Below are 70,199 nucleotides of genomic sequence, written 5' to 3'. Positions count from 1 at the left end.
GTGTTCCAGATTTGCCGTGGTTGAAAGCCTGTCAGTTGGAATCTGAATTTTCTGCTCGTGCTAGGAAACATGAAATAAGAAAACGTTACGAACAGGCTTCATCACCTCACCTGGCTGTCTGAGGTGCTGGGTCAGTCGGCCGTCGGCCCATGTTGTTGTAACAGACAGCATTAACTGTCCACAGTGATATGTGTGGGAACGATACCTGTCTGCAAGTAGTTTTACGGTGCAGGGCACATTAACCACCGGTTCATGTCGCGCCGGAACGGCGAGCGGCACACCGCACGTGGTACCCTCCTGGTGTACCAGAGACCGCCCCTCCCCTCCGCCGGCCCGCACCGACCCTGGGCCGCGGGCCGACCCGACCCCGGGCCGCGCCGCGGCCGCCGCCCGTCGCCGCGGGCGGAGTGATCAGGGAGGCTGAGCAGCGGCCGGCGCGTCGCTGACCCTGTCGGCGGCCGGACCTGCCCTCGCCAGAGGACGCTCGCTCACCGGCCGGGTGCGTCTGGCGTTCCGGCCCGGCACGGTATCGGCATACGAAAGTGTCCGCACGAGATCAAATCAGTCACCGGCGTTACGAAACCGAGCGTTGGCCAAGACAACGCTGCACGGTCCAAATCCCGTCCCGCGCGGCTGATTATTCAGCCCTAGTGACAGACCGCCTCGGGCGTGTGGATGTTGTACGAGGATGAAGTACGACCGCGTGTCTGTCAATGAGTTATGACTAATGGATCGCGCCGGCACCAGCGTTTATTAGGCAACGTTTTGTGGAAAGCGGTACATGGCTGGACAGTGGTAATCGCTCCCAACCAGGGCGGGGCTGCGATCGGGAAATGGGGCGATGACAAGTCAATAGCCGTGGTGGGCAGACTTTCGCGCCGAAGGGAAAGTCATTGGTGCTGATGGAGACGGGATAGGCATGAAGGTGGCAGTCGTTATCAGCAGCGTGAACGTCAGATGAAGGCGTGGAAGGCGTGAAGGCATCCGGCGTGTAACTGCGACACGTCCGAGGTCGTCGTCCGATGGTCGTACACGATTGCAGGTAAGCCAACAAGGATCTATGCCTCGGAATCTGCACGTAATTGAATACGGATAGAATGAAGGTACAAGCTCCAGCCTGCCCACAGCAGCCTACTCGCAGGTACACGGTAATTATGCAATCACATGACAGGTGAGTGCGCTACATCTCGCTTCGTGATCATGCCTCAATGGCAGGTATGCATATCATATCTGAGAAAAAGGCCCGACTGGCATTTCTGTTTTACAGAAATGACTGACAGACGTCCGTTGTCAGGGGTGAGATTTGGAGGGGGGGGGGGGGGGTCATGGGCTGAGGCGTCGAATGACGGTTTCAGTGCCTGACTTCCAGTCCAAACCAAAGACAGAGGTTTTTTTTTCTCTAGTCAACATGCACCATAAAGTCGCTCATACCATACAGTGCGTAGATAGCACGTTACGGTTCGTCGCGATCCCAGCACAATCCCCCCCCCCCCCCCCCCGCCTCCACCGGCGTCAGTGCGTGCGCTGGCCTCTTGTCCCGGCTGCGGTACAGCCAGTCCCGGCCTCGGTGCAGCCAGTCCCGGCCTCGGTACAGCCAGTCCCGGCCTCGGTACAGCCAGTCCCGGCCTCGGTACAGCCAGTCCCGGCCTCGGTACAGCCAGTCCCGGTCCCGGCACAGTCGGTCCCGGCCTCAGTACAGCCAGTCCCGGCTTCGGCACAGCCAGTCCCGGCCTCGGTGCAGCCAGTCCCGGTCCCGGCACAACCAGTCCCGGCTTCGGCACAGCCTGTCCCGGCTTCGACACAGCCAGTCCCGGCTTCGGCACAGCCAGTCCAGGTCTCGGCACAGCCAGTCCCGGCCTCAGTACAGCCAGTCCCGGCTTCGGTACAGCCAGTCCCGGCTTCGGCACAGCCTGTCCCGGCTTCGGCACAGCCAGTCCCGGCTTCGGTACAGCCAGTCCAGGTCTCGGCACAGCCTGTCCCGGCTTCGGCACAGCCAGTCCCGGCTTCGGTACAGCCAGTCCCGGCTTCGGTACAGCCAGTCCAGGTCTCGGCACAGCCAGTCCCGGCTTCGGCACAGCCAGTCCCGGCTTCGGCACAGCCAGTCCCGGCTTCGGTACAGCCTGTCCCGGTCCCGGCACAACCAGTCCCGGCTTCGGTACAGCCAGTCCCGGCTTCGGTACAGCCAGTCCAGGTCTCGGCACAGCCAGTCCCGGCTTCGGCACAGCCAGTCCCGGCTTCGGTACAGCCAGTCCCGGCTTCGGCACAGCCAGTCCCGGCTTCGGTACAGCCTGTCCCGGTCCCGGCACAACCAGTCCCGGCTTCGGTACAGCCAGTCCCGGCTTCGGTACAGCCAGTCCCGGCTTCGGTACAGCCAGTCCAGGTCTCGGCACAGCCAGTCCCGGCTTCGGCACAGCCAGTCCCGGCTTCGGTACAGCCAGTCCTGGCCTACTGACAGTCTCGTGGCTAGTCCTATTCAGTCCCGGTTTACCATGCTGATCCGCACCAATTTTCACTTCATCCGTCCGCTGATGGATTATGGCAGGCATGTTGTGACATATTGATACGGCCACCTAGCCCGGGGTCGTGTCGCTCGCTGCTGGTCCACTTTTCTAATATACAGTCATGCATCGTACCACTACCGCGTTTTGAGAAATGTTTCTCCCACGTCCAGCGGCGACGAGCACAAGTTCCGCGTCTCCCATCCCCACTGCAGCGTCCTCCACCAACCTGAACGCAGGAAGCATTTTCCAATCACAGTGCGCCTCTGAAAGCATGTCCCCCCCATCATTAACGAGTTCTTTCAGCAACATGTCTAGCATTCTCGTTAGTCCGAACCTCCTCGCGTGACTTCATTGTCCCCCAGTCTTTGTATGGTTTATTTTAGTATAGCCGCCACAGCCGGTACGGCCACTTCCTCCCACCAGAGCAGCACCTCCCTCCCACTAGAGCAGCACCTCCCTCCCACCAGAGCAGCACCTCCCTCCCACCAGAGCAGCACCTCCCTCCCACCAGACCAGCACCTCCCTCCCACCAGACCAGCACCTCCCTTCCACCAGATCAGCAACTCCTCCCACCAGGGCAGCACCTCCCTCCAACCAGAGTAGAACCTCCCTCCCATCAGAGCAGCACCTCACCGTCCGGCGGTATCGCTCACGGTGCGATGACCGGCGTCCGATGGCGCGCCGTCGTCAGTCGTGGCGCACTGCGGCGCGCGCTCGCTCCCGCCTCCGCGGCCGGCACCCGACTGTAGCCGCCACCAGGTGCTGGCCGCGGCACGGCGCGCCGCCGCTGCCGGCGGCCCGCCGGCGGCCGGCGCTGGCTTGGACGTCCGCTGGGGAACGTCTTAGTCACCGGACGCAGAGGTCTGCAAGAGAGCGCTGGTGAAGCTGGCTGTCCCCGTGAGGCTTAGTGATCAGCGTCAGCGCGGTGACAAGGCGCGAAGTTTGAATTTGCAGACGGCCGGAGCTGGTTTTTGTCACTGTGACAGGCGCTGCAACGGCTCGTGAGTTCTTCGAACCGCTGTGACATAACTCGGCACTGGCGGGCAAAACTACGCGGCCGCGAAAAGCTTAACAATTTCCTCACTCCGTTAAGAGAAAATTCATAATAAGCAGCCGACAACGGGGGAGGATACGGAAATGGTGGGGGATACTTCGACCATTTGAGCGAGCAAACTTTCGAGAGGTCGTGGGGTGAAGAAATGGGCATTTCCTTTGCCCCCCGCCCATGTCCCATTCATGTATTTGCACCTAAAAGAGGGCGACCAGGTGCTGAACACTAATAACACTGTTCCTGGGGCTACGTGTTTTATGTAGTAGCTCCTGAAACCTGTTCTTGCCGGTATTTTGCGGGTTTCAGACACTTTTATCGTGCACCGGCAATCATGGGGAAAGTCGGGATCATGAGTCAGAACTGTCTTAATCACAGCAAGGCATCCTTATACGTCACGAGTGAAAGATATCCTGTTGCCGTGAGTCTTTGCTAATGCCAAGCCATTTCCGTAGGTCATGGAGAATTGGAGATGTATGCATGTAAACCGGTTGCTTATTTGAGCCCGGATTCAGCTCTGAATGTGCTTTTGTAATTCTCAGTTGAGGAGAATAATTACGTTCATCTACGATGCAATGTTTGCAACAAGACGTACCGCCACCTGCACGGGAATGACGGATGTTCCTGCATCTGAATCAGATCAATCATCATCATTCTCCCCATCCATACGCTCCTAACATACGCACAAAATGGCTCCATCAGCCAACCGAAAGGCAAGTAAATGATATTGAGACAGGAAGCCTGGTTCCGTGGAGGTGACAACAGTCAAAACAGCGCAGTTTTGACGCCCCCACAGTCTGAACGAGCCTGCGAAATACGAAATGAGGTGACGAACATCGGTCTGAAGTGTAGCCTGCTGCTTTGCTGGCTGCCAGAACCCTGCCGCATGTCACTCTAAAAGCCGCGCCATCTTGGCAACTCCTCTAAGGCCGAGGCCTATCGCTATAGTGCTACAGCATACTCGGCGAGAACCGCTAGTTTGGACATTCGTTGCAATCACTGCATGATAGGATCGGCCTGACCTTCTCTCCCCTTTTGTTACGCACTGGTCACTCGGGGAGCACCTCCCCCCCCCCTCCAGTAACGCTATATTAAGGGTGTCTCTCCAAAGCGACGCCTGCGTGGCCCCCAAGTGAGTCAAAGGTGCTAAATACCCAAGGGGTATGGATTTTTCGGGCGCGTCTACTCTCGCAGCCATTTTGCTAGCGGTTGTGATCCTTGTCACACGAGCAAGATAGCAGTACTTGGTTTTAGGATTGTATTTCGGGTTTAAAGATTTTAGCATGGTTTGTAAACTTGCCTCACCTTTTCCAAAACCTCACTCTCCGTTCCTTGTTACACTCTCATTGCAATTCATCCCCACTCACCGTCCATTCGTGGCGTTATTTGTGGACGGCCCCCAGCAATCATGAACTGAATGACCAAACTTGTTACGAGAGCGCAGAAATATGCAGAAAGAGTATTTGGGAGGGACAAGGGTGCATTGATAACCAATGTGGCTTTAAACTGCAAATTTCAGGTTGTTTTCCATTGGACACAGATTAGTAAAATCATGGCATAGATCAGTCGTCGTGAATGACTTCATTTCACGCGTGACGAGCTATTTGGATAAAAATATGAAGGGAATTTGTAGAGACTGTTTCAAGTTACAGTTGTGGCTGTGGAAGTTTTGCAGCCACTTAGAGTGGCCTTGGGTGATAAATGGCATTCGTGAACAAGCCATTCGAACGGTGCATTTCCGAAAAGTTTCTATATTGGTAACGATGATGGCCGTCGATGGCAGCTCCTTACTCCGGCTAGACTGGGTGAGCTTCCTATCGTCTCTTTATGTTTTTTCTGTTCCTATATCATAACCCACATATGGTGGAATACAGCTTTATTTGCTCTCCGCAACAACACGGCATTTGGTGAAAAGTGTATCATACTTGGGCCAGGATAATTTTCCAGCACCTTAGTTCCTGCGGCATTTCTGTCCCGACTTTCGGTATGGGGCGGGAGCTGCAGCAGCGACCTCGGTCCTCTTAAGAAGGCGTTTACATTTGTATGGGCTTTTGAACTGAGATAGCCGCTTTGAAGGTCATTCAGCGCAGTTCACAGCCATGCTCTTTTCAAGATTCAACGCCCTCTTGTTTCTGAGCTTGACGCTCCCAAGCCTGGACAGACATTTCGTGCAGGCTTTTTCAACGTCACTCAGGCATGTATGGCGCCATAGAAATTCACGCAAATACCACCCATCCATTGGCTATGTAGTGCTTAAGGCGAGACAAAATTATCATCGAACTATCCGTAGCTGGCGAACGACAGCACGGCTCGCGGTATTAACCGACGCCAGTTGGTCTCCAGCCAACTTCAACTGCGTTGAGCGCATGGGTCCAACTCAAATCACGTTTTGTGCCACATAAGACAGGAATTTGGGCAGTGATATGAGATGTGACGGTAGGAAGACTGGAAATTGAATAACTTAAAAAAGCTCCACGACCGAGCAAGTGAATGCAAGTTAAAAATGTAAAATTTCGAGCAAATTCACGAGAACACCACGAGACAGGGTAAAAAAAACGCTTGCATAACGACATCCGGGTCCAACAAACATGACGTAGCAAACACCGCCACCTCTCGGCGAGTTGAGTCACTCCGACCCATTCAGCCCATCCTCTAGAGTGGCAATTCTGACACGGCCGGTCTGGCAGTTTAGTCGTGGTCCGCCGTATCGGTACCGTATCGGTACCGAACGTATCGGTACCGTATCGGTACCGAACGTATCGGTACCGTATCGGTACCGAACCGTCGTGAAGGACCGCGTCTGAGGCTCTCAACGTTATTACATCGAAACCGTTAGAAATGCACCATTCAGTGTTATGTCAACGGAAAAATATGCAATTGAGCCCCTCGCTCACTTTTTGAAACGCTACCACGCCTATCAAGCGATTGACAAGCGCGCTGCATCCATCCATCCCCGACGTCATACAGCGACTTCTTTTGCGTATCGTCCATTTTGCAAAAGAACAGACCATAATGCCTTCTAAATATTTATGTGTAGAACTGGCACTTTGCACCTCCCACTTACACAAAGCAATCAGTGATCGAGGATGTTTTGAATTCGCTACTTTTTTAAGTTCAATAAGCTTGTCCTTGTGTTGCACAAAGGACTACAGAATAAATCACGGTGAGAAAGCCGTCGGTTGACGTTTAAGATGTCCCGCGGTTCTTGTGCGCCGGCGATAAATTTTTACAAGATAGTGGCATGTAAAACACGGATTTGAATGCATCTACAACACGTTGTCAAAATGCGTTATTAAGATTGGAGGTTTGCGAAAAGTCCTTTAATGACCTGCGAAGGCTTAAGCTTGATGGCGTCGACGGCTCAGGATTTACAGTCGCAAAGATGTTCTGAATTTGCGTAGCAAGGCACTGGTGGGGAACATTGTGTACGTAAACTGCAAGGGCGTGCGCACATAGTGGCCCATGGAGCACGCGCCTATTCCCGCCATTACGCAAGTTAAGGCGTGTGTTTATATGAAGGTGCGTGACTGAATGTTACTGGCAAAAAAGGTCATGCAGACACAGAAAATCAAGGAGCTTGAAAACCTGCGATGTGGTTTGACGCCACGCAAAAAATGTCGCGACGGTAGCGCGCAAAACTTAGTTTTCGGTGAAGGTTTTTGAGTTGTGCCCTCCCCAACATTGTCCTGCGTATGCCCCTGTCAGTGAGCACGGCGACTACAAAAAATGCGCGTCAGAAATGCACGTTTTTTGCCGCGGGAATTTAAAACGTTAAGGATCGGCTCCACACAGACAACAACGATCGTCTGAGCATAAAATTGAAATCCACAATATGTGTTGGATACATCCCGGTGCTTTCCTCAATTGCAAATGACCTCTTGACCTTTGTTGATTTTAGACTAGGAGACTTGCTGTGACCTTAGACCATTACAAAGTAACACATCTAGCACCACAGAGATAAATGTTTTAGCGGTTAAAGTGCAAATGTCAATGAATTTTCCCAGTCGATGGCATAAGGCCCATCAGTTAGCGCCCCCAGGTGGTTGGCGCCATCGGCCCCAGGTGGGGATATCCGGCCCAAATCCTAGTTGCACCTACGCACTAATACTTTTGTGGCACTAATGTGCACTATGCACTATACACTATGTTGCACTATGCACTAATACTGTTTGTTCAAGTCGCTGGCGTCCCATGCAAGGACAGGGCGGGGGGGGGGGGTAAAAGTGTATTTTTTGTCGCCGACCGAATTTCTGCGGATAAAATTGTTGCCAGCAGCGTAATGCGATACCATATGACAAGAAATGGCAATGACGTTCATGCCCAGCAGCGTAATAAAAAATCGGCATATCACCCGAAGCCTCTTTATCACCGCAACTCGCAATATCAAGCACACAACCGAAACGTTCATTCATACACTACCATTCAACTTACGCCAGGATAACTGGTGCTGCGAATAATGCAGGCACGCCGGCCCCACACAATGGGATAGTTCAATCACGAAGGCTGTCTTCTTGCAACCTCGGGACTTGCCGTGGCATCACGTTTAAGCTTGATCTACGGCTGGATTTGCTATTCTCCGCGAGAAAAAACGGCGGAAAACTTCGACAGCCAGGGAAGCTGAGTACACAATAAGATCCCAGCTGCTGGCAGGTAGCGTGGGAGATGACGTCAGACATGCTGGCACCCTCGAGGTCATGTCCCCTTATGGAAACCATGCATGCGCTTCGAGCCCCACCCCAACCATAATCATACGCTCCACCACACCTGAGGCATGCTCCAAAGATGGCGCGATATGTGTTGCCTGGTGGGCGCCTTTTGATGCGCCACTGCCATTGATATATATATATATATATATATATATATATATATATATATATATATATATATATATATATATATACGGGTTTAAAACTGGGTTTCTAGGATGTCTGGAAAGGAAGGAGCAGTATGTTGGGTTCCAGGGTGGGCGCAGACTCATGTGAAGGCGACTGCGCAAATGCTGGGCAAGAGGTTGTGGGGACGTGCTGGAAGAAGGATGCATCGAGGTCACGGAAAGATAGAATCACAGTACTATTTAAGGAAAACAAGCATCGGTTGTTTCATATTCTCGCCAAACATAGCAAATGAAAAAGCAACAGCAACAAAAAGCAATCATTTACGGATGCAGCCCAACCTTAGAAGGTTGTTACAAGCTTTGACGAACCAGAGGTATCAGATATACAGGGCTGTTCAGTCATGTGCAGTTGGGACGGGCGCTCAGATATCCACGGATTCACCCTGTCGGCCTGGCCCGCAGCGACGGCTTCGAGTGCCACAGACCCCTTCAACCATGTTAGCTCAGTGGAAGGGTCGACGACCCTTTGGCGATTATTTGAGGCCTCCGGCCCTTTTCCTCTTTTTAACACTAAAAATGTCGCTGACCGAATGTTTCTGACAATCCTGCGTTATCTAAAGCAACAAGACGCGTTCTGCAGGTCTTCTGTGATTACGCGCTCGCGCATTATTTCTGGTCCGTTGTGTGTCGCCTTTTGCGTGTTTATATCTTATTGTCTTAAAAAGCCACGTTATATATGGATGTGTTGCGCGATTTTATCATTAATCGGACGTAAGCCTCTACCTTACGCCGCTCGACGAGCTCCAAAGGGTGTCGAGGATAAAAGTAGCGTCCGGGGTAACCCATAAACTACATCACATTATCAATTAGCCTCAAGCTATCCAACTGTTACATGCACTGCCAACTCATCGATCCTAAGCATTTCAAGCCATTGTCGCGGGACACTGTATCCACACCCGGGATGATCACCTCCCATGCACTATGCATACCGCTTTCCCCCATCGCTGAGTGCCTTCATTTCCATCACTTAAAAGCTGCCATATACAATTATTAATTGTCGATAACTTCCATTTAATGACGGCTGGTGATGGATGTCGAGTAACAGACAGGAATCCGGCAGATTAACCCCCATGCGTTCACACCACCAACGTTGAATACTCGCTGCTGCCCTTTTAGTCACGCCTTGTTATGTGTTTGCATTGCACACAATCTTTTCGAAAGCGATACTGCCGATGTTTCCAACACCGATTAATGACAAGTTTGCGAAATGAAAGAGAGAACACCACTGCGACAAATATGGAGTGGTATTAATGTGTTTATCAACTACTCAGCCACGTTTTAATTCGGCGCAGACAAATGCCAATGTCTATTCACTTTCAGAATGACTAAAGTAGCTATATTTAAGAGCATGTTTATTCACTGCTATCGTCCTGAGGGGTACTCAGTGATCTGCTATTTGTTGCCTAACAGTGAAGTTGCTAAACAGAAACTGCACCTAAATCATAAGTCAGTCACGACACCTGTTGCTTTTATACAAGCTGGGCTTTGAGAATGCCGTTTTGTGTCGGCGGAGGACCCGTCGGGTGATCATAATTATATTGCGGAGAAATGGGAAGCCTTTGCTCCTAGTTACGAACAGCAAAACGAACGAACAGCGAACAGCAAAAGTCAAGTTGAAGAGAACAACGAAACGAAGAACGCTCCATGCGTAATATGGTAGTGGCCAGTAAGGGGATGTTGCTGAATAGTTAAGCAAGAACACAGACAAGACTAAACGAAATCAAATCAAGAACCCCAACATGATGAGAAAACTATGCGTAACCATGATGATCTCCGGCCAGGAACAGGAGTGGCCTTGCATCCCAGCCCGGGGTACCTACCGGCTGCCATTCTGGGGACACTCCTGATCAGTCTGGATTCCCTCAGAGAGCGACATATTGTGCGTCGGTTCCCTCCCTGGCGCTGGTGGGCCTTTGAGTTGGGCACATGGTCCCAGATCGACGGAGGTTTCTCACTGACGCAAAAAGATTCCCTACCGGTGCAGGGGTCCAATTATTGGCGCGGGAACCCCCGTTCAGCTAATTGGGCCCCCGACAAAAAGCGGCGCAGAGAGCCCCCAGTTTCGTTCTTGGCCTCTGACTGATAGAAATCCCTTCCATTGTCGCTGTGAACCCTTTCGTTGCTATTTCTATCTCCTGTCATCGTCAGGGGGCCCGGACTAATACATTACGCCGCTCTGACGTTTGGCGTCGTGATCTGCTCCTGTTCAGAAAATGGGGCCCTGACCGACTCGGGGTCTCTTGCCGGCACATAACCCTCGATTAGCTACTGTGGGCCTCTGACCGACAAAGCTGGGCACCTACTTTTCAGGGATCCCAACCGATACAAATCGTTGGCCCCGGCCTTTTCCCTGAATGGGAGATAGACCCGTCGTGGTCAAGACCGTCAGGAAGCCCACTGTGCGGTATTGGTGGTCTCTGACCGACACAGCGGCACATATCGTCCTGAGAGGCCTCCGTTCGGCGCAAGAAGCCCTCTGGCTGTCAGCCCTCCCGAGGGCCCAGTCCTTTTGCGGCCGGGATTCCTCCCTTCCGGCCAACCCTTTGGGCCAGTCAGACCTTCTTATCGGGCCTTTGACCGTCGGTCTTCACTCCCTCAGACCCTCAGACCCCACGCTCCTCGGGACCGACAATCGAAAGGCGCAGGCACGCATCTCGCGGTGCCTCTGCGCCCGTTTTATTTCGAAGCTTCAGCTTGATCGGGGGCCGAAGGGTTATCTTTAGTTATCTACGGGGCCAACGTTATCTTTTCGAGACGCTAACAAGGGGCAACCTCATTTTAAGCGTGGTGTCTTCAACCCGTGGCGACACCCGTTTGTTAGCGTATTTCGGAGATACGTTTAGTCATTTGTCATTGTTCACCCCCCTCCCCCTCCCCAACCAACTTTGCGAAACGACACCCCTTAGAGTTCAGGACATTACAGTTAATGCAAGATAACAAGGGGAGGGGTTATCACCCAGGATGAATAGTGCGTAACCAGGAGTGAGAGATTAAACATAGTAGAATATAGAGGGCTCATTGAAGCTTTTAGAGGACCCATTTTGACCTACAAAAGATTCATTATGGCATGTAGGGGTTCGTTATGAGTTGTAGTGGGTCCATTATTGGCTGTCGAGGGTTCATTAGGACTTGTGGAGGGGCCAGTGCTGGCTCGTAGGGGCCCTATTATTGACTGTGGCTCTTATAATTATTGCCGGTGAAAAATTTATTCTGACCTGAAGAAGACCACTATTGACAATGGAGGGCCATTTTTGGCCTGTAAAAACCCCTATTCTGGCCTGTTTGGGCGCATTCCGACCTAAACAAGGCCTTTTACCGAATGTGGAGGGCTCATTCTGGCAAGAGCTTATTGGGGTCCATAAAAACCCATTCTGGCTTGTAGGGAACACATTATGACCTGTAGAGGGCCCCTTTTTGACTGTTAAAGGCCCAGTCTGGCTGGGGCCCACTACCTAACTTTAGGGGGCCTATTTTGGCGTTGAGGAGTTTGCCCCTTCCCCAACGTGATCGTAGATCTCGCACCCCTTGGAAAAGGTGAGCACAGTTGGGATGGCAAGATCTCATAAAAGCAGTTTTTAATGTTGAGATAGTACCATTTCACTCATTTTAGTGAAAGGTGGTGTGGGCACTTCCAAATGGTTTCCAAATGACTTCCAGCTATGTGCAGAGCAGAAGCTAACTTTTGCGATACGATGGCACGAGGCAGGTATTTTGTGCGGTTACAGGACAAAAAGTCAAAAACAAAAGGTCAAAATTCAAAGGGTGAAATGGAAAAAGTCAAATGGCAAAACGTCAAATAGAATATAAATGTCAAATAAAGAGGCAAAGTTAAAAAACTCAGAAGGACAAAAAGCCAAATGGCAAAAGTCAAAAGGATGAAAGTAAATGCAAAAAGTCAAACAGTGAAAAAAAGCCAACAACGATAAAAGTCAACACGATAATAGCCAAAAGGCAACAGGCGAAGCGAAACGGAAAGCACAGCGTTACTGGCAAGAAGCAAATGAATGCAAGCTTAAACGACAAAAGTCAAAATCAAAAAGGTCAAACAGCAAAAGTCGAAAGGGATAAACGTAAAATGAACAATGGCGGAAAAAGCCACAAAAATCACTTCCCTGGCTTTAACAGGGCTTCGAAGCACACCGAAGACTTTTGGTCAGGCATGCTCGGGGAGGGCTAAGCTGGAGGGAGGGGAGGGGGAGAGAATGAAGAGCCCACCCCGCTCAGCCAGTTGGAATAAGCTATTTATCGGCTGTGTAGCTCCGCAAAGGGAGCATAGGCCGGATCCCCGCTTTGGATCGAATAACCGCCCTCTCGCGTGATGGAAGTGCAGAGGCGTAGTTTCTCGAAATGGTTAGCGGCTAAACAGTGAAAAATACCCCATCTACCCCAAAATGTGCCAAAAAATAGATTCCTCTCCAGAGTTGGCCCACTTTCTTCCCAACGTCTGGGGGATTGAAGCCCCAGGGGGGAGCTGAAGCCCACCCCCCTTAGTGAATAGGAAACCACACCCCTGGGTGTCTTAACTCACGATGGTTTTCAGCGATGTGATGTCTTGAAGCAACTGACAAGGAAACTACACCCCTGGGTAAGTGCCTTAAATCACGATGACTTTTCGCGATGTGATGTCGTTAGCTTACCTTCTTTAGATCCCTTCGACCCTAGCAAACCATAGCCATAAAAGGGCATTCCTCCGAAGAGTGGTGCCACTGAATTTGAGCTATGGAAGACCTTTTCAGGTGGTTTCGGACACCACACAAAATGGAGCCTCCTCACACAGAATCCTGCTGGGCGAAACTGTCGCATGGGTCTCGTGAGATTTGACGGGAAAAAGACAGGGGAACTTGCACAGCTTAGTTTATTGCCTTTCTCTATTCCAACTCCTGATAACAGGTACATACCTTTCTAATTTGCAGAAAGTGCATGTCACGTTTCTCGGTCATCTCGGGTTTTGGGAAGTCGTAGATAACCACATTTGCTGGGTTACTCAGACCAATTAAAGAAAACAAGTGTCAGACCTAAGATACCTGCTAAAATTTGTAAACGGAGCTTGTTGTCTGTAAGTAACTAATTTTTTGATTGAACAAGTTAAATTCGTAAAAAGCGGCAGTTGCTATAAAAGTATTCGGCTGGTTTTATTGAGCTGTCCGACAAAATGATAAAGTTTTTGGAATTGCATGGGTAGATATTGAGATGGAATAATCTACTTGGCTTTCCGTGGGTTCTCTAAGAAGAAACATTTAGTGTAGAAGCCTCGGTCAACTTTATGACTTGCAGAAAGGGCCGGAAACACGAATTTGGATGCATTAGCTCAATTATGGGGATAGGTGGCAGCCCCCTTGCTCCCTCCCTGTTGAGCCGTCACTGACTACACTCACAACTAAAGGGTCCCTGCAGGCGTGCAAACGGCCATGCTCACATATAGAGGAGGTCCACCCTGAACGTAAATAAAATGCAAAGGCCTCGTGGCTGTGCAGAGGTCATCACGTTCCCTGGATTTAAGCTGAAAATGCCTCGCGCAATGGACGATAATTTTTAAGCTTGCTTGCTGCAGAACTCCCAGGTACTTTTTTATTTTGACTTGGGTTTCTTAAACTTGTCGTTCCCCTTTTGCGTCCAAGTGGGAAAAGCTACAAGGGGAATGAGAGACAAGTGGTACGCTTATTGTTCCCGTCGTCTTTAACCCTGTTGGGTCTCATCCCTTTAACATTTTATATTCAATATCTTTTTCTGATTTTTTTGGCCTTGTGCCACTAAACCTTTTGCCCTTTTCGCTGTTTGCATTGTTGCCTTTTTGGCGTTTGAATTTTATCCTGCGCGACATTTTGTCATTTGACTTCTTGTCTTTTGACTTCTTGGGTTTTGAATTTTTGGCAGGCTACCATCGTGTACTCATAATTTAGTAGCGCTCTAAACCCGACCTGTTAAAAGTACTCAAAAAGAAAACTGATGAACGACGCGAATGTGCATTGTAAGTCGGAGCAAAAAATATTGTTGTATTAATGCCAGTCGATTAAACACAATTTGTTACACACAACTTTGCCACGTAATTTTAACGAGCTCTAAACTGCATCGCAATTTGAGACGTAAATATGAATATTTCAGCAGGCTGCTTGTAGTTTTCCCTAACTTGTTTTTAACATAGCGTAGTTTGAAGGGGTCAATGAAAACTTTATTCAGCTTTACAGCAGATTAATAAATTTTTACATTATTTTTACCACACCGCAAAGCAAAAGTCAACTGAAGAAACGTCTGTAAGAATTTAGCTGCCTTGTTCCAACTGTCGTCAGGCAAGATGACGGCGTGCCTTTCATTTTGTCCGCCATATTGTCGGCCCGCGTGGCGTCGTTCGGCCGGCGTCGGGGAGGTGCGCGTTGGGGCCCGTAATATTACAGATTGTTGTTGTTCAAGCTTGCTGGGATTGGGTGCCGTCAGTTGAGGTTTTGTTTTGTTACCGCAAGTTTGTTTTGTGTTCGTTTCATTCGCTGTTCCTCAGTAGGCTGGCAAGATGTCTTTTGGCGGGAGGCCTCCTCCGGCCATCGAGCGCATGGTTTCACTAAAAGTAGACAACATCACATATCGTACAAGACCAGAAGATATGAGGAGAGTTTTTGAAAAATATGGCGAGATCGGAGATATTTACATTCCACGAGACAGATATAACAAAGAAAGCAGAGGCTTTGCATTCGTGAGGTAAGGTTTTGAAGTTTATTTCTGTGGCTGCTGTTGGTCTTGTGATCATCCCATGATGGGATCGGTCATCCTGTGTTTTGACATTCGTGGTGTTGAGTTTAAAGGTGGGTCTTTGTACTTCTAACCATCTATTTTCAGGAGTACTTGCCATGGCCATTCTCATTGTGGCTGTAAGGAAGGTTGTTGGCCATAAATTCATTATAGATGCTTCTTTCTTAATGAAAATCATGCACATAATTTTTGGGAGTCACATAATTCTCTTTTGACAGATATCTTCCATATTTTAAGATGTTGAGGCAAGTTTCAGAGGTGATTGAAGGAGTTCATTTGTGTCTATTGGTGTGTTGTAGGCATACAAATACTATAGCAGTCTTGTGCAGAGGACTCCTGTAGGCAACTGAATTCCATTATTCAGTAAAAGTATGTTTGTCAGTATTATTTAATTGGCTTGTGCAATTTTTGTATCAGAGATCCTGCCGGGCTTGCCACGTCAGGCTTTCCTGTTGTAGGGGCTGACTCACCTTTAGCACTTCAACTTGCTGAGAGGTGGTGCAGTTTGCTAGGATTTGTCTGATTTATTTGAGTATCATGATGTGTGCATGCTTTTACCATTATTGCTGCTCAAGTTTTGGTGTTATGAAGCTCAAAACGTGATTTGTGGTCATGACTCACTGACATTTTCTACTAAATTGGGGGCAGTTGGATGCTATTGTCATCCATTAGTGCTGCAAATCTGCTGATGTAAGTCAGGCATAACTCACTTGATCATGGTTTATTTGTGCAGGTTTTATTGGTTTATTGGGATGGCAGCATTCATGTGACATTTGTCTGATGTGATGGTGTGCCTGGGGGACATTGAAATAGTTACAAAATGCTTGTAGGCATCATGCTCAGGCAGGAGGGTTTTGCATCACAAAAAGGACATGGCTGTGGACTTCCTTGAATGTTGAATGATCTTCAAGATGGCCATGTTCATCCCTTACTGTGTACAGATGTGGAATGCTTTAAATTATTATGACTCAAACTTGACTAATGCATGTCTTAAGCACCTTCAAGCAAGTGCTTCTGATTTATTTAAGGTTTTGAACTGTGATACCCATTTTGATGAGCACTTGGTATAGTTACTAGTTTATCTTTTTCATATATTTCATCTTTATTACTCCTGTTTCTTGGCCTGGTATCACTTGACTTTCAGCCTATTTATGGCATTGAGTGCAAATTTTTAATACAAATCATGTTTGGTGTTCACAATACAGGAATTTGAACCCTGTTGCAAGATAGGATTTAGATATGATTGAGGGTCAACTGACTCAAAAGGAATGTTTCACATTTGGAGACACTGAATCGAGCATCAGATACAACAAAACAAGTGTAAAAGACTGCTCAAGACAACACAGTTTCTTTAGTAAAAATACTCCTCAGTACTTCAGTGTTTAATTTTGTCACCATACCTTCGCAATGTTGATTAAGAGCTAAGTGATGACCATTATGTCTGGAAAGCTAGCCCACAAATGTTAAATATGAAAGATTCAGCCATGGTATTATGTTTTGCATTAATTGCTACAGTGCTTACACAATGGCAGCATTTTAGTGACATGATGTGAATGCCAGTGATCAGAAATGCCCTCCCAGAAATAGCCTCCCCATCTTTGTGGGTGTGTAGCCCAGAGACTAGAGGGACTGAGCTCTTAAGAAAAGGGCTGTGATTGCACTGAATGGTCTCCAAGATGGCTTCTTTACTGCAAGACCCCATATAACTATTGAACACTCCCTATAAGAATAGTGCCTGAATGGGGCATGTGAATGCAAGTGAGAAAGATAAAATATCAGACATATGCAAGAATATGAGGAAAGGCCAAAACACAAGTGCATAATGATCTTTGAGTTTAAGCACATGCTCTCAGCAAATGCCACCATCTCCCAGCATGTACTGCAAGTGAGTTGGCCCATTGCAACAGTGACAGTTATGTCACAGCCAGTGTGGCAGCACCTCTGACATCATCAAGATGTTAATGACATGATCAAACTGACATATGGTGGAGAAGTGTATATATCTGTGAAATTTTGTGTAGAGAAGTCATTTGCCCATAAAAACAACTAGATGTTTAAATGAGCATATTTCATCACATGTGGTGCTTGCTTCAGTGCCTTCAAATGTGAAACATTGCCTTTAAACTTTATTACTTATACATAACTTGAACCTTACCAAACTTAAGTTGAAGTTGTAGTGAAGTAACAAGTGACACACAATTGAGTTTGCTTGGAGGCAGAACCACTCTGTGAATTTGGTGTCTGGATGTTGTGGTTTCTGAAATTTCAGGGGGTTCAAATTGTCCTCTCCCCCACTAGAGCCAAGAGTATTGAAATGATCACCCAGTCTTGTGTTAATGATGTAGTCTTTTTGGCAAAAGGGATGACAGATCTGGCTCATCATGGTGATCATTATTCTACCATTTTAAAGCAAAAGCATGTGGCATCATCCAGCATATTGTTAGGTGTCTCATGTTTTGCAAAGTGAAACAACTTTGTGTGCTTAGAACAATAAATTGATTTTTTTGTATATAATTTTGTCAGTTTTTTACATTTCAATATGTAGTTCTTGAGCTACATCAAATAGCATAAATAACTCCATCTCCAAAAAGGCACTAGTTCACATATTCCATCCAGTTTCACGATTGTCTGTTGGCAGCTGCCCAGAGTAGTTGCACTTCTCATCACACTAAAACTTGAAGCTGTGCTATTGGTTGAAGTGAGTGTTGCGAGCTCCATGATTTCATCTTGAATGAAAGATTATCACAGTTCTTCTGTTTTCTGATTGAGCATTGTATTAGACATGCCCTGGAACACCAATAAATGTAACAAATCCTTATCAATTGACAGTTTTCTAATGTGGCCCTTGTTAGTTGCAAAATTAAACCTCAAACAACAACACTGGCATGGTGAGAACAGCAACTTGCAACTTGAACAGCAACTTCTGGCTTCAAAGCTCATTCTAATGTCAACACACTGATATGAAGCCTGACCTGAAGCTGATGCTTTGGGACTTAAAGTAAGAAACCAAAGCCAGAGCCATTAGTTTTGTATTTTTCATTGTGGATCAGAATCTGAAGCCAGTGCCTCAAACCTCAGACCTCAAACACGCGAAGCCGAAATGGGAGGCGGACATCAGGGGCTTCGAACTCAAGAAACATAAAGCCAAACCCAAACTGATCAGCTTAAATTGCAAGACCAGAGCTGAATTCTAGTGAGCAATGGTGCCTTTGAAACCTTTATGATGTTTTCCGTCTGCCAAAACTGTTCGGGACCACACAATAATCGGGGAACTTTTGTGACGTGCAGTCGCGACTGCAGTGAAAAAAGCCCGAAAACTTGAAAGCATGAGCTTAGGGTTGCATTAAGTTGAAACTGAACCAACAATTTAAACTTGCTTGAAACCGAAGCAGAAGCCAGCTGCTGTTAACAATGGGTGGAAGCCAGAACAACGCCATTTTAAGTGGAACGAAACTGGTGTATCAGAAAAAATGCTTACAGAATTTGTCGTATTGATCACGCTTCGAAATTTGGTGGACGTATCTAACATGGTTGGGTAGTTTTCTCTGAAACGCGCAGTGGGATTATCCGTACGCCTCTCCAGGCGGTCGCGGTTTATTTGGATTTTTTGTAGCGGCACCCTAGTAGAAGGCATGCTGCTTGGATCATGAAATGTCATTTGGTAAAAATTTATGAATTTGTCATTGTCTGTGGACCTGGACTCGTTTTGTTCGGATTGGATGGCAGAGGCCGGTGGGTAAACGTTCCGTTACGAAGTGACGCATTGGCGTTGATTTGTATAAGGCGCGAGCCATAAATAAGGGATGTTGTCAAGCTTCAGCTTTGCCCAGCCGCGACTGCCAACACCGTTGTTCTGGGGCAGTACGTTGCCGCCAGTACGCAATTACCTTCGCGATCCCGTCGTTCCAACGCGCGCTGCACGGCGCCGTCCCGAGTGTGTGGTGGTGCGGGGAACGCGCGCCGCCTCCGGGCCGTGGCCGCGCCTGACGCCTGGCCTCCTCCGCCAGGTTCTACGACCGCCGCGACGCGGAGGACGCGATGGACGCCATGGACGGCCGCATGTACGACGGCAGGGAACTGCGCGTCCAGATGGCGCGCTACGCGCGGCCCATGACGCCGCCGGACCGGCGCGGCGGCGGCGCGCGCCGCTACCGCCGCTCGCGCTCGCGCAGCCGCAGCCGCAGCCGGGACCGCGACCGCCGCTCGCGCAGCCGCAGTCGCCGGCGCAGCCGCAGCCGCAGCCGCTCGCGCAGCAAGAGCCGGGACCGCCGCACGCGCAGCCGCAGTCGCAGCAGGTGAGGCCGCGGCCGGGACGGGTCGGCGGGTGGCCGGACGGGCGCCGCCGACTATCGATAACCGCCTCTGGCTGCCGATCTTGGGACGGCTAAGACGCCATTGGTGTTTGTTCTACCAGGGTAGTGACGCGTTGTCTTGTCTTGTTGCAGCTTGCTGCAGTAGTTTTTTTTTTTTTTGGGTGTGCTGGGTAATTATAGTTCATAGCTCCTCTACTTGTGATCTGATGTCCCTTTGAGCAGTCATATTAAGTTTGACGGAATTTCTAAATGGGGGACTTTTAGCAGTCACCTGTGATATTCTCAATTTCATTTTTTTTCAAAGTCCGTCAAACTCAGACTCAATTCAGGGCGTGACACGTTCGTTTGCTCGCACAACACCTACGCACTGCTTTTGGATGGATAACTGATGCCTTTGAGTTATCATTAGGTTCAGAAAAGCATGACTTGCGCGTATTGAAGTCCTTGCAGTCCCAAACTAGTGCCTCACGTGTTCATAGTCGCTGGAGTGTGAAAAGGGATCGTCAGACGGCCACGGGGCCGGCTCCTGTGATGCCGTGTGCTGCCACTGATTGGGGTCGTGTGGCCGTTCGTCCGTTGCTGACGCGCCGCCGTCGCCCGCCACAGGTCCCCCCGCGACAGCAAGTCCCCAGACCGCAAGAAGGCGCCAGAGGATAACGAGGCCGGCGAAGCCGAGCCTCCGCAGAACAACGGCGACGGCGGCGAGCCGGCCCGCTCTCGTTCCCGCTCCCGATCACGCTCCCGATCAGCATCGCGCTCCCGGTCTCGCTCCAGGTACGGCCCGTGCTCGCTGGCTCTGGGTGGGGCTCAGCCCCCGGTCTCGCTCGAGGTGCGGCCTGTGCTCTCTTGCTCTGGGTGGCGGTCAGCCCCCGTGGCTCGTCACCCGTCTGGTCTTAAGCGCGTGGTACAGCCCACTCTACATTATGGGATAATATAACTGTTATCATCGTACATGTAATGTCCGTGATTTTTTCTGTTGTGTCCACTCCCTGCAGATTGCAACAATTCGACACGGAGGTACTAAAAGTCTGAACTTAACAGGCACGGGCGCGTGTGGTGTGTATCACCGGCTGACAATGGCCTGTTCCGCCGGCAGGGAGTAGGCGCGCCCGCGCCGGCTGACAGCGGCGAGCCGGGCCGGCCGCGGCGCGCCGGCGCTCTCGGGACGCCTCGTGCGGTGCACGGACTAGGTACTGACGGCAGCCGGGCGGCGGCCGGGCGGGGGCCAATCGGGGCCGGCCGCGCCCCCGGCGCCCGCCTCCGCGATTGGCCCCTGCCGCGGCCCCGCCTTCTTTGGTGGTATCCATGTGTGTGTGTACGCGGTTTGTGTGTGGATCATTCATTCGGTGTTCGAATTGCTCATCGGGGCGCGTTTCGTTCGGTGTTCACGTAGGCTTTCGAGGTCTGGTGTAAATACATGGAAAAGTCGCTAGCTGCCGTAATGTCGACCGGAAACATCGTTGGGTTCTTGTATAAAGTTCGTCTTTTTCACATAAGGGTGTGCTAAGCCGCACGTCCCTTTCTGCCTCGTATGCTTGCTATGTGCCTCCATCCTCCCTTGTCGGATAGCACCCACTATGCCCGTTTTCGATAAACTCCGGACACTAACTTTTGGGAGATGCTGTTCCCTCGTGTACTTCACGCATCGTCTGACGTCATCGCCGTCATTGTCTATCCCTTTGTCAGCACCGAGACAATGTGCTTTGTGGCACCGCCACTGGCATCGCTCTTGGCGCTGAGCCCTCGCTCTGGCTCTAGTACTGAGCCTTGATTAGCGTATCGGTGTTTTTTTTGCGTGTGTGGCTGCGAATGTCTTCCGTAATAAAAGCCGTCAGTACCGCCCGTTTAACCATGGCCCTGTTTTTGGCAGACGGCGCGCGGCAGTGTGCTGTTGCTGTGTCGCGGTCTGTCGGAGATATGGGCTGAGCTGAGCTGAGCTGAGCTGAGCTGGGCGTGACCTGAGTAGCTGACCTGAGCTGACCGGGCGGCGGCGTGACGCGGTGGTGGGCGAGGCGGCGAGCGACCCAGCCGGGGACCAGAGCAGAGCAGAGCAGCCTGATGCGGCGCGTGGTGGGCGAGGCGGCGAGCAGCCCAGCCGGGGACCAGAGCAGAGCAGAGCAGCTTGAGGCGGCGCGTGGTGGGCGAGGCGGCGAGCAGCCCAGCCGGGGACCAGAGCAGAGCAGAGCAGCCCAGCCCAGCCGGCGGTGGCGACGGCCGATCCTGGACGGCGGAGACGACTCGCCGGGGCGGGGCTGGGCTAGCCCGGGCACGCCTGTAGGGGTTAGGGGGTCCTCTCTAGGGGGCTACCGCAAAGATGGGAGCCAGGAGGCGCGTGCAAGCCGGGAGGGGGAAGGGGCGAGTAGCGGGTTTGGTGGGTGGGCTCGTCCGCGTGGCGTTGTGCCCAAAAGTCAACCGGGAAGCGGCCTTCTGTGACTTTGTTGCCGGGAGGAGGGGCCAGGGATTCAATGTATCTGAGGTCTGGTGACTATGGGATAACGTCTGACCGGGTGGGGAGTAGGTACCAAAAGAGCGCCTGCAGGATGCATCTTTATACGGGGGTGTGCGACGGTGAACTGGGAATCCCATACCTATGAAGGAGGCTTGATGGGGAGGGTGGGGGTAGGGGCGCGCGTATTACGTGAGGTGAACAAGGTTGGTCATTGGATTTGGGGAGGAGGGTGCGTGACTTGAGTTGAGGGAGAGCACGGTGGGCATTGTTCGCTGGGGTTGGGTGGTTCAAAACGTCTGGATTGTGGGAGAGAGTGGACAGGAGGGCGCATAGAAGCAGGTTTCGTGTGCCGATATCGTCGTCATTGGGGCTTTACGACGACGAACCGCTCGGCACTCGGCTGCTGAGGCTATATGGCGTCTGCCTCTCACCCTGGGAGGAAGAGCGGGCATCGCGCGGATTCGAACCCCGTATCTCCGGTTTCTCAGACTCGCGGTGGTTAACGCGTCTGCGCTAACCACTGCGCGCCTGGCAAGTGCCATATAGCCTCAGCAGCTGAGTGTGTCGTAAAGCCCCAATGGCGCACGACGGTTAGACTGATGTTGATGGGATGGGATTCGGCACGCAGTGGGAGGCAAGAGCGTGAGGTCGATCTGAAGATATCTGGTCAACTGGCAGTTGCCATGGGGCCCAACGGTGGTGCTAAATTCCGAGGATCAGGTCGGACCGAGGTTGGTGCTTTGGCAACCGGGGCGGGAGTTCAGTTGTAGGAGGTTGATAATGAGGAGTTCTTAGTCCGGCTGGAAAGAGTCCGAACTGATAGAAGAAGTCTCTTCCGGGGTGAGCTCAGGCTGTGCGGTTGCAGAGGGAGGGGATCTTTATCGGACGTGGTGAATAGGATCGAAGATGTCCGAGGTTGATGTGGTTATCCAGTATGCAAATTTTACTGGAGGACTCTTGGTGCAGGACATTCGATGATACGCTTTGCTCTCTGCGACGAAACGTCATAACATGGATCTTCCCGTGATGAACCGCAAATTGGTTCCGTGGAGTCCATGGGCGTACGAACCCAGATGCGTCCTTTTTATCTGCCGCCGTTTTCTATGCGGGGCCGGAAGCGAGCATCAGACTTCCAGGGAACCGTGAGGTTCGACTGAATTTTCGAGCTGACTGGGATGGGCCTGCCGTTCCTGGCTGGTGCCAACATCCGCGGTCGGTGCTGGCGCAGCGCCAAGGCGCCGCTCTGCCCGTGTAAAGTGAGGCCGACCCCCCAATTGGACCACGTCAACCAGAAAATTTATTTCCGTCTTGTTGATGGATTGTATGTAGAGTGTGCTGGAGGGCTTCAGTCGGCCCGAATGTGGTCTAACCGCAGATGAAGTCGAGGAGATGGAGTTGGTGTTCCGTAGTGTGGAATAGCATCCTGTCGGGACGGTAATGCGTTCGGCGAACCAAATCTTTACAACGTGGGGGCGACAGGTTTTTACCAGTAAGGGTTGTTTGATGGTTCCTTTTCCTATGTTTGAACGGGATGCTTGTGTACTCGCGAATTTGTGATTGCATTGGATCGGACTGACTGGATTAAGCAGTCCAGATCAAAATCCGAAGATCATGCCGAACGTAGTGCGGCAGCCGAGTTCTGTGAGGTGATGATCTCTGAGTTGCAGGGGCATGCTGGCCATCCTGGAACATAAAATAATCTGTTTGTCGCCCGCGGTCTGCGAAACGTGTTTGGGTGCGGTTCCGCCAGTCACACACAGACCCTTCCGCAGATGAAATTTGGCGACCAGGTCTCAGTGTTGTGTATGAGATTGGTTGGTTTCCGACAAGTTACCGATGCATGAACTCTCAGTTTGGGTGCGCGTGGCATACTGATGGATCCTGACACGACGGTCGGTGAGATCTGTGCGTTTGGGAGCCTCTTCTTGCCTGTCCCTGATTGCAGCTGACAGCACCGTTGCCGCCCTGATCTGGGGTCTATGTGCAATGCTGTTACTAAAAGGGCCCCGTCGGCCTCAGCCATGAACTATCTGCATGACTTCTCGAGGGCTGTCGCCTGACTGCATGCTTGTGTGCGGACCTGTGAACGCAGAGCTGGTTGGATTGGCACGGGAAGAGATGAGTGTGTGATTGAGGCGTTGCACGTGTAGCTGTAGTAGCGCCACTGGATGGAGGGGGCGAGAATCCAGTGACTTCGGAGCTTTCGGGCGTGCACGTGAGGTCATACCGTGGGTCGGCCTCGCATGATCTCCAGCCGCTTTTGTCTTGGAGTTTAGCGTAACATTGGCGACGCCGTATGCACGTAGTTGTACGCGCATCAAACGTACTCCGCCGCGACCGAATTATCAGCTGGTCGTGCCGTCCGTGCTGCTGTATCATCCGAATGATCCCTTTTTTGAAACGTAAGATAGGATACTGGCCGTAAAAAAACCGGACCTTTGCCGAAGTCGGCCCTTTTTGTTTCGATGCCTGCATGCGTGCAAACCTTAATCCCGAGTATTGGTGTTTGTGTTGCCAATTCGATCAGTCTCGATGAATGCCTGGCGTGAACGCCTGTTCCTTTTCCAGCTCATTTTCCCGAGGAGGGTCAACGGTTGCTTGATAGCCTGAATTCCACCCTTTTTCGCAGTGCACAGTGGCGGTTGGCTGATTTGTCGCGGTATCCTCCGTCCTCGGACAGAGCCAGGCTGTCCGGGACGTGCCGTTCCCACCTGGCAGTCCGACCCGTCTCCATGGCAACAGCCGTCAAGCACTGAGTGGGACTGCGCATGGTGCCGTGCGGCCAGCTAACGAAACCAGGCTGCGTGCTGTAAGAGGAGCCATCGGCGAGTGGAGCTCGACGACCACTAACGTTCTCTTTCAGTGTAGGTATGCTGTGAACCAGTGCAGGATGCTGCCGCGAACATGCCGCTCCCGCGGGGGCAAGACATGACGGCACTCGTTAGGGTGTGGGGTGCGGTGATCATCGCCCACTGCCGCCCCCGTCAAGATGGCGCAATGACCGCACCGCACGGATCTGCCTGTTGGAGCGCTGACCGTGGGATGCACGTCATTCGTATCCAGGAGCGCTGTCGCGTCGTCTGACCGGCAGCCAGAGTTGGCCAGGCGGTCCGCTCGGGTCGGGCGAGGGCGCTTAGATGACTGGAGGCCTCCCGGCAGGCGTGCGATGTCCGATCAGGGAGTTGTTTTGCGGCGCTGTTGCCCCCCCCCCCCCCCCCCTCTCCCCCGTCTCGTACGTCCCTGCGGCCGTCTGTTCGCACCGGACGTCGGGCGGTGAGCCTAAATTCTGCGGTGCGTGATTCTCTCATCCGGCCTGTTAGCATCAGCCGGCGCCCGCTCTGGGAGGCTTATGCTGTCGTGCCGTCCTCATGGTTTCGGCTGATGCGTGGAAGGTGGCGGGGTGCGTTTGAGCGCTCGTGTTTCGGCTGTCTGTGCAGCGCAGCTGTCGCCTGGCGGCTGAAGGAAGACGACGCAGAAGAGTGAGGTGCGATGGCCTAGTGATTGACACCTTCGGCTCCTACGATGGGGCCCTGGTGCGAACCACGGTTGTGCGAAGGCTGCTGGGCGCTGTGGTCTGCTGTCGCCGGCGTTCCGCAGAATAGTGTCGCAGAATAGCAGAACATGCGTCGCGTTTGCCCGCTTTAAAAACGAAGACCGGGGGTGCGCGCCCAGTGTTGTGACGCCTGTCGGTACACGCGACGTGACTTCTCGTGTCGTCAGGTTCCGTTGTCGCAATGCGGCTGCCGGTGACGCACGCGCGGCGCGCGCACGTGTCTCAAGGCCGGGCCGTTGCCAGGGCATCATGGTGCCGAGCTGCGCCATAGCCCTGTGGAGAAGTTTCTTTGTTGCAGTGAGTGGACGAGTCACTGTCGTGGGCGAGAAATTGTGACCTCATGACCCGTGGAGATTTGGCTTTGAAGATGCGTCCGCCACCAGCGCTGGAAACGTTCGCTGAAACGTCGTGGGGGGAGGTCGCCGTGGCGTGCTCTCGTTTCTGATTGCAGAGGAGAGCGCCTCCGGGGAAGTTTTCGGTTTTACTCAATAAACATCGAAACAGGCGGCAATTGGGTTTCTGTGTTGACGGAAGGTATGCAAGAGTCTTCTGCTTGTGACGGAGGCTGAAGCGCCCGGGCATAATGGCAGAAGCTGGCCAGGTGGATTGAAAGATTGGGAGCAGGCGATCGGCTGGAGCCAATGCTTAAGGTTGGTTTGTCAGTGGGAACAACGATGTAAGGCCAATTGGTCCTCGGGTGTTCATCGAACATGGGGCATGGATGAGGCGTGCAAGCTGGCACCAGGTTATGCTGGTGGGAAAGGACCGGAGTACGGTTCCTCTTCCAGGTATGAAGTGGGGCGGATACACCGGTCGTCGCGTCTTGGAAACAGTACTGGGATGAGTTGGAAGAGTGCTGACAGGCCTGCCCAAACTGCATCGCCTAATCGAGTTTGACCCGCTGACATATTCTGGTCATTCGAAATAAAGTGTTTGACACATCATTCGCCTACAATGTTTTGTTTGTGAATAGCTTTGAGTTCAGGTCTGCGGGAGCCAGCGGGCCATCATGATTGATGCATTGGTGGCCGGGGCGAGGTCGCGGCGTTTGCGCCGCAGATTCGCGGGACTGCCAGCTAAACCAAATGGCGAAAATCTCACTATTTCAACCTAGTCAAAGCTGTTGATAGATGCAAATCGTGTTATGATGATGGAATAATGTCTAAGCAGAAAGTATCTGCCACTGATCCGAACTTTAAGGTTCATTGGGGAATGCAAATATAAGGCAGCACTTTAGCACGAAAACGTGCGAGCCGTTACGCATGGCCTTGGATGTCGCATTTGTTTACATCAGCATCGGGCAGAGAGCTGGGGGACGGCCGGGCGTGCTTTTGTGTGGTTGGGCCAATAAAGGGTTCACGGGAAAGGATATGCAGGAGCACGTCATTGGATGTGCGCAAAAGATATCCCTTGAGGTGTGGCTGGGTGATCAGGACTAGTTTGAGCGTTTAATCGTGTAACAACTTACCAACTTGCGTGGGACGGGCCAATATTTGTTCGTAGCATTGGTCGCGGCATTTGCGGGTGTTCCTCTCCCGCCTAAGATGAGTATGAACTGTAATCCACCCCACTCAAATGGGTTGCTGTTTTCTGCATTTAATCAGGACCAAGGTGAGGAAATAATTTGTCCTACACTTGTGACTACATGACATATTCTCGGTGACGTGGACGTCGGTATTCAACATGTTACTAGCGCAGACTTAGCGGCTTTTTTTTACTTGGGTACCTGTATTGCCGACGGTGGGGAGAGAGCTACGCTGGCTGCAGGGTTCCCGTACTGCCATGATGGAGAAATGCTGTTAGGTATCAGCCGACGTAGTGACGTCACTGAAAATGGGTTTGCATCGATCTGGGTTCTTTTGGGCCGACTGAAGGCTACAAGGCATTTGCTAGCGATATGATGTCACTGGTATTCGACTGGATATGTGACGTCACTGGTTGTGAGGCTTTAGGGCTCTTTTGGGTGCAATGAATGCCGTAAAGCATCACCTGACGATATGTCGTCGCTGGTATTCAATGAAACATCAGGCGCAACGGGCCTTATTCCATCTTTACCTTTCGTACCTGTCTGCTGCAAGCATTTGCGTGCCGAATAAAAGCTTGACCGAATCACCTGAATGTGTGACGTCACCAATCATCACTTGATACGAGTGCACTTAGGCCCCACGGCCGCGGTGTATCATGTTCCGTGAAATATCGCTGGGTATCGTGACGTCAGTGATATTCGACTAAATATTGGTCGCAACAGGTCAAGGTTCATTTTTAGCTTCGTACCTGTCTACTGCAAGCACTGGCGTGATGAATAAAAGCTACCAAATCACGTGAGTGTGTGACGTCACTGGTCATGCATTTTTATGGATCTTTGGGGGCCAACTGAGGGCCGTAAAGCATAGCCTAATGATGTGACGTCACTGGCATTCGACTGTGTGTGATGTCACTTGTGATCAGATTTTACGGCCTCTTTTGGGCCGATGAAAGGTCATACTACATTAACTGAAGATGTGCCGTCACTGGTATCCGAATACAATTCAGGCGGCCATGGCCATGCCCCATCTTTGCCTTTGGTACCTGTCCATTGCAAGTATTTGAATGCTGAAGGAAGGGTCTGCCGAATTACCTGAGTGTGTAACGTCACTAACCATTAATTTGTATAGACTGTTTTGAACCCACTGTAAGCCATACCACATCAGCTGACCATATGACGTCACCGGTTTTCGTCTAGGTGTCATGCGCAACAGGCCATGCTCTATCTTTGCCTTTCGTACCTGTTTACTGCAAGCATTCGCGTGCTATATCAAGGTGATGCTGAACCATCTGAGTGCGTGACGTCACTGGTCATGAGTTTATACAGGTTCACTTGGGCAGCCCAATGCAATTAAGCATCATATCCTGTAAAGCATCGCGGGATGATATGACGTCACTGGTATTCGACTCAACATCAGGCGCAACAGGCCATGTTCCATCTTTACCTTTCGTACCTGTCTACTGCAAGCATTCGCGTGTTATATCACGTCATTGGTTAAGAGTTCTTACGGGCTCTTTTCAACCCCCTATATGGTATAATGCTTCAGTTGACGATATGATGTCACTGGTGTTCGACTTAGCATCAGGCACAACATGTCATGTTCCATCTTTGCCTTTCGCACCTGTTTAAGTATTGGCGAGCCTAATGATGGCTCTGCCGAATCACCTGAGCATGTGGTGTAACTGGTCATGAGTTTACACGGGCTTACTCGGGCTGACTGAAGGACATCAAGCATCACCTGACCATATGACGTCACTGATATTCGGGCTGTGGCCCAAACTTATGGCCGCTAGGCGGCGCCCTTGGTTATTATTTAGCCATCAGGGCATTCCGGACCGTAGCTGCTCAGGGGCGCATCCTGTGATGTCGGGCGGAATAGCGTTGCATATACGTCGGTTTGTGGGCTGGGATCACCTTTGTTTTGTGTTTACGTTTGTTCAAAATTTTAGTCGTTGAAACAGCCCGTTGCGTTTGAAGTTGTTACTTAATGGTGCGCACAATAAAATTAGTGTGCTTAACTATGGTGCATCTCCCACCTCTGCTGCGGAACTCCGTAGCCGTAGGTGGCCAAGTGACCTCCTACCAACTGATGATCAGTGACGTCACATACTCAGGTGATTCGGCGGAGCCTTCATATAGCACGCGAATATTTGCAGCAGCCAGGTACGAAAGGCAAATATGGAGCATGACCTGTTGCGCCTGATGTTTAGTCGAGCACCAGTAACGTCATGTCGTCAGCTGATGCATGATAACCTAAAATGGGTTCAAAGGAGCCCGTAAAAAACTCGTGACCAGTGACGTCACACACTCAGGAGGTTCGACGGAGCCTTCATTCAGCACGTCAATACCTTTAATAAACAAGTACAAAAGGTAAAGAAAGTACGTGGCATGTTGGACCTGATGTTAAGTCGAATAACAGTGACGACAATCATCCTGTGATGCTTCACGGGAGGTGTTGCTTTGTGGCCTTGGGCGGCCCAAGTGAATCCGTATGAACTCACGACCAGCGACGTCACCCACTCAGATGATTCGTCTGGAGTTTAGTCGATTACCAGTGACGTCATATCGTCAGCTGATGCTTGATGTCCGTCAGTCAGCCCGAGTAAACCTGCACAAACTCATGGCCAGTTACACCACACGCTCAGGCGAATCGACAGAGCCTTTTTGTAGCGCACGAATACTTGCAGTAGGCAGGTGCGAAAGGTAAAGATGAAACATGGCTTATTGCAACTGATGTTAATTCGAATACAAGTGACGCCATAACGTTATCTGATGCCTAATGACCTGAACTCGGCCAAAAAAGGCCCGTAAAAGCTCATGACCAGTGACGTCACACACTCAGTGGATTACCAGTGACGTCATTTCGTTAGCTGATGCCTTATGGCTTTCGCTCAGCCAAAAATAGTTGGTAAAAATTCATGACCAGTGACGTCGCACACTCAGGTGACTCGGCAGAGCCATCATTTAACGCACCAATACTTTACAGGTACGAAAGGCAAAGATGGAACATGACCTGTTACGCCTCATGTTAAGTCGAACACCATTCACATCATGTCGTCAACTGATGCATTTTTCCCTATAGAGGGTTCCAAGGAGCCAGAAAAAACTCATGACCAGTAACGTTACACACCCAGGAGACTCGACAGAGCCTTCATTCAGCACGTCAATACTTGTAATAGACGGGTACGAAAGGTAAAGATAGAACATGGCCTGTCGCGCCTGATGTTAAGTCGGACACCAGTGACGTCATATCATCAGCTGATGCATTATACCGTTTGGGGGTACAAAAGGTCCCGTAAAAAGCTCTTGACCAGTGACGTTACTTACTCAGGAGACTCGACAGAGCCTTCATTCAGCACGCCCATACTTCCAAGAGACAGGTACGAAAGGTAAAGATGGAACATGGCCTGTCGCGCCTGGAGTTTAGTCGAATACCAGTGACGTCATATCGTCAGCTGATGCTTGATGTCCTTCAGTCAGCCAGAGTAAACCCGCGTTAACTCATAACTAGTTACACCACACGCTAAGGTAATTCGGCAGAGCCCCTGTGTCGCGCGAATACTTGCAGTAGATAGGTGCGAAAGGTACAGACGAAACATGGCTTAGATGGAGCATGGCCTGTTGCGCATGATGTCTAGTCGAAACCCAGTGACATCATATCGTCAGCTGATGCCTTGTGGCCCATAGTAGGCTCAAAAGAGTGTGCAAGTTAATGGTCAGTGACGTACACACTCAGGTAATTTGGCAGAGCCTTCCACGGCAATGCTTGAATGGACAGGTACCAAAGATAAAGGTGGAACATGGTCTGTCGCGCCCGAAGTTCATTCGAATACCAGTGACGTCACATCTTCAGTCATTGCCGTATGACCTTTCGTCGCCCCAAAAGAGGCCGTAAAACCTCATGACCAGCGACACGCACAGTCGAGTGCCAGCGACGTCACATCGTTAGCTGATGCTTTATGGTCTCCAGTTGGCCGCACAAAAAATCCGCCAATACTTGCAGCAGACATGTACGAAAGGTATAAATGGAGCATGACCTGTTGCCTGATGTTCAGCCAAATACCAGTGACGTCATATCGCCAGCTGATGCCTAACGGCATTTCGTCGGTCCTATAGGGCCCGTGGAAACCCACGGCCATTGACGTCTTACAGTCGTATAGCAGTGACGTCGTTAGCTGACACCTTGTGGTCTTCAGTTGGCCGAAAAGCACCGTTGGAACTCATGGCCAGTGATGTCACACACTCAGGTGGTTCGGCAGCTTTCATCCAGCATGCCAATGCTTGCAGTAGACAAGTACAAAGGTAAAAATGAAGCACGGCCTGTTGCGCCCAGTTTTTATTCGAATACCAGTGACGTCACGCTATCCGGTGATACTTCGCGGACCACGACACACCGTGGTCGTGGGGCCTAAGTGCACTCGTATGAAGTGATGATTAGGGACGTCACACATTGGGGTAATTCGGTCAAACCTTTATGCGGCACGCAAATGCCTGCAGCAGACAGGTACGAAAAGTAAAGATGGAACGAGGCCGGCCGCGCCTGATGTTCAATCGAATACCAGTGACGACACATGGCCAGCTGATGCATTACGGCATTCAGTGGACCCAAAAGAGCCTTACACACTCACGACCAGTGACGTCACATACCCAGCCGAATACCAGTGACATCATATCACAAGCAAAAGCCTTATGGCCTTCAGTCGGCCCGAAAGAACCCCGATCCCGATCGATGCAAAACCATTTTCAGTGACGTCACAATGTTAGCTGATGCCTCACAGCTTTTGCCCCGCACGACAATACTCGAAACCCTGCAGCTAGCGTAGCTCTTCCCTCCGTCGGCCATACAGGTACCCAAGTAAAAAATTACCGACTTAGCAATGCAACATTGGCAGGTCTGGCCACATTTTGGTTGTATTTAATGAGTGTTCAGGTTATTTTCTATGCTCCTGAGAGAAGCAAAATTGATCTGTGCATGAGCAGTCTTCTCTCATCTAGCCATGGGTCATGTAAATAAGACATTGTTTTGTTAAAGGTGGAGCATTTGGTTGGGATGAAGCAGTTTTTGTGATGTCTATCTAGCCAATAACCACAGGGAAAATGTGAAATGATCAGAAATTAGAGGGAAGCCTCAGCACCCCATCCAGCTCCTGTATTTCATGATGTCCCTGGGGAAAGAGGGAAGTTGCTACCTGCCCTCCTACCCTGTCACTCAAATTTTGGTATCATGACTTATGTTGGCTGTTACTAGAATCACCCTAAAGGTTTTTTTGATCCATGTATGTGCAGAAAGCCTGTGGTTATAAAATATATTAGGCTGTATGGAATCAACTTCAAGCTGGTTATTTATGTCAATGTGAACAGCAGTTTTTTTCTGAAATGGTGTTATCTGAAAGGTTTGTCTTTTAAACTGCCATGAGCTGCACATTTTTGTATGAATAGCTATATAAAAGAATTGTGACATTTCTTAGGTAATGTCAAGAAAAACTACTCCCAGGACATGTTCAAGCAAAGACATTTGGAAATGTCAGCACAATTTGACCTTGGTCAGGTTTTCTGCAAGTGTATGCCAAGACTCAGCACACAGACAGTATATCAGAAACACAATGGATTTGTTGTTTGTGGACAGGTCCAGAGACAGATCCAGGTCCGGCCCAGGATTTTGAAGGGCATGCCATGATGGATAGTTTCATATTGTTGAAGCATAATAAATCACTAAACTCACTTCATATCATTACACATATCAAGAGTAGCATTTCATCATGCCTGTTGACATCTTAAGGCTGCCATAGGCAGAAAGAGTATTCAGCAAGGTAGGGAAAGATAATGATGGGAAACTTGGCAAAGCAAAGCTTTTGGAATAATCTTCCAATAATAAATTATGGAATTGTGTTGACCCAGTAACATGTGGAGTGGCTCCTGCCATGTCTGCTACATCCCTTAGCTGACCTATGTAAGGAAGATAATGTCATGATAGACCCGCATTGGTTTTAGCACTGAAGGCAGTTCCTGGTTGTTTGTGTAAGGGATGTTGCCTGATCTCAGCCATGCATTTAAGGATAAATGCACAACTGCCGTAGATATAGATGAAGGAGGTGGCATGGCTAGACCAATAGAAGGGGTTTAGAGGGTTGTGACCCAAACCTCTCTGGATGGGCTAAATAGGTTGGTTGTCATTACCACAGCTGAGTCCAAATGGTGCAAAACAGATAAAAGTTGCTGGGGCAATGCCAGGTATAGTATGTTTGGAAAAACAGATTAGTTGCTATGATCTGTGCATCATATCTCAATATTGCACCAAATGTCCATTTTGTTTCATGTATTTTGGGTATCTTGAATACAGCAGTGATATTTGATTTATCCAACAGATATGAAACACATTGGTCAAGATGGTCATTTTGGCTCTATTTGTGTTGTAAAGCTATGCACAGTATCCAACATTCTAAGTATCCCACATTTTCTTGTACTGCTTCTTCCACTGACCCAAACATGACCCTCATATCTTTTCCTTTTTATTAACCCTTCCAACACATTTTGCCCCCTTGTCATTATTAAGGTTTGGAAATATTCTGCCTAATACATAAATCAGTTCGTAAGCTTTTGCTAGAGACTACATGTCTCAGGATCAGTCCAATTTATTTCCAGATGTTGTTGAGGGACCTGCCTTCCCTTTTCTGAATTTAGGTGGAAATCATTGAAAATGGAGTTCATGTGATAGCAACAAACAAGTCTAAAGCGTGCACTTCAAGGAGATTGGGTATAGTTGAACCCTAGATATCCCAAGTAGTGTATTGCGTACCTGAAAAGGAACAGCAAGGAGGTCCCAAAAAATTGAACCTCGGGATCTCTTGTTCCTGCCAGGGTGCTTCGCCTGCGGCACGGACGCGGGATTCCGTATCTACAACTGCGACCCGCTGAAGGAGAAGGTACGCCAGGATTGGCCGGACGGCGGCGTCGGCAGCGTCGAGATGCTCTTCCGCTGCAACTACGTGGCGCTGGTGGGCGGCAGCATCAGTCCCAAGTACCCGCCCAACAAAGGTCTGTTCGTGCTGCACTCCACCAGCTGGCAGGTGTCCCGGGTTACCGCACCTCCGCACGTGTGTTTGTGCCACACTCCACCAGCTGACAGGTGTCCCGGGTTACCGCACCTCCGCACGTGTGTTTGTGCTGCACCCCACCAGCTGGCAGGTGTCCCGGGTTACCGCACCTCCGCACGTGTGTTTGTGCCACACTCCACCAGCTGACAGGTGTCCCGGGTTACCGCACCTCCGCACGTGTGTTTGTGCTGCACCCCACCAGCTGGCAGGTGTCCCGGGTTACCGCACCTCCGCACGTGTGTTTGTGCCACACTCCACCAGCTGACAGGTGTCCTGGGTTACCGCACCTCCGCACGTGTGTTTGTGCCACACTCCACCAGCTGACAGGTGTCCCGGGTTACCGCACTTCCGCACGTGTGTTTGTGCCACACTCCACCACCTGGCAGGCGTCCTGGGTTACCGCACCTCCGCACGTGTGTTTGTACCGCACCCCACCAGCTGGCAGGCGTCCCGGGCCACCGCACCTCCGCACGTGTGTTTGTGCTGCATCCCACCAGCTGGCGGGCGTCCCGGGCCACCGCACCTCCGCACGTGTGGTGTTGACTAAGAAAATGTTGATCAAGGGAGATCGAAATGTTTGGCCTTGTTGCTCCTGGGATACGTGAACCCGACCTCTTCGTGGGCCAAGTTTGTCCCGCAGGCTCTGGCTGTCACATGTAATGCCCCTTGGAATGTGTGTTGCACTTCCTCCAACTCTGGAGGCAGGCAGCACGTCATGTGCCTTGCCAATCACGGGTCCTGTATGTCGTGAAAGTGTGTCGTCCGTGGCGCATGAGATAGTCTGTGGCCTCCTGTGCCGAGGAACGCATGACGTGGCTGTAACCTGACTCAGCTGCCGCGCAGCGCCTACGACGCTCCTCGGTCCGCGGCGAGTGATGATGTAGCCTGCGGCCAGCGACGATATGACTGGCTGAATGATAACCATTTGTGGTCACTCGACGTGGCGGGATGGTGGCGCCGATCTTGGCTTCCCGGCGGCAATGGCGACTGAAGCGCTGCTGACCTGCTGCCGCTTTGGCGTGGGATGACCTGGGATGACCTGACCTGCCGCCAGTGATGATCTGGGATGACCTGAAGAAGCGGACCGTCATCGAGCTGGAGTTCTTCAGCGACGTGCGTGCCGTGCGGCTTCGCCGCGACCGCATCGTGGCCGTGCTCGACAACATGATCAAAGTGTACACGTTCATCCAGAAGCCGCAGGCGCTGCACGTCTTTCCCACCTCGTTCAACCCTCAGGGTACGCATGGGGAGAGGCAGGGGAACTAAGTCGATAGCCATGACAAATCTGGAATCGTCGTCCTTGAGTGCAGGTATATAGAGAGCAAGATAGCTTGTTGGAGACGGAGTTTTGCTGTCGTTGTTACGGCATCCGTGTGGTTACACCTTTACGAGTGCTCTGCTGTTGTGTTAATGAGCTTATCAACTTAATTGTGTCACCCTATGTCCATTAGTACGCACTGCGAGGCGATTCGACCTGATTGTGGGCTTCTGATCTGACCTGATCGGTCTGGTTGGAGATTCTGACAAACACACGTAGCCATGCAGGGGATGTGCTCTGCTGATGAACTTTTAGCGTAGAACGCCGCCTGCAAGTTGCACTGTCCCGCACGCTATTACTACAGCAATCGGAGTAACACTCGACTGCGGCTGTTCTGCTGTATTGGTGCGCTGCTGACCATCTGTGTCCGATTTTGTCGCAGCCGCCCGACGGCGGTCGCCGCTCTGGCCGCTCCTCCCCGCCCGCCCCTCCTCACTCGCCCCGCCGGCACCCCCCACTGACCGGCCGCCGCCACCGGCAGGCCTGTGCGTGCTCTGCCCTGCCCCGCCCGCCCACCCCGCCGGCACCCCCCACTGACCGGCCGCCGCCACCGGCAGGCCTGTGCGTGCTCTGCCCTGCCCCTCCCCGCCCACCCCGCCGGCACCCCTCGCTGATCGGCTGCCGCCACCGGCAGGCCTGTGCGTGCTCTGCCCTGCCCCACCCCGCCCACCCCGCCGGCACCCCCCACTGACCGGCCGCCGCCACCGGCAGGCCTGTGCGTGCTCTACCCCTCCCCGCCCACCCCGCCGGCACCCCTCGCTGACCGGCCGCCGCCACCGGCAGGCCTGTGCGTGCTCTGCCCCGCCCCACCCCGCCCACCCCGCCGGCACCCCCCACTGACCGGCCGCCGCCACCGGCAGGCCTGTGCGTGCCCTGCCCCTCCCCGCCCACCCCGCCGGCACCCCCCCCCCCCCCCCCACACTGACCAACCGCCGCCACCGGCAGGCCTGTGCGTGCTCTACCCTGCCCCTCCCCGCCCACCACGCCGGCACCCCTCGCTGATCGGCCGCCGCCACCGGCAGGCCTGTGCGTGCTCTGCCCTGCCCCTCCCCACCCCGCCCGCCCCGCCGACACCCCCCACTGACCGGCCGCCGCCACCGGCAGGCCTGTGCGTGCTCTGCTCCTCCCCACCCGCCCCGCCGGTACCCTCCACTGACCGGCCGCCGCCACCGGCAGGCCTGTGCGTGCTCTGCCCCAACTCGAGCGCCTCGCTGCTGGCGTTCCCCGGCGCGCGCACCGGCCACGTGCACCTGGTGGACCTGGCCGACACGTCCCGGCCGCCGCTGGACGTGGCCGCGCACGAGGCTGCGCTCAGCTGCCTCCAGCTCAACCTGCACGGCACGCGTCTGGCCACCGCCAGCCAAAAGGTACGGCACGGCTGTGGTGAGCTCAGACACGTGATGTGCCGTGCCCGGTAGAATGGGCAGGCTCAGACGTGTGAATTGCTAGTATTTGAGGTGGGTGGCGTCGTTGGTGTGGCCCGTGCGGCCTGGACGTGAGATTTGTCCGGTTTGTGGTGTCGTGTGTTGGCGCATGCAGAGGCTCGGGCCAGGTACGCCGCCACAGCCGGCGGGAGGTTCTGCGGGGCAGTGACTCCGTTGCGAGCGAAAAGTGAGGAGAGAGGAGGGTGTTGGACCTGAAGGCGTTGTCGACTATTGGACAATCGGAGGCGTGATATTTTGCTCTGCAAATATCGGAAAAATCTTCGTTCAGCTATGGCAGAATCCACGGCGTGGAGGGAAGGAGATGTTCTTGCTGGTTCAGTCATTCAGCTACGAGGCGTTGCCATAAAAGCGAACCAGCCATGTCGGAGACGTCGGCTCGGTCGACATGCCGGCGTCTCGCTCGGACTGTCGCCAGGGCCGCGGTAAGCCCCCGGTGCAAATACATCCAGTCGTGCTCGAAAAAATCGATAGAGATCGGATATGTGGCGAACGGGCACGTCAAGGTCTGTGAAACCCCTGGGTCACCTTTACCGCCTTAAGATCGTCCAATGCGTAACGCGGTCGGGGCTGGCTCCGAGTGTGCCCACCAATTCGAAAAGTGTGTAGGGAAATCGCAATTCTATCATCTGAAGAAGCTACGGGACGTGGGACGAACCCTCGGGGCCAAATACACGGTCGTTTGTGCAAACACCCATCGGGCCACTGCCTGCTGGTCGGCCGGCGGCGGTTTGTCTCTGTCCCACCCGACAGCCAGTAAACAGACTTGCCTTACGCTGTGTGCCGGCAACCGTGCCGCATTGCCGCGTGTCACCGTCCTCCGTTGCCCTGTCCCGCTGACTGTCCCACTGACTGTCCCACCAACTGCCCCATTGACTGTACCACGGGCTGTCCCACTGACTGCCCCATTGACCATTGACTGTCCCACTAACTGCCCCATTGACTGTACCGCGGGCTGTCCCACTGACTGCCCCATTGACCATTGACTGTCCCACTAACTGTCCCACTAACAGTCCCACTGACTGTTCTGCTGACTGTGCTGCTGACTGTGCTGCTGACTGTCCCACTGACTGTCCCACTGACTGCCCCACTGACTGTCTCACTGATGTCCCACTGACTGTGCTACTGACTTTGATGCTGACTATCCCACTGACTGTGCCACTGACTGTGCCACTGACTATTCCACTGACTATTCCACTGACTATTTCACTGACTGTGCCACCGACTGCCCCACTGACAGTCAGTGGGACTGACTGTGCCACTGACTTTCCCACTGACTCTGCCACTGGCTGTCCCACTGACTGTTCCACTGACTGTGCCACCGACTGTTCCATTGACTGTCCCGCTGACTGTCCCACTGACTGTCCCACTGACTGTCCCACTGACCGTCCCACTGACTGTCGGCGGCGGCCGCAGGGGACGCTGATCCGGGTGTTCGACACGTCATCCGGCGACATACTCTGCGAGCTGCGCCGGGGAGCCAACAACGCCCACATCTACTGGTGAGCTCAGCACAGTGTCGGCCCCGGGTCCGGCCATAGTCGCTGGCGAACTCAGCACAGTGGCCCCGGGCCGTCCATGGTCGCTGGGCAGCTCAGCACAGTGGCCCCAGGTCGTCCATAGTCACTGGTGAGCTCAGCACAATGGCCTCGGGTCCGGCCATAGTCGCTGGTGAGCTCAGCACAGTGACCCTGGATCCGGCCATGGTCGCTGGTGAGCTCAGCACAGTGGTCCTGGGCCGTCCACAGTCACTGGTGAGCTCAGCACAGTGTCGGCCCCGGCCCGGCCATAGTCGCTGGTGAGCTAAGCACAGTGGCCCTGGGTCGCCCATAGTCACGGGTGAGCCCCATGTGCCAGACACGTGCTGGGCAGTGCGTCGTCGTCGTCGTCATCGTCAGTTGGGGTTTTACGAAGCACGCAGCTGCTGAGGCTTTGTGGCGTCGCGTGCCCACCACCCTGGTAGGAAGGGTGGGCACCGCGCGGAACCGAACCCCGTACCTCTGGCTTGAGGTACGGCGTACGAGGCTCGACCCGAAGCCCAGCGTCGCTGCCCGTCTCCATATCATCCGCACCACGCATGTGTTGACAGCACGTGTGCTAAGTGCACGTGCACAAGTGTTGGCCTGCAATGCAGTTGCGCGGGCCAGGTGTTTGTCCCACCGTGCGGTGCTCGGTATCACTGACCGGCGACATTTGTGAGAGATGCTGCCCCGCCCGACCCTCTGACCTAAAGCGTCGTCCCCAGCATCAACTTCAACCACGACTCGTCGCTGCTGTGCGTGTCCAGCGACCACGGCACCGTGCACGTGTTCGCCGTGGAGGAGGAGCACAAGGCCAAGGAGACCGGGTGAGCGGCCGGCCGCCGTCGCCGGGGCCGCCTGCCGCGCCGCCCCTGCCGCCGCTGGCAGGGGCGGTGCCGGCCGGACAGGGGTGGCACCATCCCTGTTCGGCGGTCCGGCTGGCCGGCTGGCCGGCAGGGCCGCTGGTTCCGCGGTGGCGGCGGCCCTGCCCGAGACCGCCAGCGCCGGCAGTGCCGACACTCTGCTGCGGTCGGCGCCTTTGTCAGCAGTGTTGGGCCATCTCGGGCGTCAAGGTCGTGGCCAGTATCACGGGGCTCTTTTTAGCTCAGTTGGTCTCGGCTAGGCGATACTGGAGGGATTTAGACTTGGCTAAGAGCGTAATGGATTCCCTGCAAAACACAGGTTTGATTCATGAGGCCGAAAATGCTTCAGAACTGGGACGGCTTAGGTCATCTTTGGCGGTCTTTGCGGATCACATGGTGCCTGCTAATCTTTCAAGCATCAGGCACACATCGGCCGTTTTTAGGCGGTCTGGATCATGTGTCATACGTGCCTGAGCAGACGACATATTATGCGCGAAGTCTCTCACTGCGTTGTGTTTAATGTAATGTTTAATTCCTGCATAGGCGCGTTCTCGCGTTAGGTAATTGTCAGTGTATCCATACGTCAGACGTACGGCTGCATGGGACGGACGTATCTGAACTGCACGTGTCACCATGAACACCTCGCCCGACAAATCGCCCGGTGAAGACAGCCGGCTTCGCGTGCTGCTCCAGCTCCCCGTCCGTCGCGCCGCCCGCCCTCGCCGCCGCCCGCCCCCGCCGCCCGCCGCTGACCCCCCTGCCGCCGTCCGCAGACTCGTGCCGGCCGCCGCCGCCCTGCTGCCCAAGTACTTCAACTCCTTGCCCTGCCGCGCCGCCCGCCCCTCCGCCGCCTGCCGCTGACCTGTCCTGCCGCCGTCCGCAGACTGGTGCCGGCCGCCGCCGCCCTGCTGCCCAAGTACTTCAACTCCCCGTCCCGCCGCATCGCCCGCCCCTCCGCCGGCCGCCCGCCGCTGACCTCCTTGCCGCCGTCCGCAGACTGGTGCCGGCCGCCGCCGCCCTGCTGCCCAAGTACTTCAATTCGCGCTGGTCGTTCGGCCGGTTCCAGGTGCCCGGCGGGCCGCAGTGCATCTGCGCGTTCGGCGCCGACAACAAGTCGGTCATCGGTAAGGGGCCGCGCTGGGAGGCGTGGGGTTGGTAGACTATTGTAGTGTTGGGTAGTTTTTTGATGCCCTGTAGAACGCTCCCTGCTGCCAACGGATGAGTTTGGTGTGCCGTTCCGGCTCTTTTTGTACCCGTCGAAGCGTTCGGCGGAGGGCGGTGCAGCTCGCGCTTGCGGAGTTTGGCGTCTGCGGGCGCGCGATGGTGATGTTTCGGTTTCGGTTTCGGACTTGGCCTGATCAGCCATCGGATCACCGCGCTGAACCCGTTCTAAAAGCTCCTCACGCCGACTAGTACTTCAAGCTGTGTTGAAGTTTTCTTTTGGTGTGGTGTGATCCATTTTTCATGTCGGCTTGTGATAGAAGACACGTGACTTTTTTCTTTAATCATTTTAAAGGAATTGGAAACCTATTGATGGGATAGATTTCTGGGATCGGAGCTCAAGCTAAGCAAGGCTTTTTGTGTGGACCCCTGTCGTGCCACCTGATCTTGAATTTCTAGGTGGGCGGCTGAAGTGTGTGGCGAAAGTTTAAGGTACCGTAATGCTCGGAACGCCCCTTCCTTTCCTCAGACGTCACCTGACCTTTAGACCTTTAGGTCTGACATCTTTTATAAACGTTATTGATGTACGTGACATTTACAAAGGTCATTGGAACCCAACGGTGTGGGAAGCTAGATCTTTGATTCCATGGCAAAGTAGGCACGCAAGAGCTGTTGCATGCGCCGAAACGTGAGAACGTTGCCGTAAGGCTCCTCCCCTGCCATGATTTTGTCAGGCTGGAGATTTCCCAGTCTTACGTATATGCATTTGAAAGCGTACTACTGCCGCGTCGTGTCCCTTTCCTTGCCGTCTTTTGGTGAGGGATATCATTGAATATAGTAGCTCAGATATAATAGGCACCAAGTGTCGCAGTGTGCAAAGACTTAGCTGCGATTGCAAACACATGCTGACCTACGCATTCTGTATTCGCCATCCCAAGTTTGCCGACGTTTCCTTAGGCATTCACTGACTTTTTGCGGCATGCAGATCTTACTTCACAGATGTCTAGTCTGCATATGTATTATTAATAGTTCGACAAATGTGCTTGAGAAGTTAGTGGCTCGTGGAAGCAATGATGAGACTTGGGCGCATTTCACATGCAAATCTGATATGAGCTCGTGTCGACTTTTGAAGAAAAAGTGTGCCGTCGAAATCGGGCAGGAGATGAGGTTTCCCCGGTTATCTTAACGTAATATTCCGTCTTCGCCTAAGCAGAGGCCACCTCTGCGTTGGTGCCTAGGCTCTGCTCATTGCCGAGGCTGGTGCGGTGGCGACTCGAGCTTAGGCAATCGGCACACGGTCCTGCTGACAGACAGCTAATGGGGAAAGAGCCCTGGTGCGAGGTCAGCGCGTGCATCGGCACAGTCACCTTCCAGACGGGACGAAAACATGGCGTCACAGCCTGCGGGGAAAATCTGTGGGCGTTACGTTTGTTTTTCTGGCGTTTTCGAAGATGGCGGCAGGCCGCGTTGTGTTTAACTTTTTACACGCACTGCAATCTAGCCGAGACGTAGATTTGCAGAGGCAAAACCACAGGGCATGGGGATGGGCACCGACAGTAATACCATCGTTGCACATAATGTAAATGCAAGCTTTACCAAGGCCTGGGGTAAGAATTACTTACTGTTACTTTTCAGCCAGGTGATGGAATGAACATCGGAAAGCTGTAGTCTCTCTTTGTGATTGTAACTCGTCACTCACGAAAGAGCTGCCTACATTGCGGCGCCCAGTTTGCCGTACCCGCTCCGTGCTGTTTTCATTTGTGTCGCTCTATGCCACTACCTACTTGACGCCGCTTCTCATCACATCACCTCATGCCATTGTGCAGCAAACAACGAAGTATAACCTCACGCCGTGGAACATTGGGCTTTCCCCCGATTGACGGCCGGGTCTGGTTGCAGTGGTGTGTGCTGACGGCAGCTACTACAAGTACGGGTTCACGGCCAAAGGCGAGTGCCGGCGCGAGCTGTACGCCCAGTTCCTCGAGCTCGGGGAGGACACCTAGCGGCCGGCCGCGCCGCCGCGGGCCGGCACGCCTCCGCCGGCGGTCAGAGCGGCGCGAGCGGCAGCCGTCGAGGCCGGCGGCCGCTGAGGCCCAGCACCGCCGCTGGACCGGGGGCTGACGCCCGCTGAGCGGCATCGAGGACTCCGCTCCACGGACGGCAGCCGCGATCTCGGGGCGGCGGGGGTCAGGCCGCGCCTGGACACAGCTCAGCCGCTGGGGACGGATCCTCGGACCGCCGGCGCACTCACCCACCCCGCACTTGCCGGCCACGCTGTGCACAGTTGCGCGCCCGGCCGCGGCGCCGGCGCCGGCGGCGGCAGTGATACTCGGCGGGGTCCGGAGGCGGCGCTGACCGTGACTCCGGGCCGGCGACGCGCGGGCGGCGCTGGGACCAGTGGCGCGACGTGGGCTGGCGGGATCACAGCTGCTGCGCTGCTCCAGGCGGGCTGTGTCTTTCAGTGTACTGAGACCTCGCGTCACTTTGTAGTTACGCGACGCTGGCTGCAGAGCACGCGTGTGAAAATGTATATTTTTAACTTACATTATTGGTGGCGAAGGTGTTCTGGACGTGTTCTGAGTTGCAGTCACTTTTTAATCGGGGCATAGTGTAATGCGTCTAGCCATTGCTATTGTATATTTTTGTCATTGTTTCATGGGCACGATCATGCCCGAACATTCAGTGATTACTTCAATGTTGAATCGTCATGCTGAACTGCGGTTGATATTTATTGATTTTCACCGTGTTACCACTGGAGCATGTGTGAGGGAAGGCGAATATTACGGATCTTTGCTGGCGAATCCGCCGCGAAATAAACCGCTATAAACCGCTATTGTAACAAGCGTCTTTCGTCGGCAAGTCCCGTTGGTTCCTTGTTGGTGCCTTATCGTCGCGGGTGCGCACGCCGACGTACCCGCGCGAACGGGACGGCATTTACAGGAGACAACATACAGCTGTAAGGCCGTGAGCACGCAAACTACGCACAGACGGGATTTACAGGAAGCAACATAAAACTGTAAGGCAGTGAGCGCTGAGACGCTGGCGAACGCGAGCCACTGGGCTGTTTGCCACGCAGCCTTCTAGGCTTCGCAGGCGCCTTTATATAGCAAAGAGTGCGGCACTGTAATCGGACCATGTGGCGCGCCGAAGCCGAAGCCGAAGCCTCAAGGCGATGACTGCGCCGAACTCGTCGGCGGTAATCTCTTCACTGTGGATTGCCCTGCGGCATTACCTGCCGGACGGCCGTCATTTGGCGGACGAATGGTCGACTGTTTTGGCTTCTGATGACGTTCGACCGCTTGTGGGCTGCGGCGGCACGACCGGCTGACATTTTTGGCGCATGCCAGCCCAAGTATTTCAAATGGGTTCTCGAGACGAACGTGGCACAGCCTGGAGAATTTGTGCGTGCCAAACAGTGCGGCTTGAAATGTTACTCTCCGCCGCCGAGAACCTCGTCCAACTCCAAACTCTCAGGAACCTCTGTTGCACAGTGTGCTGACGATATCGTTAACACAAATACTGCTGACGACGGAACTCGCGCCACACGACTTCTATACGGCATTGTCTCTCATGCAAGAACTTGTAATGCAAAACATTTGTGCGGTAGAACTGCTACGCGATATTACTTCTGTGACAAAAGCTCTGATGCAAAAGCTTCTATGAGACACTGGATACAATGCAAGGACTTCTGACGCGTAACGTTCTAAGCGACAAAGCTACTAATGAAAATACTTCTACACAACGCTTCTACGAGACCGCTCTTCTGACGTAAAAGCTTCCCTGTAATATTTATTTTTACGCAACAAAATTTCTCACGGAAAACTTACGCGAGATCACTTCCAATGGAAGAACTTCTAACGCATGAACTTCTACATGGCAAATCTTCTAACGCAAAGCTCATACTCAAAATTCTTTCCAGGTAACAAAATGTCCGACGCAAACCTTTGTGCAGCATAACCTTTTATGCAGAATCTTCTAAAGTATAAAATTCCATGCGGTTACATTCGAACGCAAAACTTTTGCGCGACAATGTTTTTACGCGGTATAACTTCTAACGTACCACTTCTATGCGATATAGACGTGGCATCCTAATTAATATTGGTCTGCAATTGTACTTGTAACGATAAGCGTACAAGTACAAGTACAATTGGGCATTTCTGCACATGACCAAATGTGCAACATCTATGCACATGCTTGCCTGCAATTCATTGCTATGCAAATGATTTCATGTTGATGTTTACTATTAAAAAGGTGTTTCCAAACATGTTTACCATGAAAATTGCTGTGCGCAGTTTAAAACGCATACTTTAAATGGTGACACACGCCCGGTCCGATGGTGTAGGTAGCGTTTGACAGCACCACATGAGCTGCTCAATCGGTAGGCATCATCCCTGCCCGGGGAGATGCAAGGGAACCCATGGGGTTAAACCCCTTTGGGGATCGAGAGTCCCTCGGTGGGCCCTTCAGGCCCGAATGGCTCAAAGGACCGACCGGGGTTTTGCGGGCTTTGAAACATTATGGGAGCCCGTTTGTCGGCCAGAAGTCCCGGAAGTGATGAGGCGACCCTGATTCACCGACCCCGGGTCCGTTACTGGGCCCACCTGTCGAACAGGACCAGCACCAAGACCCAAGGATATTAGACACCCTTCTCCGGCGCCGCTCAGAGGCCTCTGCCACATTAAGGGCCCCTCTATTGGCCAAGGAGCCCCGGTACTGAGCAGGAAACTGAACAGAGGATCGGTTCAGTTGCCATGGATCTCCGATACGAAGCGTGGGATCTCCGATACGAAGCACGGGATCTCCGATACGGAGCATGGAATCCACGGCATTGAAGAGGAGCTCTGTGCCGGCCAGGATCCCCATCAGCCGAACAGGGGCAGAGCAAGAGGCTTCCGATCTCAGTCGAAGGAACTCCTCTTGAGTTACTATGAAAACCTATGAGGCAACGAGAGGCCCTCTGTTCAGGGGCCCCGGCACCCAACAGCGACCCCTACCAGCCAGAGCCCCATCTGTGTAACAGGGACAGAGCAGACTTCCATCAGCCAGATGGCCTCCGGCGTGGCCCGCGGGCTCTCGTGGAACCGAAGGGGCTCCGCTGTCGTTTAGGGAGTCCGGTACCGGACAGGAGAATCCCGATACCGACGGCACCGGACAGGAGAATCCCGATGCCGACGGTACCGGACAGGAGAATCCCGATACCGACCATGGGCTTTCACAACTGAACAGGAGCGGGGCCACGACCCATCGAATGCCAGTAACGGCGCCTGCACTTACTTCGCTCGAGGTCCCTGTGGCAAAGGGGAGCCCCTCCTCGACCCGGGATCCCTGAATGCTTAATAGCGTCTCTGGTCCCGTACAAGACAGAGGTTTTGTGAGCCAGCCAAGGGTCCCGTTAGCCAATTAAAGACGTGGTTAGAGCCCAAGAATGTCAATCATGTCGCGAAAAAGTTTTTGCATAAAATGTTTTATCTCGTAAAAGTTTATGCGTTAGAAGCTCTTGCATTAGTAGTACTGGCGCGTAGAAGCGCTTGCGTTAGAAGTCATGCCGTGGAAGCTTTGTCGTTAGCAGTAAATGCACTAGTTCTGGAGGAGTCTCCGCTTTACAAATGCTTTCATAATTGAGCGTGTCACACTCGCCCGAGGCGATCACGTACCCACATCATCAAATGTTTCAGCAGGATCCTCTCGGAGTCCCTGAAAGCGTCCGTAAAATTGGAGCCCAGCTATACTGTGACCTGAACGAGAAGGCAGCGACGTCACGTGTGGAAAGTACGAGTTTGATTTATTTTCATATCCGAGGCGCGAACACAGCGCAAGGAAGGTAGCTAAAGCTGCAGCACTCAACTGCAAAACCAGCAAACTTAAACAAAACTGAGTGTTATTAGATTGGTAACAAAAATAAGGAACTGTCTTGCTGAGAGACATGTTCCTTTCCTGGTTGGGAAATGAGCCTTAATGTGCTCAGCTCTCCGATACCCCACATACAAAACACACGTTTTAAAAAAGACTCCGGTGGCCGGCGGGCACTTCACCAGGCCCTGAACAATCACTGGCGATCATTCGGCCCACCAGAGGTCGCATCACAAGCCAGCCCCGTCGTCCCGTGTGACGTCATCACAGACGGCGCTGGCGCCCTTGGCAGCTGACGGCGGGCCCCGTAGTACCGACCCGAGCACTGGCCCAAGGAAGGACCGTCCCGGTGCCGCCAACCCCGGCGTCGCACCCCTCTCCATCCAGCGACGCCCCTCCATGCGATGCAGCAGTGGCAGCAGCAGGAGCAGCTGCTTTAGACGCTGGCGGACGCGAGCCGGAGGCACGGAGGGGCCGAGGCAGGTGCCACTGGAGCACGGGAGACCACTTAACGCGCTGTCAGGTCACTGGTAGTACAGCTCCAGGTTCATTCCGTCGTGGATCTCATAGTCCTCCAGCGTGATGTGGTCCTTGAAGACAGTGTACCACTTCTTGAGCACAATCTTGTCCCAGCGCGTGCCCGTCTGGGCCGCCACCAGCTTCTTAAGGTCGCCGATCGTGTCGTCCGGGTTGCATTTGACCCGCACTTTCTTGCCCAACCGGTCATTGCACGTGACCTCGATCATGGCTGATCGTGTCTGCTTGTCTCCAGCCGTGGGCGACGTGGAATCCGCAGTAGTGGAGTGGCTCTCTCACACAGCTCTGCAAGAAAACACAGCAACTTAGCAGTGTTTCTCAGTTCAAAGCCAAACTGCCCTTAATGTTAAGAGAGCAAAGCAGCTTAGCAATGCTACTCAGCCCAAAACAAAGCTGTTCTCATTGTTAACATTGGTTTTAACCTAGAAAAAATGTGCTAATGGTCACACAGCAGCATGTGGCCATGCAGGCCACTCAATGTTTCTTTGCAACTATTTGCTGCTCCATCTGTGACTCTCATCATAATCATCATTTGGTCCCTGGTAGGAACATTGCCAAACTTGATACCTGGGAAGAGCCAATGTTCTTACAGTAAAGGACTCACAATGAATATCTGGGGTAAAAACAATCAAACAAGAGGATCATCACTGATATCACTGGCATGCTGCACTGGATTTGCCTGCATCCCCACCCCCAAGCTAGATGTTTTCACTGATTTGAAAAAGAGTCATATATTTCCATACAAATAATCATGCATATGGTTAGTTCTGGTTCTAGACTTCCAACAAAGATGATCTGCAAATTTTTGAAGTGCCAGCAGTTCCAAGTTTACTCGGCATTGTCACAATAAACATCCAAGCACACCAAGCAATGACAATGACAGCATCAGAGACTGAGATACTCAGCTGACAATGCTGTGGACCAACCACTATTCATATCAAAGGACTGACATAAACAAGACCTACAAGGGATTGACAAAAATGACCATCAGGTAGGTACCAGGTACCTATAACATATTTAAGTGATGTTCAGACACACAAAAACACAATGCTCTCATGGACAAGTATTTTCTGGATAATTTTGGACCAGTCTTTCTACAGGGTGGGATGGTGCAGACTGATAGTCTCAACACTTGAAGTGTGGTTCAGCTGAAAGCTAACATCAGCCTCTCAGCCAAAACTATTGAAGGATCTTCTTCATAGCCCACAAAGCTTGCATCACCCCATAGCAACCTAACTCCCTACTAGTCATTTGCCAACTTAATTATCCCTGAATCACCCCTCCCTCATCCAAGGTGTGATTCAGGTGATGCACAGAGACATTCAGGTGATCGAGGGACTGATGCAAGCAATTTCTTTCACAATTATTCCCCTCCTTTCCACTTCAAGGGTTACAGATAATGATGATTGGTACTGTAGGGCACACCAACATCTGAGGTTATTCTATGCCCATAACTGGCATTAGGATGTGCAACATACTTAAGTTAAAAGATAAAAATTGCAACAAATATAATCAAATACATCAACATTATGGTAAGCTATCTATTCTGATCAACCTTTAAGCTAATGAGGCGGACAAAGGTGGAAAAGCAAAGCCACAGGAAAGTAACACGTCGACTTATGAACCCCACAAACGTGGGAAATTGGCCGGTGCAAAAGGACCCTGCATAGTTACACCGTGGGTAACCAATATGAGACAGGTAAGTCGAGACCAGGATTTCAACTTCAAGAATAAGCGTACTCTGGTCACGTAGACTTATCCAACGTTTTATCGGGCTCCACCGAAAACACCAACAACGTGTAAGACCACACAGAAGCTGAGAAACCAATTTAAGCGATATCGTGAACCTCTCAGTTAGTTGTAGGCATGTCTTCCTCAGTAAGCCCCTGTCTCTGGTGCGCGACGCTGGCCGCTATTCACTGCCCTAACATGCTGTTCGAAGATTTCTCTGGGAGTTTGCAACCAAGTCTTCAATCTTACGCCATATCAAAAGGCATTTCTGCACAACAGCTAGAGCAAAATGATCAAATTACCACAATAAAACAGATGAAAGTTCTTCCTCTTATATGCAGGATTTCTCTTTAGATTTCAGTTTTGTCTCTGTCTTGACAAATATTTTAGTAACCTGTTTTACCTTATCTCCATTATTGCTGATGCTGATTACTGTCGTTATAAAACCAAGTGGTAACAGTACTTAAATGGGACCATAACTAATGGCACCGAACTGCTGAGATAGATAAAACGTGGCAGTTTTAATTTATGCAACTAATTTAGCTGCGAAACATTATGCAGTAATTTAACGCACTCCATTCGTCTTTATCTGACGCAGCACAGACATTTCGGTGCCAAGAAGATTTTTGCGTTTGCTGGCGTGGTTTGGTTAGGCCGGTTGGGCAGTGTTGGAAAGGTTGGAAATACTGCTGTGTTGCATTATTTGTGGGTTCGGTTGGACCATGTTCTGTACATGGATTGAATAGGGCTAAAGCAATGTAGCTATGATGCGGTTACGGATTCGGTGCTAAAAAGTGGGTTTGTGGTTATTTATTTGTGCGTTTCGAAAAAAGGCACACGTTTAAAATAAAAGGCGTTGCAGTAAGCCAAAGTCTCTTATTTACCCTGGAAAAAATTCAATAAATTTTGATTGAAAAAGTAGGTTTTTAATATCAGTGAATATTGAGCTGCTGAGTTGTTTCTACTCTTGTGCATGTCTAAGGACATAACATAGACTTAAACACTCATAATGGAGGCTATGGCTGTATCTCACAAGAGGGCTGATACAGACTTATGAGCCTGTCTTCCCTACTACATTTATCAAATAAGCACAAAATGGCCGAGGTGTTATGCAGTTACACAACTAGTGAATGTGCTGTAACCAGACTGACACTATCAAGCCAACAGCCAGATGGTTTTCTTTGACATTAACACTTTTTCTGGATGGTGACCCCGCCCTAACATTTTTCACTACATCCAGAATGTGATCAACATAACTTAATAGCTCCAGGAAAGATGGACCTGGGTAATGACCACTGGTACATTTGCAGCAATATGCGCTCTTTGCGAGAATTTACTCATTACAGCCAATGGCTTTGTGATAAAGGTGATGTCTGTTTGCTGCTACTTCACTAAGTGTTCATGTCATGAGATATAGCCTGTGACTGAGAAAGCAGTTACATACAGTTAAACTCAGATACATATAAGATAACAGTGATTGTAACAGTGGCAGTGCTTTCAACAATCCTGTTCAGGACAATTTTATGGGAATGTTTGGGCCACATCTGTCATCCTGTGGCCATTGTGGTTCAAAATGTTAATCTGTGTTGTTTTATCATCTTTTGGGAATGTACCAGTTCAGGCTTTAAAGAAGTGTCTAAGGAAGAAATGCATTGCTGTGTTCAGCAGAAACTGGTGTCAATTAATAACATGCAATATTTTGCATTTAAGTCCAACTGATTTTTTAGGGGATCCTTTATTTGCTATGCTGATAAAGAACCAGTCCACATAAAATCAAAATAACTTGCATAATGTGACTGTATGTAATGTATGTAATAATGTGACATAATGTAACATACCCGGTCAATGGACTCTGTACACACCTAAGGAGCATGGTGGCAATTTATTGAAAGAATGCTCGCAGTGGTCCCATGAATAGCACATGCCTTTTTGTACCAGTTTCCACAAATTCTCATTACTGTTCACTCAGAATGTCTTTTGTTTGTCATGGAAGCAGTTTCTTTTGGGCCTTAATCCCATGCAGATATTGGTCACAATGAATTGTTGATGCCATGAAACATAGTGGCATCAAAAATGTTGCTCAGTGCTGAGGCCCGGCCAAAATTTTGGGTGACGCCTGCCTGTCATACCAAAACTGGATCTTAAATAAAGCTGCACTGCTTTTGTCAGGGGGACGCCGTGACCTGAGGCCAAAGACAACAATAAAATTGTATCACCCTGTGTAATTTTGCCGAATGGCTTGGTACCCACGCCTAGTAGTTGGATCCATTAATGTAGCTGGATGTTAACCACCGTGTGGAAACGCGAGCTTGTGCATATCAGTGCACCTACAAACGCTAGAACTTGTAATACAAGTTCGTCTTGTAATACAAGTCGTGTTCTCTCTCATCGCCAGATATAAATCGAAACGGCTGAGCGGAGAAACGTTGCGATAAACTTGACATACCTAGGACCACGAGATTTGCCGATGATTGAAAGGTTGAGCTGAAAAGCTCCGGAGTGCCTTTGGAGTGCTCTGGAGTGCTCCCGAGTGCCTGTTCTTTATGGATAACCGCGTCCCGGCCTCACAACCAAAAACGGGACAGTGAGCTACGCCTACGCTAGTGATCGACATAGAAGAGCGCATTAGGTGCCGCAAGGTAGCGTCTAAAGGGGCGCCTTGGTTTCCGATAGGAAGGGACACGTGTCTCCAGTACCCTCCCCCCCCCCCCCCCCCCCCCCTCCTGCTCTGGATCTGTCCCCACATGAGTGCTGTGCTTCTTAATTTAAGTTTATCATGAGGAATACAAAACTTACAACTATAAAGTGCTTTTTGTGAAAATCAGGTGAGCTAAAACCGATGAGAAAAAATAGGGTGTGGCTGGTAGGCTTTGACACATCGGTCCAGCCCCCTGCTCAATCATTTACAAAATTGACACTCCTGACCGTCATAGTATGTTTTATCTTCGAGCAAGCAGAGGTAGTCATTGGTCTTTGAGAAAATCAACTCAATGGTTGCGGCCCTGGTTAAGAATGAGATTGTATGAGTACCTGTATACCTATGATGCATTTTGGTTGTGGGATCATCAGTAGATTTGCGACCATAAAATTTTACTTTCCCGTATGTCAATGAGTGTTAAAGGGAGCTTTTTGCGATAAAAGCCGCTGAGATGTCCTCCAAAGCTCAGAAGTATGCCACTTTTTGCCAAGATTGGGCCATCTTTGAGAGGCCATGTCCCGGTTGGCTCCCTTAGATCCACCCTTCACGAAACAAATGTTTGGTGGTATGCGTGGTACTGTGCTTTAAATTCTGAGATGAGCTGGTGCAAAAGTGTAGCTTCTAGGATATTTGCAACTGCTTTAAAGCTGTGTACATTTTCTGGTGCAGGCCATTGATCACAAGCCTGATTAGCAGCAAAGCTGCTTTTTCACATCTTGCTGATGTAAGCCCACTGTTAAACCATACCCAATGCGCACCTAATGTTTTAACTCTGTTCCTGGAATCATTGCCAACTAGCTATCAAGTTTCTACAACAACTGCACATGCTTCCTCATTTTAGAGAGCGGCCAGCAGGTGCCAGAGATCCGTCCGTGACCTGCCACCCCGGCCGCGGCCCAGCGTCGGTGGCCAGCATGCTGCAGCGCTGTCTGACGCCGCATGGCCTGCGGGTGACCTGGTGCCGGCTGCGCAGCGTCCGCCCGCGGCCGGCCGGCCGCCGCCTGCACGCGACGGCCGGTCTGCGGCGCGACCAGCCGGCGAGCTCGCAGCTGGTGCCGCGCACCATCTTCGCTGATGCTAAGGTGCGAGTTCACAGCTGGTGCCGCGCACCACCTTCGCTGACGCTAAGGTGCGATTTCATAGCTGGTGCCGCGCACCACCGTCGCTGACGCTGAGGTGCGAGTTCACAGCTGGTGCCGCGCAACATCTTTGCTAACGCTAAGGTGCGAGTTCACGGCTGGTGCCGCACACCATCTTTGCTGGCGCTAAGGTGCGACCTGCCGGTGCTGGCAGGCGGCCGAGAGAGGGACTTAGCCCGGTACATGTGAGAAACACAAAGAAAATCAGGTGAATCCGGTAATCTAAGATAACACATGGTAATAACATGAATGAAGCCATGGATACTGCCCTGCTCCTCAATGAAGCCGAGAACAAGTGGGCTCTGCATGTGCTCTGCTTGAAAATTTGGGCGTTGTACCATTGGCGTTAGGTGTTGTTTGGACTGCGTGATCCGGCTACCACTCAGCACTGATCCAGAAATTACAGCTACTTCAGCTGAGGGAATATGCGTCAGGATCCCCAGAGTGCGTGCCGTGTCTGATGTTACTTATATATATATATATATATATATATATATATATATATATATATAGTGGCTAAGCAGGGCGTCCATGTCACAGCAGTATGCGCTACAAAAACACTACCTGGCTGCCCACTTTGTGTTATAGTTATGATACAAGATTATTTTTGCATTAACTTGAATTTGGTTTGTTGACTTCAAAGGGGAAGCAAAAAAGACAACTCCCAACACATACTGGGGTCTCAAAGCCGTTTGTGCCAAACAGAAGGTTGAAATGTTTCAGGAATGGTTACAACACATCACACTCCTGACATTTGTGCGTGAAAGATAAGTTTTCTTATGATGAGTCCTCTGATAATTTATTCAAAATGTGATAGTTGATCAGTAATGTTCCGTACTTGCGTGAGCAATATGTGTGTTGCCAATGTTGCGCATTCCATCCATACACAACGTCGGTCATACTCATACACGGCACCACAGGAGAAGAACAAGGAGACCTATCTGGCGGCCATGGACATGTTCCACGAGATGACGGTACACAAGAGGGGACACGTCGAGTTCATCTACGCCGCGCTCAAGGAGATGGAGAACTTCGGTGTCCACAAGGACCTAGAAGCCTATAAGAAGGTGCTGGGTGTGTTCCCGACCGCCCAGCTGGTCTCCACCAATGTGTTTCAGGTATGTACTTTGGAAAATGATCGGAAAGTGATGGTCAAGGCTTGGTATGTCAGGTTTGAACATGAAACCCGATGTGGGGTGTTGGATGGTGCCGTCTTTTTATTGTCGGTGGTGTGAATATGTTGTTTTGTCGTTGGTATAAATGATCAGCACACCTCTCGTGGCGCTCTCCGTGGTTGTCGTCATACCAACAGGTTATTCACACAATGCTGCGACAATGGAGTCTGAAATATCCTAACACTGGGATGACGTTTATCTTAACGAGCGAGGTTGCCGCGGTTTGTGCTCCGCGCCATGTGTGTTTTGTGCTTTGTGCAGTTGTGCTCCATTGGTGCTTACGAGTGAGATTGTGTCCATGTGCTCGGTATTGTAATCCCAGAGACGACAGGTCGACTGTGGGCACGTCGCACGAACGTTCCATTGTGCGACAGCACCGCGTAAAGTCTAAATATACATCCAAGAGCACGCTGACGCGTGTCAAAACTCGCGAGGCACGTCTTGCATGAAGTTCGTAATGTGAGCGTGACTGTGGTGGTGTTCTGTTTTGTAATGGAAGTGGCTGTATTGCCAGCGAGTGGAGTGTTCGCTGGGGACGTTATCTCTGTTGTCTGTGTGAAGGCAGGCATCGACTGAGCCTGTCGCGGGCTTGCTTGCCAGGTGGAGTTCATGCACTACCCGCGCCAGCAGAACTGCGCCATCGACGTCCTCCAGCAGATCGAGGACAATGGTGAGGAGCGGCCTCAGCGGCGGTGAGGGCTGAAACGTCAGAAGCCAGCTGTCTGCAGCCCTTCGTCAGGCTCTCGGGGCGCCGAGCGTGCGTGCGTGCTGCTAGCGGTTCCTCACGCGGTGCGACGCCGGCCCTTGTGAAGGCGATCGCTCCTTGTGCAGCAGCATTGGCCGCGGTCGTGTGCGTGCAGCTGTGGGAGAGTGCTTTTGCCCAGCTGGTGTGGACGTCCCCAGTGGTGATGCGGTGTAGCGCTCCGTGCTGCGAACGTAACGCCCGGCCCGCCGCTCCAGGGGCGTCAGGGCGCGCCAAACGCAGGCCGCTCGCAGAGCGTGGCGTTGAGCGCGCTTTACTAGACACAGTGCCGTCTTAGGAGATGTTGTGTAGCACGAGACTGCAGATGAAAGCTTCCCTCAACCATGCATCCTAATGTCGTGTTGCGCCCCCCCCCCCCCCCCCCCCACATGCAAAGTGCGCTAATGTCATCGTCCTGGCGGCGTTTGACGTCGCATCATCAGGTGTCGTGTGACACCCATGCGCGTCACCTGTACAGGTGTCACGTGACCCTGTTTGCCCGGCAGGCGTGATGCCCGACTTGGAGCTGCGCGACCAGCTGATCAACATCTTCGGCAAGTTCTCGTTCCCGGTGCGCAAGCTGGCGCGCATGCTGTACTGGATGCCGAAATTCCGCAACCAGTCGCCGTGGCTGCTGCCGCGCCCACTGCCGAGCGAGGTGCTGGCGCTGGCGCAGCTGGCGGTGGCGCAGATCTGCTCGGTGGACGCCCGCTCCGAGGTCACGACCTTCGCGGTGAGCTGGGAGCGGCCGCTGTCGAGGCGGGGCCGGCGCGGCAGCGGGGAGTCGTCCCGGCGCGAGCCCGTCCCGTTCTGCGATGTGACGCAGGTGACGCGCGGATGCGGATTGGGGCGCTAGATGCCCGCACGGTGATTGATCTTTATGTCGGGCGCGCTGCGACGGCCGGGGGGGGGGGGGGGGGGGTTGTTCGGGTTGTGATGTCGCGAACCGCACCTGGGCGGTGTCTGACCCCATCCCCTGACGGCAGGAGGACGAGCTGCCAGAGGACGTCGCGAACCGCACCTGGGTGGTGTCTGACCTTGTCCCCTGACGGCAGGAGGACGAACTGCCGGAGGACGTCGAGGACGGCACTTGGGCGGTGTCTGACCCCGTCCCCTGACGGCAGGAGGACGAACTGCCAGAGGACGTCGAGGACGGCACTTGGGTGGTGTCTGACCTTGTCCCCTGACGGCAGGAGGACGAGCTGCCAGAGGACGTCGAGGACGGCACTTGGGTGGTGTCTGACCTTGTCCCCTGACGGCAGGAGGACGAGCTGCCAGAGGACGTCGAGGACGGCACTTGGGTGGTGTCTGACCTTGTCCCCTGACGGCAGGAGGACGAACTGCCAGAGGACGTCGAGGACGGCACCTGGGCGGTGTCTGACCTTGTCCCCTGACGGCAGGAGGACGAACTGCCAGAGGACGTCGAGGACGGCACTTGGGTGGTGTCTGACCTTGTCCCCTGACGGCAGGAGGACGAACTGTCAGAGGACGTCGAGGACGGCACTTGGGTGGTGTCTGACCTTGTCCCCTGACGGCAGGAGGACGAACTGTCAGAGGACGTCGAGGACGGCACTTGGGTGGTGTCTGACCTTGTCCCCTGACGGCAGGAGGACGAACTGCCAGAGGACGTCGAGGACGGCACTTGGGTGGTGTCTGACCTTGTCCCCTGACGGCAGGAGGACGAACTGTCAGAGGACGTCGAGGACGGCACTTGGGTGGTGTCTGACCTTGTCCCCTGACGGCAGGAGGACGAGCTGCCAGAGGACGTCGAGGACGGCACTTGGGTGGTGTCTGACCTTGTCCCCTGACGGCAGGAGGACGAACTGTCAGAGGACGTCGAGGACGGCACTTGGGTGGTGTCTGACCTTGTCCCCTGACGGCAGGAGGACGAACTGCCAGAGGACGTCGAGGACGGCACCTGGGCGGTGTCTGACCTTGTCCCTGACGGCAGGAGCGCGAGCTGCCGGAGGACTCTGAAAACCACACCTTCACGGTGTTTGACCTTGTCCCCTGACGGCAGGAGGACGAACTGCCGGAGGACGCCGTGGACCGCACCTGGGTGGTGTCTGGGCAGAGCCAGCAGCAGCGCGCGCTGCTGGAGGAGCATCCGACCGACCAGCCGCTGTACGTGGAGGGCGGCTTCCGTGTTTGGCTGCAGGACCAGTCCATCAGCTACTTCGTGCTGCGCGCCGAGCCCCAGGAGCAGCAGAAACACGAGGGGCTGGACTCGGACGGTACGGTCATGGGACAGGTCTGGGTCAGTGAGGTCGATGGGGGATGGGACTCGGACGGTACAGGGAATGAATAGCGTAGTGGGAATCTTCCAGCATTTGAATTGTAAATGGAGCGCTGTTGGCGCTGCTTCTCACCAGACCTGGCGGCTGTGAACAGCGTTGTATGTCTGTCCGTATTGATAGCATGTTGTAGTTATCTACCTTCGGACCACCTCCCTCTGAAATACCATTACAATCCCTGCCCCGTCGCGGTCGTACCTCCGTCCCGTCCTTTGGACCCCGTACGTCGCCTGGGGCCGGGCGGGGGCACACTCCGTCGGGAGCCTCCGCGCCCGGCGGCGTCCGCTGTTCTCGCCGTGACCCGCACGGCCCTACCCCGCCCCAGACATCACCTACCTGGAGAACTGGACGTGGCGCCGCAGCAGCCGGACCGACCGGGAGTCGGCCTGGGACGAGAGGCCGCCCAGCGTGCACAAGCAGGAGGACGGCACCATCATGGCCGTCTGCGTCACGGGTGAGAGGGCACGGTCGGCCCGGAGGCCGTCGTGAGTGGAGTCCAGTGCCGGTCGGCCACGATTGTGGGGTGAGAGGTCATGTGGCGAGGGATGGTATGGAAAAGGTCGTAAGAGAAAGGTCGTAAAACATGGCTCGCGACAAGATATTGGTTTGCAAAACATTAATTTAAAAGCTGCAAGCAGTAGATTGGACGGGATAAAGATCGTGATCGATTGAGAACATGCTGCATAATAAGTTAGGAGCAAGGTCGTTGGTATTTTGAAGGTCGCTAGCTCAGCACGAGAAGTTTTAACTCATAATGCCAAAAGGACGCTCTCCGTATACATGTGACCAAGGTTCAAGCCACCAGAGACAAAACTGCATGAAAGGTAGCGTTTAAAAGCACCGGAAACAATAGGTACCGGCTGAATGAAAATGTACGCAGCATTTCAAGTAGCCTGACATCCAACTCATTACACTTTGTACGTCTGATACACGTATATCGTAGGCGTATCTAACACATGCGATACACATGGCAGACGAGTGTCAACCGTTTTTTAATTTATTTTGAATTCCTTGGGTGGGCCGCACTCCGTCCACGTCAAACGGCCTTTGCCGTTGATACCTTAAACCTTGAGTGCCGTTCCCGCTCGGCGGCTTGGTTTGCCTGCAGCCTTTTTTGCCAGGGTGGCTTGTGCAGGTGCCGGGCGCTGAGATGCTGCGGGACACCCTGTGTCCGGCTCATGCGCTGGGGACGGTCGCCCTGTGTCCGGTTCACGCGCTGGGGACGGTCGCCCAACTGAGGACCTCCGTGTTTGGGCGGGTGATGGGCGGGGGAGGAGACAAGCACATCACTCTCCAAGTTTCGAACCCAGACCGGTTCAGAAGTCCTGTATGACGACCCTTGACCATGGGACTGTTCAGCGCCTGAACCACACGCCAAAGGTGGTTGCTTTGCACGGGGTGCCCCTGTGCATCCTGTAGTGTAACGCCCTGCCGTCCGTGGCCACCCCGCAGGCACCTCGAGCCGCGACTCGCTTCTCTCGTGGATTCGGCTGCTGCAGCGGCGCACCCCGCGGCTCGCCGAGCTGCCCGTCCTCTTCACGCTGCGCTCGCCGGTCACAGATGTCGCCACCGTCTCCGAACCCGACGCTGGTGACGTCACACCCGACCCGCGGTGACGTCACACCCGCGTAGCGGTCCTGTATTACCGGCGGCAGCGGGTGGCCCGTTTTCGAGCCGCTTTTCGAAGTTTGCTCACCAGTGACGAAGTCAAATGTGGGCGACCTGGACGAGGACGGGTGAGAGTGACGTCACGCAAAAGTCATGACGTCACGCCAGGGCTGCCTCCCATGATGATTGCAGTGCTCTAGGCTTCGATAACGGCCACCGGACAAGACAGTCGTGGAAGGATCACCCACGCAGAAGGGTTACAGCCGCCAGTCTCTTGTCTGCGATGTGTCTAGTGATCGTGCCGTACCCAGCACGGCGCCGCGGCATCTGGCGTGTATCAAATGCAACGGAAAGGCGACGGGCGGTCGGAATGCTGCGCTCAGCAGCCGCGGGGACGTCACTGTGGTGTTCGTCAGTGATGGCGCCGCGCCCTTCAGTGGTATGCGCAAGACGTCCGAGCCGATGACAGCGCGCTTTTGAGGCCGGGCCCCGTGGCGGCCGGCCGTCCGCCGTGGTCGCGGCGCGGCACGCGGTCGTCCGACCATGCGCCGTGACCTGCGCTCTGCCGAGCATGATTGCACGCGCTTTGTTCGGTGGGGCACCGCGCTGTGGGTGGCGCTCAGATGACCGCGCGCTGCGCCAGTGACTGCGTGCGGACGGTGACTGTCTGCTGTGGGGTGGATTGGCCCAGCGCTTGCGAAATGAGCGCGAGCTCATAAACGCGTGGGGCAGGGCCGCTGGGTGCGTGCTGACGGGGCTGAGCTGTTCTGGCCGTGCAGGTAGTGTTTGAATACAAACGCTGTCCGATCGCAGCCGACCCAGTCAGTGACTCGGGCGAGAGGGCGACACAACTACCAGGAGCGTCTTTAACATTCAGCTGTCTGTTACATAATGAAGCAGGAGAAGCGGATCTGTGTGAGAAAAGATAAGCGAGATTTTGTGGTTTTGGAGTGCTATAACGAGTGGCATGTGCGGGTGTATTTGACACAGATTCACAGTCGCTTTTGATTTGGAACCGTTGACTTTGATGTGACTGTTGAAGCATGAGATATTGCCGGGCGTGCCAATAAGAGTCGGAATGAGCGCCATGCCACTATTACCGACGTTTGGTTTTATTCGGAAGAAACTGCCGAACAACAATGAGCTAACTTGATGTCTGATCAGATGCAGAATGAACAAAATTCGACAAGCTTCGGAAGCACGTATGTTCTCTCGAAAACTGTGATGTTAAAACCAAACGACGAGACGAAAGAAAGCCGCGATACGTCGCTGTTTTTGCAATGCCGTGAATTCAACAGGAGCCATGACAATCTTCTGCAGGGCATTCAGAAACAACTCTCAACTTATATAATACGCCAATAATGCATTGCTCGCACCAACAATGGCACGGGTCGTTGAGACTAGCGTCGTCTTGTGCCGTGTTTTTCGATACTGTAGGGTGATGGCACCAGCGATGTATCGGCTTGTAGTATGTTCAGAGACGGATGCGTCACTTTGCATCTCGAAGTTCTCCAAGAATGCGAACTGCCTGTCCTGGTGTGACGGGATGTCTTAAAGTTACGGGTTTGGAATATGAAATGACGCATATACGGTTGCAAAGACGCGAACCCACTGCGTCAGTGGAACGACTCCGGTTTAACGAACAGTCCAAAAGATTCCAACGTATGTGATGACCAAACGGCAGTACAGATGCATACCTACACCATAAGCTTGGCTTTCCTCTGATGTGGTCCTGATGGCATTGATGGAACATTTTAGATTTTGGGTCATAGTTTCTTTTGAGGGCCGTTCCGTATTGTTAAAGGCCATCCGCCCAGTGCTCACCTCACTGAGGTGAGCGGCGCATGCGCAATGAGAAATAAATGTGGTATGGCTAAGCATGGCAACAAAACGCATAATTTGTATTATATGCGCAGACCTTTGCTTTGCACTAATGTCGCAGCGAAGCAATCATTTGGTGCCACCATTACTGTACTATGACCGCAATTTTTAATGGGCCCATCCACAGCGCTGCCGATTTTTGCGCACGTCGAACCGAGCGATTCACAGTTGTATTTGGGCAAGTTAAACACGAGACTATGATGGTGCTGAGGTGCAGCGAACCAAAATACATTAAATCCGAGCCAGAGGGAAGGAATTATGTGGGAGGCACGTGGGGGATGTGTTCCTCCCCTAGCATGGGAATGCCGGTTTGTGCGTTTGTCCCGCTTCCAGAAACGAGATGAAATGGATAATGGTGGGTGAAGAATGTTGCTTTGAAGGCAGAAGATCTACAGACATCAGAGAGCCAACAACAGGTAACGGAAACATCAGAGCCCACGGAACCCACACTCGCAATTTCATGCTAGCACAGGCACGCGTAACGGGCTGGTACGAAGCGCAGACACTGATCATAGCGGCATTCAAGTAGGCAATTCATGCGAGCAAAATTATACTTGAGAGAGGGGGGGGGAAGGCAAGGGACACGTTAAAATCTCTTGGAAAACTTTCATATAGCTGTACACGTATTAAATTTCCTTAGTCTGTTATTTCATACTACAATCCATTTGTTCCATCTAATTGGACATTTGAGCATCGTATGCTTATGCTGAAAACAGTTGCATGCAACTTTTGGTCATCATGTCTGATCGTCCTGAAGTGTGAGAGAGTCGGTTGAAAACAGTTGGCGCTGAACTGTACCCAACAGATGTCATCGACATGAGGACAATTAAAGCCTTTCGTCTAAGCGTTTTGCATTTACGTTTTAGACGCATACACGACCGAATGTATGGTGCAGTGTAACCAACGAAACAATGACGGACTAGGCGCAGAATAACCATGGTGTGCAATCGATGCGCCCTAAAACCCCATTCGTTATATTATTTGTCATATTTTTCATATTCGGTACTGAGAATGACGACCTTGGGGCCCCCAAATCTCCGCGCATTCGGAAGTAGTTTCTCAAACCAACGGCATGGAACATTTTGAAGTTCAAATATTTCACGCGGAAAGCCTTCGTGGATATGATTATCATGAAGATCATTCTGCTATGCTGTACACGGGCCGATTGGTTGCTTAGCTTTTGTTTCATCAATGCAAATGACATCAGCTGAAATGAGAAGAACGATCAGTGTCAAAGCACGTGATAATCTGGCATGCAGCCTTCTCTAAGAACATCATAGGCTTTTTCCAAAGATGCCGAAGCAATTGGGATTTACTTGCATTTTAGGGAGAGGGTGTCACGCACTTTTGACTTCGGGCTTCAAGCTGCCTGCTTTTCACATCTTGATATCATATTTCAAACCAAGCTGTTAGCATGTTCAATCCATTTTAAGCGTTAATATGTGGAGATGTGTAGGTCAGTGATGTTGCTGAGGAATTAGCCGTTATTAACGTGTCGTTCATGGCTTTCCAACCAGATGCAAATATTTGCCAGATATGAATGAACTCCAAAATGTCCAGGCGTTCGTCCCCAAAAGATAAAGAAAAGCATGAAGTGGATCCTGGAATTGTCATGAATGGATATGAAGCCGGTGGACAGACACATGAGGAAAAGACAGTGACGGGTGAGCCATCCGCAAGTTTACTTGCACTCCCCTCAACTCAACAACTTAGCGCAGCCGTTAGAACTAACCATGAGGAAAATGAAAGTTCCAAGCATGCGTCCCATGTCAGCTCATCAAGTTCGTTGGCGGTTCCCTCTGTTTCGTCGCTTGGCGCAGGCTTTAGAACGCACGAGGAGAACCAAAAGTACGGATCCCAGCTGTCAAATACAAGCTCGCGACCTTCCATTTACGAGGCCGCTTATCTTAGAGGAACGCCAAGCCACATGGAAGAAGTTGACAATATGTGCATTCATAAGCTTGGATTCGGTTTCTTGAAGCCTTTTCAAAGTCATCCGCAGCCGAAACACAGACATGCGGAGGGGGTTTGGCCATCCGCGCTTCATTCGGTATGCGTGAAGCTGCTCGCTCATATTGGGACCGCCGAATTCACTCTGGCCCCGCGGCTCGCGTGGCATTACGGAGGAATCCTATACTTCATGGTAATGACACTTCTGATTTCTCTGACGTCTTTTCCAATGTATTTTCTCGAGTCCATTTGCGGACAGTACACTTCGAAGGCCTTTGCGGTGTTCCTTCCCCAACTTGGACCGATCTTTCGCGGTCTTGGGTACGCAATACTTATTATCACCATGTTCATAAACGTTTACCACATGGGCCAGGCAGCGTGGATTCTTGTGTACACGTATCATGCTGCTCAGTATCCTGTGCCATGGGACGCGTGTAGCCCCGCATACAACTCCAGATACTGCTTCTCGAACAGTCTACAGGACAATTGCGTCAAGAAATCCAACAACTCTCTTTATCACAACTTCACGTGCATGACATACGCCGAGTACTGCAGCCTGAATGGCTACCGTCACTCGAATGATACACACTGCATCAATCTGCTGAAGTCCAACCACACCGCTCGATGGATACTAGACGACCAGGAACACGCTGAACAGCGTGCCGACGCGCTCGACGTCGAAAAAGTGCTCTTGGTCGGTCGCCGCGAGATAGCTCAAAGGGATTTCTTTCTACACTACATTCGCGGTGAGCACGCGGACGGAACTCCGCCTGAAGCGGTTGAAAATCACCGGCGGTCCTCGGCGATATCGTACTGCGTGTGCTGGCTGCTGGTCTTCCTGCCCTGCATCAACCTGTGGGTGGCCTCGTGGCTGGCCGTGGTGGTAGTGTTGTGCAGCCCCCTGGTGTTGCTCCTCGTCATGACGCGCGTGCTGCTCTTCCCCGGCGCCTGGTCTGGTATCGCCATGTTTTTCTACGGTCGCGTCGACTTTGCCAAACTGCTGCACAGAGACCTCTGGGTGGACAGCATCGGCATGACGTACTGGAGCGTCAATATCGGCATGGGGATGATCCCGACGCTGGGCTCGCGCGATCGGCTTCGCCAACGCGCGTTCTTCACATCCGCCTGCATCGTGTTCATCGACCTCGGCTTCGGCATGCTCAACAGCCTGCTGATGTTCATGGTGCGCGGGAACCTGGAGCAGCAGTCGGAGATGATGCGCCAGCAGCTGGAGGAGCTGGACGACGACTCGCAGGGCCTGGCCTTCGTTTCGTTCACCGCCATCGTGGACTCGATGCCGCGGCCGCAGTTCTGGGGCGTCCTCTACTTCGGAGCGATGGTGGCGCAGAGCCTGGGCCGGGTGACCATGACTGTCATATGCTGCGGACTGAACTTAATCGACGCGGTGCCCCTCTTCAGACGCGTGCCGTTCGCGGCCACCGTGATTGTCGCATTTGCGCCCGGCTTAGCCTTCGCCGGCACGCGAATATACAGCATGTTGAACGGGGTGAAGTGGTCGATTGATCCTCTGATGCGCATTCAGTGGACGTTGGCCACCCTGCTGTTCACGGTGATCATTGGCCTCAAGCTCTCCGCCAGCGCCTTTCTGGACGAGGTGCGAACCAAGCTGGGTCAGGACATCGCCAGCTGGCGACAGTTTCTGCTCGTCAGCTGGCTGTTCATAAGCCCGGTGATGATGGTGTTCGAGCTGATGCGCCTGCTGGAGACGTACCGGTCGCCGCCGGTGTCGGCCGGCGCCCAGTGGACGGCCGCGTTTGGCTACATCGCCGCCGCCGCGCCGCTGCTCGTCGCACTGGTCGTCACCGTTCGCGTCTGCCTCTCCACGCCGTTTATGGCGCTGTGCCGCACGTCGGCCGAGTTCAGGCCGGACCCCCGCGCGCTGCACGAACTGCACCACCGCCGCTCCAGCCGGCGTCACTCCAGCATGCACCCCAGGGCTAGCTGGCGGGCGTCCAGCTTGGCGGGCGGCCGCGTGGCGCCTGGTGACTCGCAAGCGCACGTGCCGCGCGACTCCAAACTCCTGATGACTGACTCTCTCGAAAGTGCAGGAAAACCAACGCGGTCACCTCCCTCGCAGCGCGCCTCGTACGACAAACAAAGTGACTCGTTTTACGACGAAGATCTCTTCTGAAGTAAGCAGACAAATATGTCCCTGAAGCGCACGTGCTCCATAAAGATAAAGCACGGAATAATCGTGAAAGCCGTTTGCTCCCAGCCTTTACAAGTTCTGCGTACATGGGCAGGAAACTAAGAGGTCGAGGGTTCACAAAGACGCGACAGAAACGCTTACGTGGTTGTGAACCCGGGTGCGGCCTGGTGACCTCATGGTGTGAGTACTTAGCACTGTCACGTATGCTATCGCATAAACAACGCATGGGCACACCAACGTGTATTTTACGCAGCAGACGAGACAAACTGAAACGGAAGTTGATGATGTGATCACCAGTAGCCAGGGACAGCACAGGAGAAGGCGTGGGGGGAGGGGGGGGGGGCAGAGAGAGCAGTTCCCCTCCCCCACTCTGGCAGTAGACAGGGAGGATAAGAGTGTGTTTCTGCCTCTCTTTAAAAATTTTGGGAGGCCGCTTTTGCCAAGAAGGCTCATGTGGATTTTTGAAATTCCGATTGAGGAGGCCCTCATTGAAGAACCGCCCGATAGCCTGCTTGGGTACACTTAATCTGTCGGCGGCCCTCCACACTGGGTTGGGTACTTCCTATTTGAATGAAAGGTCAGGTACTCGTGCTGGAAGCACCATCTGTGAACCCGTTCGTGCACACTCGATCGTTTGGGGTTCTCCGCATTATGGCGTGGGTATTTCTTACTTTCATGGAGGGTCCCACGCTCTTGTTGGGAGTCCCCATCAGTTGGCCTGCTCGGGCACGCTCGATGATTCCTGGGCCCTCCATGCCGTGTCTTGGTTACTTCTTTTTTTGAATGAATGGCTCTGTGTTCTTGTCGGGACCCAATCTGTCAACTCCAACGCGTCGCAACTCCTTCATAACATACAAAGCAAACACTCCACATTAATCACCGGCCATCAGCTGATCACATCGGCCAGCCGACTAGTTGTAAATTAGCTACGAATCAAGTTCGTGCTTGGTTTTAGTGGTTTTAGCAGCCCAATTTAGTATTATTCTTATGTATTTTTTCCGAAAAACCTAGCCTCAAAATGACAGGATCTACCACGATCTGTGGAAAATTTACATGCTCCATGTGGGTGCATGCGTTGCACGCCTAGCTTCTAGGGCCAGGCACAGTAAGATGGGTTCCCGCATAGAAAGACGTACTAAGAACCTGAAGATTTAATGGCCGGAATGCGAGAATTTTTGGAGGGGCCCTTAACGCTACGGGGCCCCACAATGCTGTGTGCCCCTCTCCCACCTTGACAAAATCCTGGATCCGCCCCTGATGTTTGTTTTGCGAATGCTGCACGACGCATGCTAGATGCGGACAGAACATGGAAACGACAGGCCAACACAACAAATGGGCCAAATGATGTCATTTTAAATCGATGTCATCATTCGGTAAGGCATTCTCCTTCCGATCCGTTTTGTACGGATAACATTCTGTGTCGGAATGCGTGCTGGCTACGAGCTGGTTCATGAGCAGCACGGAAGCACCCACTCTGCATTAAGTGTGGACATTGATAGATGAGATGGACCTTCCCCTTTATCCCTTCCTTTTGAAACCCTTGATACCAAAGGAAGTTGAAACAAAGTTTTAGCGGTCGCACATCAAGCTAAAAATTTGCAGTTGAATTCAAAGTTTACCTCTATGCACGTAAGCACTTGTTGTATGAATATGTAGTTGTCATGATCGTGTAGGTGGTGGCACCTGTACCTAGTTATTCGGCTTTCATCTAGTATCACTTTCATTGACATACCCTGGCTAGCTGGTCTTATGGGCCAGTTGAAGTGTCAAGTTTTAAATATCTTGTGAAATGACGCCCTCATGCGTGTGTAGATGAAAAACGATTACACAGATACCGGGTTTCTATACCGCGACCCAATTGTATATCATGCTACTATTGGTGCCCATCTTTAACTAGACCCACATACAAAGTTAGGCTAGATTAGGCCACGATAATCAAAAGGACGTATGCGTTAACCCGTTCTCTTTCGAAATCGTCACTGCTAAGCATTGCTTGCAATGGGGTTCTATCGGCTCCGCAGTTCTGCGCACTTTTCCAAATCAGACCGCGCTTCGCCCGCATAGTTATTTCGGGGACTGCTTTTTGACGAAATCGTCACCAGGTGATCGCAGTACTTTTTAAAAGAGAGTTGCGTTGTGTGCTTAACCTGAGTAAACAAAGCGGTCCCTGTTGATACGCACCCGGCGAATGCAGTTATTTGGTGCATACGTTTGAAATTTTACATTCCAACAACTAAGAAATGCACCTTGATTTTTTAAATCATATGGGATAAGTGGCAGAGATTCCTTGAACAATTCGAGGAAAAAGGAAGATGATAATGCCCAGGCAATTGTAAGTGGGTAACTTCACGCTTAAGATTTCCCTTATCAAATCCATCAGGTACTCCTGAGGCTGTGCTCACCCTAGATGGCTTCATGGGTGATATTTTGCTAACTCAATGCACCCAAAATTTAAACGGACCTAAACGGTTTCCCATGCCACATGTCCAGATTTCATCTGACCTTGTCAACCAGCTGGGGCACGTTCATAAAGTTGGATATAAAATCAATGCTGAATAACTCCTGTTCGCGATCGTGGCACCTACATATTATTCCAGTAATGGTCGCACTTTCGGAGGCAAACTTGTGCAACTTCAGCAACTTTTCATTCGAGAGAAGACAGAAATTCTTAGCGCGATGGTGACCACTACCATGTTTTCTACGTAGAGTTTGCTATAAATTGGCTCAGAAGGAACAAATTAACGAGAGAAGTCAGGACCTCTATGAATTCTTCCTCTTAAAGGCAATGTTCCGCGTTGAAGATATTAAATCAAGGATCAGATATTATGACATAAGCTCATTTATTTATATCTGTTGGTATGCTTCTAAAGGGAAGGGACTGCTCTACGTTATTGTGTGATGGCGTAATTGCACCTTGTACAGCATTGCTTGAGAGCCAATTGACAGTCATTATGTCTGAAAATTTTGCTCACGAACGCCAGATATGAACCACTCAATAATTCATTTGCCTGTGGCTTGGTCGCTGCATGACGAGTGGAGTGGCAGGATTTGAATGACGTTATTATCACATGGATGCTCGATAACATTGAAATAGCCTGCATGACATAGTCTGAACTCTTTACCGGCGTGTAGCCTGAAAACGATAGGAGTTTTGATCCTAAGAAGGGCAGGCCTGTGAACTACACCGAATGATCTTCAAGATGACTATTTCAGTTCAAAACCCTGTACAAATGTAAAACCCTTCCTCAATGCAAAGTGGACAACAGTAATAAATAGCCATTTCAGCCAGTGCGCTGCTCCTCTAACTCATAAATGCAAACCTGAAGCCAGCGGCTTCAAACTTCGAGGGGAACGCAAGTCAGGAGCCTCGGACGTGAGAACACGAAGCCCAAGGCGACCCATCAGTTCAAACTCACGAGGTCGGAGCCGAAGCCGACTTACATCGTTGTCATGTGAAGCAAATTATTTTCGCGTCTGTTAAGCTTCTAGGGATCAAAACATATCATTGGGCTTTTGTGAATAGTCGTGACGAGGTGCCTACAGTGCGCATGGTAAAGGTGTTAGGTCCACCGTCCTGGTGTTGTGTGCTAGTATATACACAATGTTTCGGACAGTTATTCCCCGCCCGTCGTCAGGTGTCAGTTGGTGCTGAGAAAGACGGGTTGGTGTTTGGCTTTCGGGCATGCACGTTATAGCGGCATTTCTGGATCACAGTTCCCTATTTTAGGATAACCAGGCCCTTTGCTGGATTTGAGAGCCCATTTGTGAATCGGAAGGATCGAATTATATCTCATCAGGAAGCTGCTGTATGCAGCAGAAATTTCATAGTTGGCACAGGAAGCCTTGTTCCCAGATTGGGGAATGCCTTCGCAGACTCAAGAAGACACCTGTATTGATCTGAACATCCTCGTTCTTGATAATCAACTGCTGCTTCTTCTTTACATGGATATCTATGGATGTAATAATTCGATAAGTGAGCATGTGTCGCTGGGGTCCCTGCTGTTGAAGACAATACTGCCCAGGAGGCCTGTTTGAGGAGGCCCCATTCTACCCAGGAGCCCACTTGGAAAATCCTGCCGCCAACTCAGGATCCGTGCCGCCGCCCCTGCCAGTAGTAGATCCTAAGTCGTTTCATGAAGTGCTGACCCTTCCAGCATGGACGAAGCATTCGTTCCTTTTGAAATCCCGTACTCTCAACCAGTGGTGAACCCGAAGGGAGAGGGTTTTTTGGTGCAGTGCATCTCCTGGAGGTCGTGGGACAAACAGGGGTTGAAAGACGCAACACTTTTAACACCTTGGGACGACCGTAGGACTTCCAACTCAAAACAATGCTTCAAGACATTGCAATGAGATCCCGAGCCTGCAAAGGTCCCCGAAGAAAACAAATGGGGTCTCCATTGAAAGGATGTGGGAACCCTTGGCTGGGAGCTCCAGTGTCTGTCCGCTCCCATGGCCCCAACGTCTGACCGCTGCGTGGCTTCAGTGTCTGGCCGCTTCCCTCGCTCCAGTGTCTGACCGCTCCCGTGGCTCCAGTGTCTGGCCACTCCTGTGGCTCCAGTGTCGGGCCGCTTCCCTCGCTCCAGTGTCTGACCGCTCCCGTGGCTCCAGTGTCTGGCCGCTCCCGTGGCCCCGGGGTCTGGCCGCTCTCGTGGCTCTGGAGTCTAGCCACTCCCGTGTCCCCGGGGTCTGGCTGCTCCCCTGGCGCCGGGGTCTAATCGCTCCCATGGCTCCGGGATCTGGCCGCTCCCGTGGCTCCGGGGTTTGGCCGCTCCCGTGGCTCTGGGGTCTAGCCGCTCCCGTGGCTCCAGCGTTTGACCGCTCCCGTGGCTCTTGGGTCTGGCCACTCCCGTGATTCCAGCGTCTAATCGCTCCCATGGCTCCGGGGTCTGGCCGCTCCCGTGGCTCCGGGGTCTGGCCGCTCCCGTGGCCCCGGGGTCTGGCCGCTCCCGTGGCTCCGGGGTCTGGCCGCTCCCGTGTCCCCGGGGTCTGGCTGCTCCCCTGGCGCCGGGGTCTAATCGCTCCCATGGCCCCGGGGTCTGGCCGCTCCCGTGGCTTTAGTGCCGCGTTCAGGTGGGAACTTTCGCAGCGACTGCCGCTGTTCATGTGACTTGTGAAAACTTGCGGCTGCTCTTCTCTCCGGGGCACCACACCTTTTGAAGATTTCAGTCTGAACGATCCGGTCGTCAGCCGTCGAGCTCTGCTTTCCCTGGCTGTCCCTCTCTCTTCTCTCTCCTTCTCTCTCTCTCTCTCTCTCTCTCTCTCTCTCTCTCTCTCTCTCTCTCTCTCTCTCTCTCTCTCTCTCTCTCTCTCTCTCTCTCTCTCTCTCTCTCTCTCTCTCTCTCTCTCTCTCTCTCTCTCTCTCTCTCTCTCTCTCTCTCTCTCCCTCTCTCTCTCTCTCTCTCTCTCTCTCTCTCTCTCTCTCTCTCTCTCGCTCTCTCTCTCTCTCTCTCTCGCTCACCATATCGCTTTGTTTCCCTTTCATTCTGTGCTATCTCAAATACTCAAAACGCGCATTCACTTCATTCTCTGCTGATCTTGGCAAAATCGTTTCAAAGACGCAAGGTTACTTGAGTATTTCAAGCACGCTAAATGGATGTTCCAGCATGCTAAAACGCAAAAACAGCTCCTCTTTATATACCGCTAAGGTTAGCTGACTCCCAATCACTCACTCATTCCCTGCCGTCATGGCAACGCCACATTACTCTCGGGATGAGAATTTCAGTTCGGCGCAATGAACCACTGCACTTGACGCGCGACTTAATGCATACTATCATGCAACATTGAAAGCAAATTCAGACTGTTTCATTTATAGTTATAGATCTAGAAATATGCAGATTTTTTAATGCGCTTGAATGTGTGGCGGTAAACAAAGTGTTGTAGCCGTTTAGAATTATGAAATATTTTTGAAGAGAGGTGAAGTGACCCTGAAATTTTGTTAAAAGCCTTATGAAGATAGGCAACTGAGAAATTCATGTCGATGCTTTTGACTAGCCGCGCAGTTT

The 70,199-nt window shown here is 52.3% G+C and overlaps 4 protein-coding genes across 4 annotated transcripts; all 4 read left to right on the top strand.

Annotated features, from left to right (window-relative positions):
• The first annotated feature begins 14,772 nt into the window (after nucleotides 1–14,772).
• Nucleotides 14,773–21,349, top strand: LOC119095974 (serine/arginine-rich splicing factor 2). The gene is made up of 4 exons (XM_037218836.1): nucleotides 14,773–15,133; nucleotides 19,192–19,479; nucleotides 20,104–20,271; nucleotides 20,594–21,349. The coding sequence occupies exons 1-4, from the start codon at nucleotides 14,949–14,951 to the stop codon at nucleotides 20,598–20,600; spliced, it is 648 nt and encodes a 215-aa protein (XP_037074731.1). The 5' UTR covers nucleotides 14,773–14,948; the 3' UTR covers nucleotides 20,601–21,349.
• A 5,464-nt stretch (nucleotides 21,350–26,813) lies between these two features.
• LOC119095629 (WD repeat domain phosphoinositide-interacting protein 3) lies at nucleotides 26,814–42,439 on the top strand. The gene is made up of 8 exons (XM_037218487.1): nucleotides 26,814–27,110; nucleotides 33,883–34,059; nucleotides 35,173–35,355; nucleotides 36,613–36,803; nucleotides 38,295–38,380; nucleotides 39,124–39,225; nucleotides 40,258–40,385; nucleotides 42,322–42,439. The coding sequence occupies exons 1-8, from the start codon at nucleotides 27,044–27,046 to the stop codon at nucleotides 42,423–42,425; spliced, it is 1,038 nt and encodes a 345-aa protein (XP_037074382.1). The 5' UTR covers nucleotides 26,814–27,043; the 3' UTR covers nucleotides 42,426–42,439.
• Nucleotides 42,440–52,152: 9,713 nt separating this feature from the next.
• LOC119095138 (evolutionarily conserved signaling intermediate in Toll pathway, mitochondrial) lies at nucleotides 52,153–59,274 on the top strand. Its single transcript, XM_037218021.1, has 7 exons — nucleotides 52,153–52,320; nucleotides 53,298–53,495; nucleotides 54,153–54,222; nucleotides 54,801–55,027; nucleotides 56,315–56,528; nucleotides 56,914–57,042; nucleotides 58,041–59,274. Exons 1-7 carry the CDS (start codon nucleotides 52,153–52,155, stop codon nucleotides 58,202–58,204), a joined length of 1,170 nt encoding a protein of 389 aa, XP_037073916.1. The 3' UTR covers nucleotides 58,205–59,274.
• A 3,672-nt stretch (nucleotides 59,275–62,946) lies between these two features.
• On the top strand, nucleotides 62,947–64,179 carry LOC119095137 (sodium- and chloride-dependent taurine transporter). Its single transcript, XM_037218020.1, has one exon. The coding sequence runs from the start codon at nucleotides 62,947–62,949 to the stop codon at nucleotides 64,177–64,179; it is 1,233 nt and encodes a 410-aa protein (XP_037073915.1).
• Nucleotides 64,180–70,199: the final 6,020 nt, after the last annotated feature.

The sequence above is a fragment of the Pollicipes pollicipes genome, unplaced genomic scaffold (assembly GCF_011947565.3).
Source record: "Pollicipes pollicipes isolate AB1234 unplaced genomic scaffold, Ppol_2.1 Scaffold_4219;HRSCAF=4965_pilon_pilon_pilon, whole genome shotgun sequence".
Taxonomy (NCBI): Eukaryota; Metazoa; Arthropoda; class Thecostraca; order Pollicipedomorpha; family Pollicipedidae; genus Pollicipes; species Pollicipes pollicipes.
Note: the sequence above shows the minus strand (reverse complement) of the source record. Positions and strands in the feature narration are given on the sequence as shown.

Excerpts from the sequence above, each read along its gene's own strand:
- LOC119095137 (XM_037218020.1), top strand. The coding sequence starts at position 62,947 with ATGACGCGCGTGCTGCTCTTCCCCGGCGCCTGGTCTGGTATCGCCATG.
- LOC119095974 (XM_037218836.1), top strand. The coding sequence starts at position 14,949 with ATGTCTTTTGGCGGGAGGCCTCCTCCGGCCATCGAGCGCATGGTTTCA. Across the intron at positions 15,134-19,191 it reads AGAGGCTTTGCATTCGTGAG|GTTCTACGACCGCCGCGACG; the intron begins GTAAGGTTTTGA and ends CTCCTCCGCCAG. Across the intron at positions 19,480-20,103 it reads CGCAGCCGCAGTCGCAGCAG|GTCCCCCCGCGACAGCAAGT; the intron begins GTGAGGCCGCGG and ends CGCCCGCCACAG.
- LOC119095138 (XM_037218021.1), top strand. The coding sequence starts at position 52,153 with ATGCTGCAGCGCTGTCTGACGCCGCATGGCCTGCGGGTGACCTGGTGC. Across the intron at positions 53,496-54,152 it reads TCTCCACCAATGTGTTTCAG|GTGGAGTTCATGCACTACCC; the intron begins GTATGTACTTTG and ends CTTGCTTGCCAG. Across the intron at positions 55,028-56,314 it reads CCGAGGTCACGACCTTCGCG|GAGGACGAACTGCCGGAGGA; the intron begins GTGAGCTGGGAG and ends CCCTGACGGCAG.
- LOC119095629 (XM_037218487.1), top strand. The coding sequence starts at position 27,044 with ATGAGTATGAACTGTAATCCACCCCACTCAAATGGGTTGCTGTTTTCT. Across the intron at positions 34,060-35,172 it reads CAAGTACCCGCCCAACAAAG|TGATGATCTGGGATGACCTG; the intron begins GTCTGTTCGTGC and ends ACCTGCCGCCAG. Across the intron at positions 40,386-42,321 it reads CGACAACAAGTCGGTCATCG|TGGTGTGTGCTGACGGCAGC; the intron begins GTAAGGGGCCGC and ends GTCTGGTTGCAG.